This window comes from Nesoenas mayeri (genome assembly GCF_963082525.1).
Source record: "Nesoenas mayeri genome assembly, chromosome: 12".
Lineage (NCBI taxonomy): Eukaryota > Metazoa > Chordata > Aves > Columbiformes > Columbidae > Nesoenas > Nesoenas mayeri.
In genome coordinates, this window is record NC_137547.1 from 15,333,987 (window position 1) to 15,404,828 (window position 70,842).

General features: G+C 48.9%; 2 protein-coding genes across 6 annotated transcripts; both read left to right on the forward strand.

Moving 5' to 3' along the window:
* The first annotated feature begins 24,374 nt into the window (after window positions 1-24,374).
* GINS3 (GINS complex subunit 3) lies at window positions 24,375-29,619 on the forward strand. Its single transcript, XM_080351695.1, has 3 exons — window positions 24,375-24,664; window positions 24,914-25,147; window positions 27,750-29,619. Exons 1-3 carry the CDS (start codon window positions 24,491-24,493, stop codon window positions 27,978-27,980), a joined length of 639 nt encoding a protein of 212 aa, XP_080207821.1. The 5' UTR covers window positions 24,375-24,490; the 3' UTR covers window positions 27,981-29,619.
* Window positions 29,620-46,194: 16,575 nt separating this feature from the next.
* Window positions 46,195-61,709, forward strand: NDRG4 (NDRG family member 4; the record flags this gene model as incomplete). 5 transcript variants are annotated; one of them, XM_080351856.1, is made up of 17 exons in its annotated part: window positions 46,195-46,231; window positions 49,704-49,795; window positions 50,298-50,361; window positions 55,209-55,367; window positions 56,584-56,704; window positions 56,965-57,027; window positions 57,234-57,294; window positions 57,598-57,684; window positions 57,780-57,836; window positions 58,205-58,308; window positions 58,784-58,840; window positions 58,936-58,987; window positions 59,700-59,747; window positions 59,988-60,023; window positions 60,208-60,259; window positions 60,862-60,900; window positions 61,555-61,709. In XM_080351856.1, 17 exons carry the CDS (start codon window positions 46,195-46,197, stop codon window positions 61,707-61,709), a joined length of 1,284 nt encoding a protein of 427 aa, XP_080207982.1. The 5 variants fall into 5 exon arrangements, with proteins under 5 accessions (XP_080207982.1, XP_080207983.1, XP_080207984.1 ...); XM_080351857.1 differs by having other exon boundaries at window positions 50,298-50,342; window positions 55,262-55,367; XM_080351858.1 differs by lacking the exon at window positions 60,862-60,900 and having other exon boundaries at window positions 50,298-50,342; window positions 55,262-55,367.
* Window positions 61,710-70,842: the final 9,133 nt, after the last annotated feature.

Genomic DNA, 70,842 nt, shown 5'->3' on the forward strand with positions numbered 1-70,842 from the left:
TCGTTACACTGAGAAAATCTGCCCTGGGACAATGCTCAAAAGCTTTCAAATTAGTGGCAGGCTCGTTGCGGATTGGGTAACCTAGTCCACCCTCACTGAGCTGGTTACAAAACCCTTCCAGCTCTGGTCTCACCCACTGAGACTGGAAGTTCAGGTACAAATGACTCAAAGCACTGATTTATGTTTTCTCACCTCTCTGGTGGCTCTAGATTCCAGGCAAAGCCTCTAGAGAGTGAGCAGGTGCTTTCCTGATGGACTTACGAACAAGTGATGCTGGATGCTTGGCTGGTTTTTGTGACAGAAATGAAGGATGCTCTTTGCGACACATCAGGGATTACACTGCCATGGAGCACTCCATCCTGAACCTGATCCTTTGCAGTCTTGCCCATTTTATTCATGTCAGAAAATTAAAATCGATAATTTTAACTGCCAGCCAAAAATGTGCAATCTTTGTGCTTTAATTGTTAAATATAATTGAAATAACAGTAGCAAGAGCTCTATGATCAGTGCCCTGATGGATGTATGTTTGCTGGCAGATTCTTCATTTTAATGTCAGTCTTCCCATACCTGAAGCAGCATAGCAGTAAACATCCCAAATTGGAACATCGTCAGTGAGATGGCAATTATATACTGGAAAAGACAAGATCAAGAGTCTGACATGCACTGTCCTGTGTGATCATGTCTTGTATTGGCTCGTACAACAGCAGGTGAGGTGTAGCTGAGTAAGGAGGAAGGACCCAGTACTAGTGGGACTTCATAGACAGGTTTTCTTCACACTTGAGTGAAACTTTAATTAAAAGGAATTAAAAAAGGGAAAGAAAACCTTGAGATACATAGTTTCTGACAGGCCACCAGTCTATGGCACTGCTCCCACTGACTGGAGCAAAACTGAGCTGGCCAGTCACTATGTCTGTCCTTTGTTCATCTGTTTTTCTGAGCGTCCGATCACCTCGGTCTAAATAGCAAGGATCAAGAGTATACTAAGAGAAGTCTCCTTAACACTCCACTTCCTGCCTTGGGTTGGGGCTTCCCAGGGCTTCCCCAGAGCAATAGTTGGAGGTCAGAAATCAGTGATCTTGGTTTAAGTGATGGTGTAATCTGTGCTACAGATTCTTCTGTGCTAGGAGAAGAAGATGCTATGCAGACTGATGGCTCTTCCAGTTTCTGCCTTCATCCCTGTCTACACCCAGCTGTCCTGCCTCATTGATATGAGGATATGAGAGCTCACTACATTTTCTTGTGTGACATATCCCTAATCCCTGTGGGAACCGAGCTGTTCTATCACCTGGCACAGCCTATTCACATTTGCTGAATTGCTGCAGTGCCACTTTCCTCCAGGCATACTTACCTTTTAACTGACCCCATGTTGCTTCCTAGACACTGTTTCTTAGGTCCTGGGAAACTAACAATCTTTTTAAAAAATCAGCTAAAGGTCTCTTCTCAAACCATTGAAATTCCTAGCTTAATCCAAAGCTCACTTTGAACTCCAGCTAGCAGATTGTCAGCATGGGCAGAAGGTCAGGAACTGCAAGCACTCAAGCTACTAATGCAGTGGGGACCCGGCCACTCAGCACTGCTAAGACAAGCATGCTAGAGTGCTAATCTAATCAGTTCACGAAGCTTGAGTGTTATTTTGCAATGTGACTCCTCTCACTGGAACTCACATCAGTATTTAAAACCATTTGCTAGCTAACTTGCAATCCCACACCTTATTCCTTCAGTCTACATGCTGGTCTCAGCACAAAGCACCCAGCTTAGGTTGGGATCTGTAGGCAACTAGAACAAATCTCAAAATCTTAGTTGTTTCACATATGTTTATGTGAACGAGGGGTCATGGATGTGACCAAGACGGCTGCTTCTGTGACCTACCTTGCAGAAACATGCAGAGAGAAGGAACGCAGCCAGCCGGGCCTGCCGCTTGTCACAACTGTTGGGCAGCCAGGGCTTGTAGACGTGTCTGTTTACAGAGCACAGAAGAATGGGAAGGTGCTTGATGAATTGTTGCCAGTGCCCTGCTAGTCATTAACACCAGGATTAATTGTACAGAGCAAGATAACGCGGTTTGTATCAATCAGCCCACCAAAGCCAGAGGAGTTGCTTCAAACACACACAAAAATGAGTGAGGAGAGCATCTTGCAGAAGAGCTGAGGTGACTTGTGGAAACATGGGTCATTTCTAAGACCCATTGAGTGATGGAGCCGGGGAGGCCGCTGCGCTGAACTGCTGCCCGAAACCAAGTCTAAACCTTCACACACTGCATAGACTCATGTGCTTCAATACAAGATCCATTTTGACCCCTCCTTTGCATCTCAAGCTCCACACACATCAGAAATCTATTCATACAGAAGGACAAGAACTTAAAAAGTGGGCTTCTTAAGTTAGGCCCTCTGTCCACACTGAGAGCACTGAAAACAAGCAGCTTGCTTCTGGTTTTCAAGAGTGTTGAGTACTTACTGGATGGCATGAAAATATCTGAGGCCATTTATTTGGCTTCAGATTTATTTGCCTCAGGAGTTTGATTTTATGAACTACATTTTTAAGCTTAGCAAAAGCTCTTGTTACCAAGAGGTTGACATGAGGGTACTCCACAAAATGCTTGTGACTTTGTAGGGGGTGAGTCATTCTTAGAGTATCACAGATGCTGCCAGTCCTGACCTGCTCACTTAAAAGGCTCGGTATTTGCACTGCTGCCTTTTCAGCGCTGCTCAAGCAGGGAAACGGCAGCAATCCTGACTTGTGTAACCACTTGCCAGCTGTCACCCAGTGACAGGTGACCGTGTCTCTCTCCTGAAGGCTTTTGGGCTAAAACACATGATCATTCTTTACCATTCTGAATCTGCATGTGACAATGAACAGCCTCCCAGAGGCACAGAGGGAAGGAAACATATTCTGGCTATTTATAGATGTAAATAAGTTCCAGTTCCCAGATGAAATATTAAGCAGTGGTTTGGAATCTGCCTCCTTCCTAGACAGCTCCTGGAGATACTCACAGCCTGGCTTTCCTTGACCTTCCCAAGATTTTGGGGTGGAAGAGCAGAGCTGGTGATGTAAGATGTATCCCCAGAGGGGGAATACTAACTCCTGCCTGTGGTTTCCTGCAGTGGGACTCCCCTTTTTGATCCCTCCTTAGAGAAGGGCCAAGATCTATGTTACTGGGGCTACAGTGCTATATCTGAAGAACTTGTTCTGAGCAGTACAAACCACATGCTTACAGAAACTTTGACACTTTTAAATTAACAAAGTTATTTCATTTCTGTCAGCATTCTGCTGTTCCTTTGAGACTATGCTAAAGTGAAAAGCTTGCTCATTAATTACTTCAAATGACAGGGTTTAATTACAGTGCCTCCAAGTTAAACTTCAAGCCAGCCAAACTTTCAGAGCCGTACTGGAGACAGACACACATATGCACAGCTATTTAATTCCCCCCCCCCCCCCAAATTATGATGATTAATGTTATTGATTTCCCAGCAGTGGTATTTTCATCTTTCAAACACAAAGCACATTAACTGGAGTGTGTAGAAGTCAGTGTCATACCTGTTTACCCATTCATGGGCTGGGGTGTTCCCCCTGGACCACAACTGCAAGAGTGAGTCTGCATTCCTGCATGAAGAGGAGGAGTAAAACCAGGCTTCGTTACACAGCCCCAGAGAAAACACCCCCCCATCCAGCTGGATGGACATCCTTCCCCATGGGTGAGGTAAAGGCGTGTTAAAGATCAAATTGCCTGCGGGCTGGTTATCACGGCACAGCTGCAAATCCTCCTGTAAGTGTGCTGGGTTCCCGGCCACCCTGGAAGTCAGAAATGAAGGCAATACTTGCAAACCATGCCAATTTGGATGTCAGTGTTCCCACAGCAGCATCCTATATTTTTCCAGATTTAGAGCTTAAAGACCATGACCTCAAACACAAGATAACAGCTACAGCGCTGATGTGATAAATCACCTAACTTAAAGCTGATAAATCATTTTTGGCCCTTGTCAGCTGTGAAGGTGTTATCAGCCTTCATTATGAAAGTCCTGAGTACCAAGAGAAAGCCCCTAAAAACTGGCAGCTTTAGATTTCAGCAAAATCGGGTGCTGGAAGGTGCTACAAGGATGAGCTGCCAGCTGTAGGTGTTTCCCAGGAGGACAAAAGGAAACGCTGCTCCGCAGCCCCCACACCTGCCTGGTGGCACATCTGACCCGGGATGCACGTTCGGCGACGTCGCTGCAAATGCAACCTCAGGCTGAAGGTTTTGGAGTCTGTAATTTAAATGGCACCAGCCCTGGTTTCCCTCTCAAAGCGGTGGCAGCCTGGGAGAACTGGGATGGTTGATCAGTCAAGGTGAGAAGCATCTGCTGGATCAGAGGTACCAGCACATGCTGCCTTGTCATTGCCCCGGTGTAAAAGTTTCATCTTCCCGATGGTGCTTTCAGCAGTGAAAGAGGATGAGGCATAAGGACAAACAATCTCCTGATTACACTCTGGGGACTGTAACCTTGCTGTTCTCTTAGATGCTGTGTCTGTATCAGAAACTTACGTGTAATTTATACTGTCTTAATAATTAACAGTCAGGATTTGGAAGACTGTGGCATGTTTTTATCTTGCAATGTTTACTGGCTTCCTTAAAGCTCCAGTTCTGGAGACATTTTTCGGTACGGGGAAAAAAAAAAAACTTATTTCTTTTTGAAAACTTAAAAATTGTCAAGAATTAGACATCAGAAGAATATTAAAAAAAGGAAAAATTAGGACCTGCTGAAAAAAAATATTTGTAACTTCTAAGGCAGGTTTGTGACTTTTAGGGCCCAATACATTATTTTCTAAAATATATTGTTATTAGAGCTGTAATTTAGCTCATAAAAATGTTTATTGTCCTAGGGATAATAACGCATCCTGGGGTTAATAGATTCTGTAACCTGCTTTGTTTTGGTTATTTTTAAAATCAGTCCTTGGCAGGCAGCTGGACAGCACTTTATTAGCGAACGTCCCCAGAGAGCAGACACTCTAACACTTGATATCTTTTTGGCTTAGAGGATATGGCAAGGACACAAAGCTCCCCACTGCACCTTGGAAAACAAGGGAACAGCAATGACAGAGCCCAAAACGCGCTGTGCAGTATCGCAGTGACTCGTGCTGCCTTGGCAGACCGTGCTGGGTCTGTCCTGTACCACTGCCACCTGCACCCTGCCCTGACATATCACCTGCTGCATGCGGAGATGGGGTTTACTTTTCATATAAAGTAATACTACAACATCAATATTAAGTATTAACAAGTTTGAATGCGTTTTACATTTTATTTGAATGACGCTTGAAAGCAAAGGGCTGTATTCTTGACTAATGTAACACTACTTGAGAGGTTAAAATCAGCTTCATTAACATCATGTCTTATAAAAATATCCATATACATATATATATCAGGTCAAACACCATTCCTTTAGTGCACTGGAGATCCTGTTTCCCTTTTAGGCCAATACTTGTTCCTGTTCTCTGTGGAAACCCATGTTATAACTTCTGTGCCATAAACACTTAACTTTTAAATTTTTTTAATAAAATAATTAGTGGCAATATGTATCTAAATAATGCATAAGTACATAATATATCTCTATACATATATGTACAAATAGTCTTAACATACATTAATGAGGTTTTACTGGCTAAAGTGTAAAAAATTCGGCCACCTTTAAAACGATACAATTGTACATTTGAGAATTAAATGAACATTTAAAATCAGACAACAAGGGAAACAAAAAAATGAATTTTTAAGAAAGTGGTTTATTTATTTTTTTAAGCTATCAATCAGAAGTGTTTTTTTCCCAATGTGAAGTACAGGAGGCTTTTTCCAGCTTTTCTTAGCCAATTGCACTGAAAAGGAGCTCACATGATAGAAAATCCAGCAAAGGCTTAAATGTCAACTTCATTGAGAGTCTTCTGGTACCTTTTTTCACAGATCCATCTCCTTGTATTGGGATGCTAATGGAAACAAGAAACAGAGGCTAAAATAGTGTTAGGTACAACTCAGCTAAAATGGGTAAGGATTTGATATTTTTGGATCTTGTCCATACTTGCGTAAATCAAGTGTCTGTTTCTGGAGAAACAGTAATGAAAACAAACGTTAACGCTTACTCCTAAATTGAACAATGTATATTAGCTGCAGCCTTTTATACCACAAGAGGTACGAAGTCACTGTCACCCTGTCAGTGATGTTTACTGTCTTCTCCACAACAACATAAATGATAATCCTAAATGTGAGATACACAAGGTGTATGACTCTGTCTCCTGAAAGCCTTATCTTGCTTTTGCCAGACATGTATTACCCACTGAACTTGACTTGTTAAATTCTAAGACAGCATTTGGTCATGCTAGAGATCTGTTCAATTAGACCCGCACCAGCAAATCAGTGTTCTTGTTTGAAAACTGATTTACAGTTCTGAGCAAACCTAAACCACATCACCTAGCAGTCTTACTCCAAACGAAGCAACAGAACACCCTTTTTTTGCAAGAGGTGAAAGACACCTTCCCAGAAAGACACCAGTCTAGGTAAAATTGCCAGTCTCCAAATCACAGCAATTCTGCAAAGCAATAAAGGCAGGAGTGAAAGTAACAATTAAAAAAGAGAAAAGAAAAAAGAGCCAGATGAAATGATTTGCCACTTACAGGAGAAACAGGCAATAGAAATACTCTTTCCCTCTTGGCTCATATTCTACTCCTTCAGTACGGTTTGAATATAATCTAGTATAAATGTGCCCTTTCCAGAGCAACTGGTCTTATAGAGAGATTTACTTTCATTTGATTTAAAGTATCCACTTGCAGGCCAAGCACCACAAAAAGCTTATAAATATGACATTAATATAAAAGATGACAAACAAAAATGATTTAGATACAAATAAGTTTACAGATCAATAGAGGGCAAGGTAGTAAGAGTAAATTGCAAAGCTGTATGGGTCTGTAGTGTGTAATGAGATAATTTTGGAACTGAGAGCATGAGAAACAGAGAGCCCCTAAGGAAACAAGGCTCACTAAGGTAACTTTGGTCTCTGCTCATGTTCCAGGCATGAGCGAGGGGGGATGCCCTGTGGTGATAGCACATGTGTGTGCAATTTGTTATGTTAAGTAGAAAAGCCCTCATTTAGTGAACTGGATAATAGCAAACACGTCTACCCAGGACCTCTCATATATAAATGCTAGTGCATTACACACAGCACTACCTTCAGTGAGTATTATCAACCCGAGCCCTGCCTCATACAAAAGTTGTGATACTTCAATTATCCTGAACTATACCAATATCACTCTCCTAGAATGAACACTGTTACACAAAGATGCTATTTATATACCAGTATTGGAGATAGAAGCAAGGGAATGTAAGAAATAGTATCAAACTCATTTTACAAATGGTTTCAAGGGAATAGCAAATGGAGCCTTTGGGCTTTAGACTCGAGCTTCCAGGGAATTCACAGTCATTCTCCAGACACATCTCTGGACTGAACAGGAATTGCCTGGGTGTTTTTTTGAATCTTCTTTTGAGAAACTGCCCATGCTCAGATAATGATCTGAGCTCAGATAATGATCTGAGCATGTACACAAGTCACGTTCTGTTGGGAATCAACAAGCCATGTAAGTGTGGCAATGAATCACAGAATAGTTTGGAGGTCACTGGGCTTGACGTCCTGCCCAAACCAGGGCAAACTTTGAAGTTAGAGCCAGTCTGAGCCAAGAGGTGACATTAGCTTGAGCTCAGCTCTATGTAATGCAGGATTAACTGGAACTGGTGCATGTCTGGCAGCCTTCGGGCATCACTGAGGCAGGCACGTTGCTGTCTGCACCTCTCTGTGTTGATACACATGCTACCTCCCAAGAATACACTGAAGGGTTTTGCAATTTTATGCTCCTAGGCTAAACAGGGAAAGATCTTAGCATTAGAAAGAAAAAGCAGAGGGACAGGAATGGAGCTTTTAACATAAGATGCATTTTCTAAGACATGAGACGATAATGCCACGACAAAATACCAGTTTGGAAAATGACTTTAACAGCCATCATTAGATCCTGTGATATTCTGGCACAAACAAGTAAAATGAAAGATGTAATTAAGAGGTTAAATGCTGCAAAACTGCAAGGAAGCAAACAAGGGGAGATACTGAAAATTTGCCATGATTAGAAGAGTGATAAACGCCACTTAGTTTTTCAGCAGAAATGTGGGAGCAGGAAAATCATTCAGATAAGGGGAAAATGCCAATCAACTCAAACTGCAACACTGGGAAGGGTGCTGCCCTTTGTGGGGCTGGGCACTCCTCCGGCAGAGTGAAGGAAGAAACTGAGCTCGAGCTAAGGAAAAAGAGAGGTAAATTGCAGACAGAAAATATCTGCCATACTCTCACTGTAAGTCTAATAGTACAAGAAAGCAAGAAATTCTAAAAGCTGCTCCTCGCTGCCCTCAGAAAAGACAGCATTGAATGTCTTTCACAGTCTACTCTGGAGCACAATGAAGTGTTGTGTTGGGGCAAGGAAAAAAACTAAACCGGCCAGGGCGCAATGTCGAGATGCACTTCGCACTGTTAAACATGCACTTGGGTGGATGCTGTAAGAGAAACACTGATGTCAAACAAGGTCCCCTCACTTCTTTCGCCTCACGTTGTCACTGACTATGCTCTCAGAAAACCAGCTAGTGGATACAGCAGCCAGCAGCACCTCGCTCAACTTCCAAACAACAAAAGGTCTGGATTTTGATGGCATTGTGATTCACTGTATATGCACAGCTTGAAAGGCAAGCAGCAGCAAAGGAAATCAGATGAAACCCAGCTGTGAAAGCATATGTATAATGAGAATCCCAGCTCCTTTAAATCTCATCTGCACATCAGGGCACGCAAGCACAAATCAATTCTCATGTCTTGACAGCGGTGCACAAGGTAGTGGGGTAAAAACATACAAGCCAACAGTGGCAGCTGCTTGCCAAAGATTAACAAGACTTGTTCATTGAAGATCCACAGCCCTCCAGGGCAAACCGCAGCCTTCAGCACCAGTTATTTCTGTCTCCATATGTGGGTGTAAAAGCTGGAAATATCTTTAAGGGTCAGGACAAATGTGTAAAATAGCTCTATCCAGGCCACCTATAAATTAGTCCTCCCAGTGGCCAGTGTTCCACGTTGTGCTGGGGACAGCAGGTGAAAGAGGCCTGTCCAGGGATGCTGCCACATCAGAAGCCAGTGCCTGGCAGCCCTACAGAGCATGCAGTCTGGATGCTGTCCTGTGTGCATTCAAAGCTCAGCCCTGAGCAGAATCCTCGCTATTAACACTCTTTCACAAATATCACGGAATTTAACAGTCTGAAGGGTTGCGCTACACAACAAGCAGGGATGGCAGAGCTGTGCTCATTCCCTATACACGTTCGATAGAATGGAAAACGTTCAGATCCAGAAAAGAGCAATGAATGAATGAATCACAAAAGATAAGTCTCGCTAAAGTCAATATGAATGTTGCAGCCCATTAATTTTAGCAGGAAGTTCCGAGATTAAATTGCTTCTCGAGTCTGGGCCCAAGTCCACTTAAAATAATACAAAAGATTAGGAGGGAAATCGGCTACCATAAAGGTCACTAAGGCTTAGACATGTAGTAGCAGAAGATCTCTTGTCCCCCTGAGCAGCAGCTTTGTTCATAAATTACTATATAATGGTTGCAGACCCACGGAGAGCGGGGCCAGCAACTGAGGAACTGCTGAGAGGCTTTGCATAGGGAAAAGGACATGACTGCAATGAGTGCACTAAAAACAGGCAAGAAGAAAATACCATACACAGTTCCCTCAGGTATGGGATGGCTCTTCCTGCACAAGTGTCTGGAGAGGGGACATGGTTGCTGAATAGTGCTGGAATTTTCTCTCCAGCTCTAAGAAATGCTGTTTCTTGTTCTTAGCCCAGACTCTGCGTGTTCCTGTCCTCCTGGCTGTGTCCTCACCAGTCACTGCATGAAGCTGGTTTTGAACGTGGGGCTGACCGTCCCAGCAAACACAGAGCGTTCAAAGTCTCGCTCCTCAGGATCATCACGACACAACAATCTGCTCTATCAGATACCGTGTTTTGATCCTCAGGCCACCAAAGAGTTACACTTCCAGGAGACAACAGCCCAAAAAGGAGCCAGGGAAAAGCTGGAAGTGAAATACTCTCCAGCTAGGGAATTAAGTTCCAGGGCAGAATTTAAGAAATACTGCAAAATACTCTTCCCTCAAAAAGCCTTTCTAGTGTGAAGTACTGATACCTCTTCAAGCCCCTTTTATTCACTCATCTGTCAAAACCGATGAAACACCCTACCCAAAGTAATAATTCTCACAAGATATGTGGAGCAGGGACTCCATGAAATCAACTGGTTTTGATATTGGTATTTGTATGAAGGCATTTCAGTAATGGTACTGTGAAGGTCAATGAATGGCATCTGACAGTATTTAGAAGGGAACTAACATGTTTGTATTCCCTGACCTCCTTTGTTTTATGTTGCAAGGTAAACTCTCTAACAAACGTACATCAGACTGGCTGTTCAACAGAAAACATGTAGATTGACCTTACTGCTAATTTCAAGATGTATTCTGTAAGCAAGTCAGACTCTGTTTCCTGTAGAAATAAATAAACCAGACTAGAACACTACCTCTAGCAATGATATGAAGTAGAACATGCTGAAAGAAAATAAACTGGCACTACTTGCTTACATTTATATGCTTCACTGATTCATGTATATTTGGTAAAATCCACTAAAAGAAAAACAGAGCAATTAAGGTACACACAGTTTTGATTGGAAGGCCCTGTAAAATGAGTCATTATTTTGTGTCTGCTATGATGAGAAAACACAGCTGCAGCCTCTGCTGCACATGAGCCCGTACAGGCTGAGGAGATGCAGATACCCCGGGGTGGTCCTTTCCCTTCGCAACGAAGATGACTGTAAAACCTTCACCGCTAAAACCCCCTTGTGTAAGCGGGACAGGCCAATGGCAGCAGGACAAAATCTGCAGCCTCCTCTACCCAGGACAGAAAGGCAGAAAAAAGTTCTATTGGGGTGGATTGAGAGAGAAGAGCATTCACAGCACATCCTCTTGTGTGAAAAAGGCTGGCAGCTGGGGTGAGCAGCTTGCAGGAATAGCTATTTTAAGTGCTTTGTTACAGCGAGGGCTTTTGGAGAACTAGATCATGCTTATACTGGCATGAAAAATATACTTTATACCCCCTCCCAAATCTTTGAATGAATACTTCTTCACTATTCTCAGCTGCCCACACTGCTGGCAGAAAGGGATCTGGAGAAATTCTGCAGGGAATCCTGGACCAGCCAGGTGGCAGCCGCTGGGAAGCTGCCAGGAATAGCATGGCAAAAGAGTTATTTGTGCTAACGTGGCTACAAAGCTTTTCTTCTGCAGATCACAAAGTACCTTGAAAAGTTACAGTCTTTCACAGAGAAGAGAAAACTTAGACCCTGGGATGCAAAGGGTCATCTAGCAGGACACAAAATGAGAGAGGCAGCACACCTGATACCAGCACCTTCTCTTTTTTTACTTAGGGTAGGCACTGGAATTGTCATCTGTGGGGTAGCTGTTGCGATTCAGGAGATGAGGGACGGTACTGCAGACATGATAAAGTGAGCCATTTCTGCATTAAGGTAGTTGCAGAGGTTGTTACAAGAATGAAGGGGTGCAGGTCAGCCATAATTTTCCTATAATGTCAGATACTAAGAACTGCACCCCGACAGTTCTTATTATATGTGACAAGCGAATCCCAGGGCTTTAGCATTAAACAAAAACCCAATACCTGTTGAAATAGCATCAGCGAGAGATAAAAGAGAAATATCTGCAAAGAAAACAAGAGACTTCAAAGCCCTTCATTGATTCCCTCCCACTAAAGTCACCATGTCCTGAGGCATCACTCTGTATCTCCATCTATTTTGTGTTTAGATACCACAACCACCGCAGCGTCTTCAAGTGTAATTAACTGACACTGAAACTGCTTATGCCGCAGCCATCCTGTGAAGGTCCTGAGGGCTGGCGCACATCCCAGCGCATCACTCACTCTAACACAACATGTCAATATCCCAGCGCAAGGACTCCTGTCGGTGTTTCAGACCACGCACCATGCACGTGGCCTGCGATGACAACGGAGCACACTCAGCCCTGCCTGATGGGGACAACAGATTGGTGATGGGCTGCTAGAGCTGTAGGCTGAGTTGGGTCTAAGAGTCCCACACGCTTCAGATCACCTCTGTGAAATTGCCACACCCTTCAAGAGCCCCTTTAAAAGTTAATCCATGATGATCAAATAGTAACTTCCATTCAAATATCCTAAAAAAGGGGAGAAGGATTAGAAAGGACTATGTGAAATCCCCATGATTAGCAAAATACCACTGTGTGATGTCTGAAATCTTCATGATTTCACAGTGTAATTGCATCTCTATTGGACTTGGACACAAGGAAAGCAACCACAGACAGCTATGGCAATTGCTGCATTTTTAGCAGAGTGCATGTACAGCCCACAGGACACCTGTTTACTCCTCCAGGGCCCTACAGAGTTAAGAAAATAGTTTTGCAATGTCAGAAATACATTCCTGCTTTTTGACAAACATCAACAGTCACGTTCTCACTGGCAGTAAAGAGTTCGTTCTCTATTTTTGCATATCCTAGGTACCCATGCACTGACCTAATTTATAACCTTGATCTAATGATAGAGCTGAAAGAGCCCTATAAGCCCAGATTTTCACTGCATGGCAGATAAAATTCACTGCATCTATAAATCAGACTGCCTGGTTTTCTTCCTTGTCATGTTCAGTACAAAACGTTTTGCAACGTATAAGGGTAGAGCACCCCAAAGTCTCATGCTGAAAAGCTGATACAGTATTTGTTCAGTGGAATTTAGCAGATACAGAGCTCAACTCTCACAAACGAGAGGTGAACTGGGAATCCATCAAAGAGAGTTTCTAAGGCAAACACGTCCTTTTAGTGGGGTCTTATCTCTGCACCAGAAGATCAAAGAGCACAGCCGTGCAGTGAGCAGGCACTATTGCTGATCCTCTGCAAAACAGGTTGACTCGCAGGACTGTGAGATGAGCATCACACATGAAACTCGTGCTGAAGAGTTTGGCGGTTTTAACAAATTAACTTAAACTCAGACTTTCAGAACACAAAAAGCTCCACAACACCCGAGAAGTCCAAGTGAAGGGATTTTTCAAAGATACAAATTGATTTTTTCAGCCACCAAAAAAGGATGATACAAAAACATGCTTGAAAATGTTTCCAGGAACTTCATGCACCAACACTTGTGATTTTATAAAAATGCTTTCTATTTGAACATCTTTTTCTATGTCTCCATTGTCTAGTGAAGGACACACACACACAAAAGACCAGACAGGAGGAAGCAGCAGTACCTCCTCTACCTGAGGTGCTGTCAAATACACAAGACGAAGCTTGAAGATGGCAATCTTAGGTCACTTCTAAAAACAGTAATTTCCTACAAAGGTTTGATTTTGAAGGAATAATGCCACATCTAAGAGATTATGAAAGCAATAGCTGTTCCTTTGTTGGAAGAAGAAACTGCGCACTTCTTAAGCTATCTCAGCAATCTTATGTAGCATTTGTTATAAAAATCCTTCTCTGCTGACAGAGAAAAGGTAAAGGCTGTAAAACAACGGTTAGTTACTTTTACTTTCAGGTTCACTGGGTATGTGATCTGCTCTGACTGTCCGCTTTCATTCTTCCTGGAGCGATGGCTGGAATGTTCTGCTGCGAACAAAAAGCATAAAAAGGATCACAGGGATCAGGTGAATCGGAGGCCACAAACAATGTCACGTAACCAGGAATGGCTGATACCACACCAGTTAGCTTCCGTGAAGTCAAGGTGATGGTATCGGCAGGACTATTTCATCCCCTTCTGCTTTTGCTTTGATCCCTGGGCAGGCTCCAGCGAACCAGTTCAGGGATCCCTTGCCTCTGTCTTCTGGAATTCCATGGCCCCTTCCACCACCCCAGACCCTGAGCACCCCCAGTCTCTAACTGGTGTCACCTACTTAACCCACCTGGGAATCAGGACAACACTGCTGTCCCCTTCTTACAAATGGGGCACAGAGGAACAGCCAGACTGTTGCACAAATTCTTAATTTTGCTTAATTGTGATTTGGCATTTGACTATGAGCTCCTCCTCACCCTTGCTTCCTCTTGTCTCTAAGGTTTTAGCTGTGGATTGGGCACTTAAGTAGAACTTTGGCTTCTGGTGTAAATGACTTCTCCAGTGCCACACGCAGACAACATGGGAATCCTGGATCCAACACTGTAATTCTTGGGTTAATTTTAAAGGAGATCCTGTCATGACAAATCTCCCCTTTGAGATTATGTGCCTCACCAAATAATAGTAGCATAACCAGAAAGTGGGATTTTCTTGTAAGATCCTGTACTACGTTAAAAAATATTAATATGTTCTAAGAAGAGGAGAGAGGTTAAAAAAGCAGAATAACTATGGCTATGACTAAAATGAAGCATGCAGTGTGGTAGTCAGAAAAAGCCCAGCATCAGTTTACACTGCTCTCAAATTTGTGAAAGACAGAGATGAACTGAAATAATTTTAGCCATTATTCCCCATTAAGCCTACAGCTTCATGGCAAAAAAGTGTGTTTCTACACTGAATTAGTTATCCAGCTTGAATCTGGCACATTGTGCGTATACTTTACCCAGTCTTTACTTATATGATCCCACATCTGCCTTCTGCAGAGCCTCTGCTTCACTCAGTCCACAAGGCAGAGATGCAGAGGAACTTACTCTGACTCACCACATTGGATGAGCCTTATTAGTTCCAAGTCAAGAGCACAGAATGAATCAAAGTGCCTTTTTCAAGCAGAAGAGCTCTGCCAGAAAGAACAGTGGGAACAAACAATGCTCAGAAGAAAATTGGCCCTGAAGACAGGGCAGGAATATTATTGAGTTAATAAGAAAAGCAAACGGAGAGGTTTGGAGGAGAGAGAGGAAGGAATTTGTGCATTAACTCGCCCATCACTGTGAGGTTTGTACATTTGTAGGCACTTGGACCGCAGTCGTCCTCCCCTCAAAGTCAATTGTAAAACCTTCCCTTGATGCACTGATGCAGGGTCTGGCTCTGCATAGAAATTTATGTCTTGCAATGTAGAAATTAATTAAACCTTTCAGCCATGGTGAGGCAAGAGAAGTCTACATGGCCCAACAGCACTCTCTACCTACAGGGAATCTGAAAGAGCCAGAACTGACTTTCTCTGAGTCACAAAGTACATCCTTGGCAGAACTGGGAGGGGTTCAGAAAACTGTAAGGTGCAGAAATCCCAGTTCTGAGCTCATCCCATGCATAAACAAATCACAATTTGTCTATGCAGAAAAAGACTCCTCATTCTAATACCTTTCTCTCTTCCCAGATATCACTGTACAATTTAGATGGTGCCATTAAATCTTAGCTTGCACACAGCAAGCCCTACACAATAGCCTGTATAAAAACAGGGACACTCTGAAAGTGATTTCATTCACTCAAATTTACTATTGCACTTGATGGAATGTCAGCCACGTGCCTGTCGCTCTCATCCCTCTGGTGTGCGGGCACACATACACACCAACTGCAATATGTTCACAGCCCATTCTTAAGTAGCCCACCCTAGACATAGAAACACCGACGGGATTAATAGCACAGGCAACAGGAGAAAGAATTCCATTAGCTGCAACTTTCTGAAGTTTCAAGTGATTTATGAATTGTTTCAGCAGATGGAGCCATTGCAATATACACCATGAATTGCCAACTACGCCACTTCAGCGTGTTCAAAGGGAAAAAAAAGCTTCTGCCTGCTAGTAGGATATTTTCAAAAGAATCCTTGGCTGTATCCAGGCAAATGTGTGTCATCCAGGCAACTGCCTGCACTTTTAGCAAATGGATTGGCTTGCCCTAAATCTCCTAGGACTGATTTTAAGATCTGTAGGTTCATTAGTAATTATACATTAGTATCACAACCTAAGCCTACGGTTTTAGAATTGTAGAATGGTTTGGGTTGCAAGGGACCTTAAAGATCCTCTAGTTCCACCCTCCCTGCCATGGGAGGGGTTTAAACATGCATGTGAAAGCTTGCAGGTCCCCAAATCATGCCTACTCAGTATTTCGGGTACATAAAGACTGGCTTTTGCCGTGATAATGAGCTGGTTCCCCTTATTGGTGCCAAAATCTGGGTTTTTTTTAAAGTCAGATATCACTACCATCGAAGTAGCTAATAGCTACAATTGCAGAACTGTTATGTTGCAGGATACCCCTGGCTGATGGAGCAAGACTGTCAGAATATTTACACACACACATATTGAGAAAAGTAATACAACAATTCAGATTTCCAGAAATACATTCATTTATGAGTATGACTCCTTAAAGGTTCTAGGAAGATAACTATGATCATAAACTTAAACATAAAACAGTGAGCAGTTCATGCTACAATTAGAATTTGTGATAAACGGATTAATAATCTCCTGCTCAAGCATCTAATTAAGAAGAAGCTGTATTCATCAAAGGATTCTGTTGACATTATACATTACTGAAGGGGAACTGGGATTTAATATCTCCTTGGTATGCAAACATTACCATTTTCCCTGATGGAGGCTACACACATGTACAAGGGGCAGAGATTATTATGCTTAATATAGAAAAGCAGAATGCCTTCAAGAACTGACCCCTATGCTCTGCATGCTGCATAACACCTGCTCATAAGCTACACAAGAATTACTCAGCTCGTCTGCCCCATATACCTTGAAATGTTTTGTAATTTAGAGTGTTAAAGATAGCACAGCAGCTCTTCTACAGTGACAATCACATCAGTTCTGGGACACGTTGCCATTATACTACTGGGCTGATGATAAATCAGGATAACATTTCTAGTCCAAAACAAATCTCTCACCTGGGGTTACAGATTTGACTCGACAGAGCATGACAGCAGGGAATGTTACAGTGAAAGTTGAGGCAGCAACACCAGCCTATGCTTTCAACACCATGAACCTCTGAAGGACATAAATGGTATGTTATTACATTATCCAGGGACAGCTTGGCCTTACAAGTAACATGCCATAAATCAAGGGGAATGTGGTGAAATTGAGAGGTCACAGAAGGGCTGGACAGAAATCAAAGTCAAGCATGCAAGAAACTTTTGCCATGTCCAGCTTCTAACATATCATTTAGTTCCAGGCTCCAAATCAAAGCCTTCTCATTGCACTAACTCCTGTGGTAGTTTTGAATGGAAACAGCTATTGAAATTGAGGCTGCAAAACCCTGCTCTTTGGGGAATAAATCTAAATTTAGACCCTAATCTTCAAATGAACACATGAAGCTGATCTACTTCACTGCATTACTAATGTTCTTTACAAATATATGATGTCTTAAAGGCATTTTGTTTCCCTTCGTGTGTATGTGGCGCAGAATTGGATTAAAAAGATGGATTCTGCTAGAAATACCCACTATTATAGAAAGCAAGCACAATTAATAAGCAATCAGTTAACCTATCTCTTAAAAATACCTTTCTATAAGAAGTGCAGGAAGTGCAAGCTAAAGAGAAGCTGAAATTAAGGAAATTAACTAACTAACTAACTAACTGTTTTATACACTGATGTGAAGACAGGCAACAATGGCAAACTCAAACTTCTTTGGGGATCATCAATCAGGCTCCTGCAAGTCAGGAGTTGCATTTGTGGAGCTGAAACTTCTCAGCCCATGGGCTCAAAAGAGGTTACCTAGGACTGACACAGTGAAGTGATGAGACTGTGAATAAGAAAAAGGACATTCATGGCCAGCTGCTAAGACATCCTCCTGCGGAGGTCAGACCTCTCTTGTAAGGAAGTCCCTGAGGATGAAAAAGCTGGGCAGAGAATCTATGTGAGCCTAAACTGCTATTGTAGAGTTGTCTGTGTGGTCCCAGAGTGGCTCTTCAAACCTTTTTGCCCCAGCCTCTTGAATCAGGGAAGGGAATCAACACCATCTCTCTGACATCTCAGGAGGCTGCTGCTAATTGTAATATTGAAAGACACTATCAACAAAAAGAAAATCACCATTGGTAAATGGATATAACTGAACTTTCTGTAGTTGACTTACATCTATTTATGCCATGAAGATATTTGGCCATGAAAATCTGTAAGAAGGAGATAGATTTTTGAGCTTTATATTTTGAAAATACCATCTATAAACCATCACTCATCTCAACCAGATTACTTTGGGTTTGCCAAACCTTCCCTGCTGAATGTGCTTTTCTGCTATTTTACTAGCTCTGCTTGTAAATACAGGATTATAAGAAAACGTGAAAATTAAAAGACAGGCAGTCTGTCCTAGAAGAGGTTAAAACCCTGCCAAAAATCCACATCTGGGTTTGTGTGATAAAGCCTGCCACTGAGTACAAGCCAGAAAGTCCAGAGAAAATACATCTGCTTTAAAAATATCTCATGCGGTTTTGTCACTTTTGAATCTAACATTCCTGGATGTTTAGCTGATGACATTTGCGTGCTGCTGACTTACCAGCAATGAGATATAGTGCCGGCCACTTGCAGGGCTGTTTCATGAAAAACAAGATAAACTTTCTAGGATCAAAGAGTAGCCCATGCCTGAAGGAGAACAGCTGTCAGATCTGAGGTGCGCTGTGACAGGGTGATCTCAGAACTATGGAGCCACTCAGCTCATCAGGTGATGCAAGATCCCTGTCTTGTCTCTTCTTCATGCTCCCCCACACTGTGAATCACAGAACTTCTTCTAGATGGGATGTTCAAAATGAACTGCATCATCCCCTTAATCCTTGGACTCAAAAGCTTCCCACACGCTTTGCAAGCTCCCACTACCTGGGACCATCTGCCTGCTCTGGCAAGTGACAGTGGGCAGAGAGGGTGACTCCTGCACCCTTCCAGGTGTCCTTTCAGCACCTCAGCAAACTCTGCTCCCAGCCCGCCCCTTTGAGGGTTTCCTCTTATGCACAGCAGCTGCCTCTTCAGCTGCCAAAGATGCCAGGGATGCAAGCAAGGAGCTCTGGTTTTCCTCTGCTCCTTGCGGACCTCCTAGTTGTTATTATACTAATAGTCTTACCCACTGCGGCACAGAATTTTTGGTGTGCTAATGCTGATTATAATCACATTATATTAGCCAAAATCTCAGTATGTACCCAGTGTAACATGACATTTCTATAGCATTTTTTTAGATTGAATGATTAAAAACCCCTCTTCTCAAGCTACGAACAAGATTCTCTACATTTGACATGACGCAGTGTGCTCCAGCAGGTGCTGTTAGATTGCATTTCTCCTCTGTGGTTAGAAAAGAAACAGTCTGGATCTTTTCTTGTTCTAGTGTGCCTCAAAAATGTGGGACAGCCTGACCAGAAATGAAAAGCAGCAGCCAAGAGGCAAACAGATGTAAGGGATTCGTAGGTTCTGCTGGCCAAAGACAACAAGCCATGGGCCAAAAGGAGCATTCACACTGTGACAAAGCAAAGGGAGATTCTATTTCTAAGAACCCTGGGATATCAACATTCTGCTCATGTAACACTGATGGATGAAGGGCTGGAATAATGCTGGTAACACTGCAACTGTGGTTCAAAGAGCACAGGCAGCTGAAAACATGAAATGTGGATGATTTCCATCCTCTCCAGCTGGTGATCTTGGGTCACTGGTACAGACAACATGGCAGGTAAAGGGAAAAACAAACAAACAAACAAAACCCCAAACAAAAATAACACAAAACCACAAACACAAAACCAAAACCAACCAACCAAAAACAACAACAAAAAGAAATCAAAACAGTGCAGGTACAAGAAATCTAAATAAAGGCAGTGAAGAAATTGGTAGTATTCATGTTTTGGTAACTTATTGATTACACGTGAGTGAGTTGATATGAACATCTTCTCCCAGCAACTCACAATTCAAGTTCTTATTCTAGATCTTGAGAAATAAGTAATGTTACCTTTTTTTTTTTCCCCCAGTAAGTCACTCATTTATTAAAACTCTCCAGACTAACATGAAGAACAATCAGAACCTAGAATGAAGAAAAAGATTCTCATGATATAAAGCAAAAATTTTTTACACAATTTCTTTAAAAAGTGCTTTTTTCTGTGCACAAAGATTGATTCATTAGATGTTTTTTGTCTGTGGGCATTGAGCAGCCTTTCACTGAATGGAGTCCAAGTGCATGCAATTTGAGTGGAAGAGCATCATTTCCAGCATCTCCCTAGGATCTCCCTCTTAAGAATGAACACAGTACTTTTCTTTTAACCATGTCATTTGAGTGGATGTGAATGAAATAAAAATACATGTGAGTTTTCTACTCACATCATCATAGTCACCCTGAGACACCAAAAGTTTGAGAAATCTCGCTCCTTTTAAATTTACTGCAGATACATAATTCTGTGCAGCAATCAGCAATTTTCTTAATTTCTTGCTGAAGGCAGTTATCACAATTACCATCTTCCCACACTTCTAAACAAAAACAATAGTAAATTACTATCTGGGGAACTCCAAATGCGAAAACCAAACAATTTTGGCAGTATTCCCATCTAAATCATAAAAAGTTTTAGCAACACGGCACCACTCCTTAAAGCAAGAAACCTCCATCAAATGCCTGCTGCTGGTTTCACTGTGACTTTTCATTTACCACCAAAACTACACAGTGGTTAAAAATGTCTCGGAAATTGATGAATCCACTCCCACATAATAGCAGAGACTCACACACTGAATATCAACTGGGAAAAAGAATACTAGAAATGCTCCTATTTTCAATTTGATTGTCAAAAATGCTGTTTGCAAACCCAGTAGTTTATCTTATCAATACTCCTGTTTAGTAGGTGCTTGCAAGATTTTGAAATTCATACTACAAGGCAGCCAGAGTCCCTGCTGACCTCGCTGCCTCCTGGCTAAGAGACCCGTGGCTGGAAGAGCCTTCCCATAGGATGCCGGGTTACCCTAAATCCCTTTACTTCTGTGGTTATTCTCCTAGTTGCAAAATGTGACACATCCCTTCTCCCTTCCTCCGCATGGAAAGGACAGATACTTTGAGATGTAAACATGAATACCATGTACTGTTAATACTATGACTGAATCTCTCACATTTACAGATAAACTGCAGAGGAAAGTGATTATCTCCTTAGTTTAACTACTGGATTGTGTTGCTACTCCTTTTCCTTTAAAAAATAAAGTTGCACGGGAACTGCTGAATCTGTCTCTTGGAGAGCAGGATTTGTTCATATGAAGCAGCACTTAACTCTCTTATGATAATCCTACTGAAGCCAATTGGTTTACTTGAGTTATATGCCCGTATTTGCACAACAAAGGGCTTGCAAAAGCTTCTATCAAAGATACAGTGTGACATTGCTTGCAAATAAGAACTCTCACTGCTGCAGGCAAGTTAGCTGATTAGGAAATGCAAATTGGCTGAGTTGAAGTTCCAGGAGGGAAAGGAATGATCTGAGTAGCATCAGGATGCTGGAGGATGTTGGGAAAGCATACATGCTATGTGTTGCCTTCCATCGGTGGGACACCAAGAAGCAGAAAGCTCTGCTCTCACGGGTGTGCACACCTGTCATGTCCTCCCAGAGAGCTCTGCCTTTCCATGGGCTCCATCCTGGGGGTCTTCCTTGTGCAGAATGCCCTGTGTTTGGAAGGGCTCCAGCCTCACTGCACCACCTGGATCTGCCACTTTGGGGCTTTCCCTGTGTGTAACACAAGCGCAGGGCAGGCATGGGAGCGCTTGCCATCCATCCTGGCCAAGAAACACAGTGGGACAAGTTTTGGAAGGCAAAAAGTGACCTTGTCATCCATGCGTGTTCTACTTTGGAACATACTCCATGGTACCACAGGCCTCTTCTCCTTCTTCCTCCACATTTGTGTGTGGTCAGTACCATTCCTCCTTCTTCAAGTTCTTCCTCCTCAGGAAACAGGGACGGCTTGGCCCCTATTCCTGCTGCTCTTTCCGTGGCTCTGTGGCTTTTCTTCACTCAAGAGCAAGAACCTACCTAGTGACTCTTTCAGGATGAGAAGGCAAACACACTACAAAAAGGGGTGATATAATTTTGGCTGCCAAGCCCGTTATTCTCTAAAACTCTCACAAAAGAATAATTCTTGAACTGATTTTACAAACATCTTTCACTTTGTGTTCTCTCAGCTTTGACCAGCACCTTAGGCTTTCTGCACCTCTGTGCCTTATTTCAGTATCACACGTACAGGCTGGGGCATCTTGGGTCACAGGGAAGCGGTGCTTTTCTTTCTTTTGTTTTTCCAGATGTCTTCTGCACCCTGCAAAAACATAATATTCCATTTGCACGTTTCTCTCTTCTCACTTGCAGTGTAAGCTTTCATATTTAGCATAGAGATCTGTTCCATAAACCTGATTAAGCAGGGAATATTTTTACTAATCCAATTCAGCAAACTATAATTATCAGAACAGCCCTTTAGAAAGAGCTTTTGGAAGTCGCTCTGCAACTCATTCGGAAAATGTGCATAAATAGAAGGATTTATTTTTCAAACAGAAAGACTTAATCTCTCTTTAAAAAAACAAAAACAAAACCAACAAGAAAACAAACACAAAACCAACACAGGACAAGAGTTAATGTTGCTAACTCTAAGATAATGGCTGTTTTCTGTACCATAGATAAAAATTCAGCATCTCACAAGACATGACCTTTCACATTAAATCTCTTTTCAGGAGCAGGCATTTTCCTTACAGCTGCTACCAGGATTTATTGCACCTGACTAATGGGAAAAAGGGACATTCTAAAATCATCAATGTGCAGGCATCATGTTGGCAAACACACAAACACGTATTTCTTGAGCTCCTGGGTCTCTATTCCTGATACTTGTCTAACAAATAAATGATATTTCGATTTTCACAAATCCAGCACGCCACAGTTTACAAAAACCTGCCATTTCTTTATTAGCTGTATTTTTAGAGCATATATCATCATGGTTTCTAAGGGATGCATAAGTGACAGAAGTACATCATCATCCTGAGGTCTCAGTTTCCACTGCCTGTGCTTTATTATTCTAAGTAGGAAATAAAACAGCAGAAGATCTAATAAACTGGCTTCTGATTTGATTATTTTTGCATGGGTTTGACTTTGATCAAGATATTAAAGTACTGACATGCTAATTAATGAAGACAAAACAATATCAAATCATAAAGGATCGAGCTTAAGCAAACAGTAGCATGAAGAACGCTGAAGTCATAAGAATTAGAAGATAATTGAAGAGGTATTAGCTTACGCCTCAGTCATGGACTGCAAATGTCATTAAACAAATCAAGCCCACTATAAATAACTCTGTAATTTCTTTTCAGGGACATTGTCAGGTCTTTGAGTTTCAACCCTGCTCAATTGTTTGTTTTTCTTCCTTAACAGAACAAAGACTGAAATGTTCACTAGATTATTTAAACTTTATTTTATAGACCACTGTATACAGAACCATAGAATAGTTTGGGTTGGAAAGGACCTACAGAGCTCATCCAGTCCAACCCCTGCCATGAGCAGGGACATCTTCACCAGCTCAGGTTGCTCAGAGCCCCGCCCAGCCTGGCCTGGGATGTCTCCAGGGATGGTTCATCCACCACCTCTCTGGATGACCTGGGCCAGTGTTTCACCACCCTCATTGCACAAAATGTTTTCCTTATATATAATCTAAATCTCCCCTCCTTCAGTTCAAAATCATCACCCCCTCCTGCCTATCAAAACAGACCCTGCTAAATAGTTTGCTCCTGTGTCTTATAAGCCCCCATTAAGTACTGAAAGGCTGTAATAACGTATCCCAAGATACACAGAAAAAAGTAATGTTTTCAGCATATACAGCTTAGGGAATAGCGACAAAACTTAAATGTGATGAGAAATCAACTGATTTTGAAACAATGAAACAGTGAGAAAAAAAAAAAAGCATAGAGTCAGGTTCCAATATGAAGTAAAATTGAGATAAAAATGGGAGTAACCACTGTTTTTATGCTTACATAATCAGGCCCAGAATTTAGGACAGGGTATTTTATTCTGCCATCAAAATATGACCTCATTACTTATTTTATAGCACTAGTATAAATTCATTTGGGATGTAGCCTCACTTTGGAATCTGTGGTATACATAGCTCATTGACACCAACTTCTGCCTGTTCAGCACAGCCACATGCATCAGCTTGATCTTGTACACTGCAAGATAACCCATTTCCTTAATTGCCAAAAAGAAACATGGGGATAACCAACAACATGAGCAGCATTCGCTTGGCTGTTCGCACAGCTAAGTGGTGGGTTCACATGAACGTATTAAAGCTGTCCGCCGGCCTGGGGAATGGAGGCAACGCCGGCACCGCCAGGACAAGCCCGGGGACACCCCAGCGGTGCCGGTGCCGCGCCCCTCGCACCCCGCGCCCGCCCATCCCACCCGCGGGCAGGTGACGGGGAGCGCTGGCGGGCGGTGCCACGGCGCATGCGCGGCGGCGGCGGGCGGGGCTTGCTTGGCTGCGCGGGAGCCTCTGCGGGAGCTCTGAGGCGCTGGGGCCGCTGCTGCGACCGCTCGTCCGGCCATGTCCGAGGCGTATTTCCCCGTGGGCCCCGGGCTGGGCCTGGAGGAGAACTTCCTGTCGCTGGACGACATCCTGATGTCGCAGGAGAAGCTGCCGGGCCGCGCCGAGAGCTCCCTGCCGCGGCTGGCCTTCGCGCTAGGCCAGGGGGCCGGCACCGGCGACGCCATCCTGGAGGTAACCGGCAGGGGTGGGGGAAGAACTACAACTCCCAGCAGCCACCGCGCGGGGCGGGCGGGACGCCTAGCTGGGGCGGCGGCGCGGGGGGCGCTGGGAGTTGTAGGCGCGCACCCCCATGTGTCCCGAGGGGGCCATGCACTGAGCGGAGGTGCCGGCGGTGACCGCCGCTCCCCGCGTGGGCTCCGGGGCCCCTGGGCGCGCTGCCCACGGCAAGGACAACTTATTTGTTTTTTCTCATTCATGCAGGGAACAAAGCTGGAAATCCCTCTGTGGCTTGCTAAAGGTTTGCATGACAGCAAAAGAAGAATCATTTCTGTGGAACTGCCAAAGATTTACAAGGAAGCCTGGAGGACTGTGTTCAGTGCTGATGCCACTGTGGTTGATCTGCATAAATTGGGGCCATACTACTATGGATTTGGCTCCCAGCTCCTGAATTTTGACAATCCAGAGAATCCTGAGATAGCTCAGACTCTCCTGCAGGCAAGTATCTGAACTAAGTCTTGAAATTTAGTTTTATGTTTTTCCATCTTACTCTTCCTAGATATTCAGCAGTCTTCAGGAAAAACATTGTGTTTTAATCCAAGTGGCTTCTGGATTGAATATGGATTTCTAGATCAAGCTGTAGGATGACCCTCTCAGCAGCTGCACAGTCTGGTGGTGGAAGCCTCACGTGTGCATCCAGGAGTGTAATTTTAGTTTGGAGTTTCCACAGAGTAAATACAGTATTTTGTAAATTCTGTAAAAAAGGGCTGGAGGAGATGTAAGATTATTTAATCATGCCAGTACTCTAAGGCAGAATTAATTCACCCGCTATTATTTCTATTTTTTCTACCCTGTTTTTAAAGCTCTGTAATGACGAGGTTCCACACTGCTCTGGGCAATCTATTTCAGTGCTTCACCATCCTAATCTTAGGTGGTTTCCTCTAATGTCTAAACTAAAGCTCCTTCCTAGTAATGCAAGCTCAGTTCCATTAGTCTCATACAAAGTAAACACTGAGGACAGTTTATTCTCTTCCTTTCTGCAGCAGTCCCAATTCCTTTGGTATCTCTTTGTGAGTCATGCTTTTTAACCTCCGATTGTCCTTGCTGTGCACTGCTGGTATCCTTCCCATTGATCTGCATCCGCTGTGATGTGCAGCGCACTGAACTGCAACCAGCCTCCTGCTCAGGACATACACCAATGAAAACAAAGAGATTACCACAAGGTAATAATGTAGGCCATGATGCTCTTTGCTCATCGTGGTGCAGCATCTTGGTTTTCATGGCAGAGTGACACTGATACGTGTTTGGTTTGCAGTCCACAGTAATATGGTGCCGACTGCATATGCAGACAATTGTTCCTCTCCCTGTGTTTGTACGCTTCCCTATTTCTGCTTTAATATAAAACCTTACATGAGTCCCAGCTGAATTTCATCCTGTTGTTTTCACACTATCTTTCTAATTTGTCAGGATCATGGTGAATTAAGAGTTCGGCTCCCCAACATGATTGTGGTCACCCCTCCTCCTTCTCCTGCATGTTGCTTGCTAATTTAAGAAACGTATCTTCTGTTCCTTTATTAAGCTTATTAATTAATATATTAAACAGTACTCGTTTCCAGGTAGACCCCTGTTGAACTCCACTCAATATGTTCTCCTGACAGGAGCTATGGATAATTGTCTTTACCAGCTCGCTATGGGTGGTTTAGCTAAATCTTGTGGGAATGCCCCCTGCCTGGTGCTTTTCTTCCCTTTGTACAGCCTGGCATCCTGCCAGCATAGAAAACTAGGCTGCTCTCTGAGTTTGTTCTTGGCAAGTCCATGGTGGCTGTTACTCTGCTTTCTATTTTCTTGCAGGGGTTTATGTATAGTTTATTTGTTCCAGTATGTTTGCAGGAATTGATATTGATGGATTTTTAATTCCCTGGCTCTTCCTTCCTCCATTTTCATCTCCTCTTTCTCTTTTAAAAGACAGATCCCATCTTTGCCAGTTTCCGGACTTCTGTGCTCCTTGAGCTTTTAAAGATAACCACTGACAGCTCTGAGATTTCTTCACCCAGCTCTCTAAATCGTCTGGCACGATTGCTATTGGCTTTTTTGTTTGTTTTTCTCTATTCTTTAAATGAAGGCTGATGCAGAGAGGCTTTAAAGCACTGCTCCTTTCTTGGAGATGTCCACTGAAAGCTTGCTTTCTGCATTGAGGAGATGACCACACCTCTCCTTGTCTTTTTCTGCTAATGGACATCTTGGGGAAAAAAGCTGCATTAGCACACATCACTTGTCAGAAAAATCAAAGCATGCAAGGTATACTTCATTAAAAGCAAACAAGAAGGGAGTTGTTCACACAAAAAACCCCGCTCCCAAATATTCAGGAGTTATAAATCTGAAGTATAACTATTTGGTGACAAAGCCAAAAAGAGAGTTATTAATTTATAATGTATTCCAGAACTAAATCTCTGAAATACTACAGTTCTGATTATTCTAAAATCTCCTTCTGAAATGACAAAGCACAGTTTTCGAAGAGTTTTGACTTTTTTTTTAATTCCCAAAAGCAAAGATAAGGAGAGAAATAAAAAATCCTTAAATATATCTAGTTGCTTATTTTTTTGAAGTGTTCTTTATTAGTTGTAGATTTGGGTTTTTTTACTTTTTTTCATGGTTAAGTGTTTTTTCAGCACAGTGAATGGGTTCCAGGTGTGGTTTGGCTTAACTTGAAGCTTGTATGTTCCTGCAGCAGCTGCTGGGGCATGAGATTCATTCCACTGGTTCTAAAGCAATGATTGCTTGCGAAGTGAGATGGAATAGGTCGCCAATGTGTAATACTCTGTGGTCTGCTCAAGCCTGTCATTAGGAAGCAGCCAAAATGTAATTGTGTGCTTGCTGCCCATCCAGTAAGTGTATCATGCACTTGCTCTCCCTGCTCAGGCAGGAAATGGTTTGTCTGTGTATCTGAGGTTAATAGGTGCTGCTCTGTGTGCAGACCCTTGGCTAGTTGTGAGCCAGAGCCTACACCTTTAGATTTTTAATCTTGAAAGCTCAGGCCTCTGGCATTTGAGCTGAAGAAACCTCTGTGTTACCTGTCAGTAATTCTGCTTATCTTCTTTAGACATTTATTAGCCGTTTTCGTCATATCATGGACTCATCTCAGAATGCCTACAATGAAGATACATCAGCGCTCGTGGCTCGACTGGATGAACTGGAGCGAGCATTGTTTCAAGCTGGCCAGAAAGGGCTGAATGACTTCCAGTGCTGGGAAAAGGGACAGGCTTCTCAAATCACAGCTTCCAGTCTGGTCCAGAATTATGGGAAAAGAAAGTTCACAGAGGTGGATGGTTAAAAGCCTGAAGAACGTGCAGCTACAGTGGGGGACACCAAGAGGTTTACAATCCGTCTGTCACAGAAGAGAAAGATGAATCAGCTTTCGGGAAGGACAGGCTCCACGTTCATTAATGGGAATTCTTTTCTACAGCAGCTTTGGATTAGACTTGAGAAAATTTTAAAGGCAGCCGGCAAGGGTATAAAAAATAGATGGCATCACATCACTGGATAGCTTTACAGCTTACTCATATCGCTCCTGAGGATTTACAGTTAAAGTGATTGCTAGGTGGCTGAAAGGGTAAAATAGGGTTTTCTAAAAGAGTAATTAATATTTATGATTATCTTCCAAATTGATATTTAAAATACTGGATCTGTTTGGGAAAAAAGTGAAATTCTTTGTATTTCATCTTGCCCTTCCCATTCTAAGCTCCTGAGCACACCTGTTTCCAGTTTCCATGTTTTTTGGAGAGCCCCAATGATGTGGAAAAAAAAATGTGGTACAAACAGCATTGAATTTTTCATATTTCTTATACATTGATGTGGGGGAGGAATGTTTTTATTTGCTGACTTATGTACACATTGTTAGTGAGCTGTAGAAAAGTACCTCTTCTAGCCCATGTAGCAAGTGAAGTGGCTGTGCGGGTATCACATGCCACCTCATCCTTTCTCTGCCTTTCAGCCCATGCGGGCTTGATGCTGTGTGAGATGGAGAATGTTCTCGTTTCATGTGAGTGGCTTTTGTAATGGATACATCTCTGTGATGTGTGTTAAACTCCTCTGCTTGTTTTATGGAGGGGGCAACAGAAGGCAAGAAAGACATAGTCCAGACTAGCAGCAACTTTAATGGAAACTCTGCCGCATTGTCAACCTCTGAGCCATCTGCTTCCCCATAAGAAATTCTTCTGATTACTAAATTTGATTAATAGAAGAGACAGAGCAAAGGAACTGAGTTTCCTTCCTTCTAATCCATCAAAATGATCCTAGAAAATGTCATTTCTGCCAGTAGGAGTAACTGGAGTTGGAACTTGCTAAACAGCACAGTGGTTATCATGCCATGTGGATGTCCTTAAACCTAAATTATCCAAAGTCCCATTGGATTGGAGACAGAAAACATGGTTATCTCTGTAGGACATAGTTCCCATAGTCATCAGGATGGTTGTCCTTTGTAAGCAGGTATTAGACATCTTACGAGCGCTTCCACGCATCTCTACAAGATGGACCTTGCAGGGCACCTAAGTGGAGGAGCCAGACAGTAATGACACTGTTTCCTCTTCTGTGGGAACCACCAGGAGGCGTCAACAAGATCCAGATCTTGGAGTTGTTAATGGACTGGCAGATGCGTGTGGATATTGGATACTTCAAACTGCAAATTTCAAGGAGAAGGAGTTTGTGGCCATTCCTTGGCCAGAGGAAAGATAGCTTTCACTGTGGAGGTGGTGAGAGGGGACAGCGTGCTGGCTTCACAAACACCTTGGTGTCCCTGCCTCTGCTGCACAAGGCCAGCCACAGGAGACTAATGGGAAGCTGTGCCCAACAAAGTCTTTCAAGTTCAAGATCAAATGCTGCTGCACTTAATGGCACATAATAGCCTGTGCATTTTCACGAAGCTTTTGTCTATTGTCTGTTTCTGGATTTTTATGCCGAATAAATATTTTGTAAGGGGACACTGGTAATGTAAAATGTCTGTTGTTAATTGCCTTGCGGCAGAAAGGTGAGTCCTTGATGGGAAAGTGCAGGTCTCTACAGAACTGTGGCTGTGATAGTAATGCAGTCCTGCTTCTAGCACTCCTCTTCTCTTACCGGTAAAGCAGTTGGGAGATACACTCGTGCAGTCATGCGAGTGTAGAAGTAGCTCCTGTCTGACTTAAGAGCCCATGTGGGCAGTAGCTGTTTGCTCAAGTCATGGGAGAGACACTGCTGAGCAGTCAATAAGCTATTGATTTTATAAACTGTATTTTTGTGAAACACGGGTTGAGGTGATTCAGTGTTACCTTGACTTTGTGGGAATCAGCTGTCTCTGCGCTTTTACCCTGCAGCGCTGTGGCACAGACTCTGTGTCGCGTGTCAGAGATGTGCTCAGTGCTTCAGCTGCAAGGGAAGCAAGTGTAAGTCCATCTGTGATGAGAAGCATCTTTGAATTGGAAGGGTGATTTTGAGATCAGTTGGTTTACGATCAAAATCACTAGTTCATCAATTTCTGGACTGGTTTTGGTGACTACCCAAACTCATTTTCCTACATTTTTAAGAACATTTTTCTTCTCTACTGATGGGTGCAAAATCCAACCAGACGGTTGCTCATTTGCCAGCATTTTGTGCAGCTACTTTTCAAAGTGGAGACAAAACAATTCCTGAGGTAACCCTCAATGTCACTGGCTTTTTGTAAGTAGACAATACTGCTTTTTGTTACCCTGAGTATTTAGAAATAACCACCAGTAAGAGTCTTAATCTGATCCTGTGATCTTAAATTACAATATTTGGTTAGTAGATTTGAAATTATGTTGATTTTTTTCTTTCTTTTTTTTTTTTTTCTTCTTGCTGCTGGAATGCCTTTTTCTGTCCAGAAATACAACAAAAGAATGCACTGTATTTTTCATGAACACAAACTGTCCTTTATGATTGCACTGCAGCAAGCTGTAAGTTGGAGGAGTTTGAGCTGGTGTATTTTCAGAATGGCACAATAAATCCTCATTACAGAACTATACAGGAGAGGTCTGAGAAGACTTCTTGCCATGTCCCTCAGCTTTTAAACTGGAGGACTCTTGATGTTTATGAGCAAGCAGTCCATAGACACATTTTACAGTATTGCCACGATAGTTTTTATTGCAATCAAACAAAAAAATAGGCAGAATTTGAGATGCTGATTAGTTATGCATCCACATAACAATATTTGTTTGGATTTTAATGCCCTGTTTTTGAAAAGAAGTGAGCTGACATAGCCTGGTCCTTCCCCTAAATTGATGAGTTGGACTCAGTGATCCTTATGGGTCCCTTCCAGCTTGAGGTATTCTATGATGAGCCCCATCTAACGCACCTCAGGATGATGTTTGTCCAGCCAGGCTTTCAGAAGCTGCCTCTGTGGAAGAGCCGCAGCCTCCCTGGGCAGCCTGTTCCCACGCCTGGCTGCAATATGTGATGAACAAAGTTGGAGCTGGGCATTCACTGACACAGCAGAAGACATGGTCAGCTGAGCCTCCCAGCCCTGAGTTCCTGTTGGAATGGTTAGTGAAACTGAAAATTTTTCTCACCTAAATTTTATGTTCTCATAAAACTCTCCACTCCTCGTTTTCTATGTTGTTTTTTTTCAAGCAGACAAGGCAGCTGTGGAGGGTTGACCTCCAGTTAAATATAAATAGCTTTGCAACCAGCGCACACACACTTCCTCACCTATCTAAATTACCCTTTCAGAAAGCGTTCTTGTTTCTTCCTTGGACTCATTTGGGCTAAACAATGTCTTAGTTTGTCCTCTGGCATTGGTTTGTTTTTGGTCAGCAGAATGGAGCGGTTGATTGCTTCTGCCAGTCTGGAAGCAATAGGTGGTGTCATCTGGACTAAGAGCAACCAGGAGGAGCAGCAGGAAGAAATGTTTTGAGAACTGACATGCCATAACACCACATATTATTTTTATGACAGAAACAGTGGCACCTAACTGAGGCAGAAGCACAAGACTTTCTGATCTTGGTCAGTGATTTCCTACCCATTTTTGGTGACCAGCTATTACAAGAGCTGCATTCAAAATTTTAATTTAACGAGTTGCTTAAGAGAGATGTGATGTAATTCAGTACAGGCACAGTGTGAATGCTTTCTTCACGTAGAGCTGCTTCTGTCCTCACATGTGCTTTTTATAAAACACGTTGTCTGGTAGCACAGCATATGGCTCAGGAGTTTGTGGTTTTATTTAAAAAAACAGCTATTCATACAGCGCTGCCTCTGCCTGGCAGGAGGCAACTCAAAGCTGTTCCTTGTCTCAGTTTCCTTCTGACAAACAAAGGTAACGCTGCCTTACTGAGAGTATGTTTTGTCCTCTGGATTGTAGGCAGCGCCTTTGTTACAGCAAATATGCCAGCCAGATTTTCCCAGCTCTGCTGCATCTGCCAGAACTCAGATGCCTACTTGAGAAGTGATTGTCAGAGGTAACAGCTTTTCCTTTCTGAAATCCCTCTGGTTTCCTTCATCAGTCCCGTTAAGCCCTTACTGCTAAGCTTCTTCAAGACTGCCACTTATTTGAGAGCTCACAAGAATAAGTGCTTTTCTCATTCTCTGCCCTCCTCTACCTAAAAAGCCACCTGGCCCTGCAGAAGGTGGCCAAGCGTACAGTGCTAAGCCCATGTTTCTCCTCTGTTTTCCTGATCTTACCTGCTCAGAAGAACTTTCATAGAGCTGACGGCAGGCTGAGTGCAAAATGCTGAGCAAATTGTCAGCGGGACTTTGTGCAGAAACTGTTGGAAGGATAACAGATTGTCGTGGCTTCATCACGTCATGTGAGTGATGAAGAAGGTCATGCACACTTCCATCTTATGTCTGGTAGTTTTGCTTTTCAAGACTGGCTTTTGGAGCTGAACTCTAGTGGGTGTAACATGGTTTTCTGTGTTTTGTGTTGATGAGGCAATGTGATCAAGCCTGGGGCAGGCAAATGCTGCTTTTGAAAGAAGCTGTGCCAGTTTGGGCTTCCCTTGGATGTGTCTCCTGGGTGAAGACCATCTGAGTACTTGCCTTGAGTTATATGTTCTATTGCAACATTGCTGGCTGAGAGCTGCTTCTTAGATCAAGGTCTAGGGGTATGTGGGTGTGGGAACAGCCTGATGGCCTTCATTTTGAAATTAAGCCTGACACTGGTGTCAGCAGGACCTTGAGGATGGTGTGAACCTGTTAATGTCATGCACTCATTGCTATGGAGCGGATGCCAACCTACTGCAGCTGGGCTGGAGCTGAACATACATGTTATTAGTATATTGAGTTTTTATGTAGTTTATTGTGTCCTCTGACCCTGTGTGCACCAATCAATGTCATCTCTTCATCTCTAAGATACTTCTGCAATTAACTGGGGTCAATGAAGCTGGAGCTTTATACCCTGCTGGTGTTATGTGAGTTTAGAGACACCATGTTGTTCCTTTTCTGCCAGAGTCTGCAGTAACCTCTTTGCTGCTGGCTGAACTGCACACGCTGGGTTTTCCCAGTATTTCTGGGGGAGTTTGAACTGGTGAGCACTGGAGGGCCTGTGCGTGCACTGCTCGTCAGCAACCAGGAGAGGGGGCACTGAGTTTGAGGCATTGTTTTTGTGCAGGTCCTACCGTAACTGTTTGAAGTTGCATTGCGAACCCTGTCTGACCTCTGAGATCAAGCTGGGTGTCTAAGTGACCTTCCGGTGTAGCTGCCTGGAGAAAACACAAGTCAGGTGAGATTCAAACCAGAGCTTAGGTTGTGCTACCTTGTCCTAGATTTGAGCATACAAGAAGAGTGGGTGTCATGGTTGGCAGAGGCAATGAAAATGAAGTATTAATATTACTGATGGCTGTGTAAGGAGGGAAGTGGTGAGAAAGCTGCCAAGAAAGAGTAGCAGAGGAGGAGATGGGCAGGCATTTGGCTGTGCCACTTCAGTCGGTGCGAGCTGTGCTGGATACGACCGTGTGGGTGCAGGGCTTGCCTCGTGCTGGAGCGGACGGTGCCCCAAGGGGTCCTACAGCCCTGCGGTGGGCTGGGGACAGGTGGGCTGGTGAAGATGTCCCTGTTCCTGGCAGGGGTTGGAAAGGATCTTCAGAGCTCATCCAGTCCAACCCAAAATATTCTATGATTCTAAGCAAAGTTGCATCTACCCTCTTCTCACCACCACCTGTTGGAGGGATCTCTCCTAGCTGCCAAGGAGCAAGAAAAGCAGCCTCAGAGAAGTCGCCACCCATGGTAGCTGTGGAAGTGCCTGGCCATGGGAGCAGCGTGCCTGGGAAGGCACTAGCCACATGGAGCGAGGCAGGGGGTGGCAGCTGCAGTGGTCCCTTTGGGTCTGCTTGGGCAGGAGACAAGAGGTGGGAAGACATGATGGGAAGCAGAGCAGTGAGGGAGAGGAGGAGTATCTGGAGGCTCTGAGGAAGCAGGTCAGCATTCACTGTGGTATTCCCTCATTTGAAGGGGTCCTGAAGTGCCTCCACTTGTCATGGTAAACAGTGTAACATCTCAGTAAATAAAATGCGGGACCGCTTGCAGGCTGTGCATCATCACATGGTTTATCTGAGGCTGAAGACGGGTGAGGAGAGCTGGAGCTGTGTGGGGAGGTGAAGGAGGGGAGAAGGAGGCAGGAGCTGGAGAGGGACCTCAGGGAGTGAAAAAGAACCCAGAGGGGGCTTGAGGCAAGGCTTGAAAATGAGGGAAGAGGAAGAATGTGCTTCCACCTCCCCAGGACCCGACTTCCATTGAGTACACTTAATGGGTTTTGCTTCACAGAGGAAATTGCTCCTGGGAGCCTCTCCTTCCCTGGGTTATGTCCAGGGTTCTGTGTGCAGGAGCCCAGCAGAGGCTGCCCCACAGCAGAGCTGCCCTGCGCTGCTGCTCCCGGGGCTGTGTGCAGGATTGCTGTGCAGCACAGAGCAGCGCTGCTGCTGCTGGGCCACTCCTCGGCTGTTGTGGAAAATTACAGGGGGCAGCACAGCCCCCAAAAGCCAAGGCATTTGTTCTGGTTTTCGAAACACTTCATTAATGTCATTGACAATACCAACAGGTTCCTGAGATTAGCATGCTTCTATTTTTGAAGAGTTATTTTTCATGGCAGGTTGCCAGGCAGTGCCAGTGGCCTTAGTATCGTTTCTATCTGCCTTGGCAGGACACACTGTGGTCTTTAGCCTTTTGTTAGCCTCTGTAAAGCCGTATAGCTGCAGCTCTTCGCAATGCTCCCCCAAACCTTGGGGGAAATCTACCTTCTTCAGGTTTTCGAGCGAGTCGTATGGCAAGGCAGAAATCTCTTGTGTTGTAGGACAGAAGCTGCTGGGTTGCAAGTAAACTATGGGCAGCAGCCAGGCTGAGCAGGGTTTGGGTGCCAGGCGCATGTAGGGACAGAGACGAGGTTTGCAGATTGTGGTGTGCACCTCCTCAGGGTGCTGTCTGGCTGTGCCTAGGTCTAAGTGCAGAGTTTCAGGCACAGCTTCTCAGCGGAACAGCACGTCATAGTGATGGAGCAGGTGAGGGATGTGGCTGCCTCTGTGCGTGTTCCTGGGCAGCGCCTCAGCTGCAGCATCCTGCTGTGTCAGGAGTCACGGAAGAAGGAGCTGGCATTCCCTGGAGGAAGGTGAAGTTCCTCTGCTCATCAGCTCATCCCCCTTGGAAACACAAACCGTGGGGCCTGCTTCTCCCCAGTTCCAGCTGGAGGGTGTAGGAGCACAGCAGCACTCCAGGACCAAACCCATTCATACTGGTATTTTCTCCTAAGTGTGTCTTTAATGCGTGATATCAGAGCTGTGCTTGAGTTCTGCCACTTGAATGCATTGCAGACTGCTTTTGCCCCAGGTTCTCTTTGACAACTACCCATTAAAAGCATTTTACTTTCAATTAGCCTAAGAAATGGAGAGGGGACCCCAAAGGTGAATACTGCTTTAAAGCTTGGAAGCCCTCTTCTGTTTGTGCTAGGATTCTGTAATATCAGAGAAAAATAGCTTCACTGTAAGAAATCCCAGTTTGCCTGCAGGTGAGCTTGAGAAACTGCAACCATAAAGACAGTCCCAGCCTTGCCCCCTTCCAGATTTCTGTGTGCCTAGAAGTGGGCAGTGGTAAGGAGGTGCCTCCTGAGGGCCATGAGGGTGCTGTTCTATCTCTGTTGTGATGCTACAATTTAAAATACACGGCAAAAAGCAAATGGAGATCACAAAAGCCCAACCTGTGCTCTCAGCTGGTGTGGCTTGCAAGGCTGAGCTTGTCTCTTGCTGTCCAGCTGGTCCCTTGCAGGCTCTTGGTTCTCCCTAGGTAAAGCAGAAGCATGAGGAGGACTTTGACAAACCCTCACAAACAGGAGGTTTTTGCAAGACATAAAAGGCAAATTTTTCCCTGACTTCAGACCAAGAAGCTACCAAATGCTTGGGATGCAGAGAGCAGAGTGCTCGTGGGCTTGTGGGGGAGCCATGCACAGGCCTGGGTCATCATTAACAGAACAACTGTTGGAGTCACACCCTTAGCAAAGGCTTTCAGAGAAGAGTTCCCCCTCACCTGCGCTGGTGGAGACCCAAGGAGTGCTGGTGTAGCAGAGCTCAGCTGAGCCAGGTGCGGTTGTGTTTTCCCGGGCAGGGCTGTACTCTGTTGTACTGCACCTGTGAATCTGTGCTGGCTCCGGTGAAGCCAGCAGAGTTATTCCAAATTTGCACCAAATCAGCGGGGTTTATTTGCAGTCTTAGTGGATTTAACAAGCCCTGCCTGGAGGCTGAGCTGTGATTTTTCCTTTCAGTTTGGGCTCTCAGGTGCACAAATGCAGCTCTAGCTGCCTGGCTGTGTCTGTCCCATGCTGATGCAGGCAGAATGGGGTGAACAGATCTTTGCCTCCCTGGATGGCCAGGCCTCATCATGGCCATGCTGTTGCCCTGATGAGCACTGTTCTGGGTTTACAGCAGCATCCTCCAAGTGAGACCCTCCCTGTGCAGCCCTGGGCATGCAGTGGATTGAACTCCTGAGCTTCTCTGCAAAGTGATCCCACTCACCCTGGAGCCCCCTGAGTCCCAGCTAGCCACGCTGCACCCAGCACCTTGGGGCTTCAGCTGAGTCAGCAGGACAGGATGGCACAGGGAAAGGAAAATCACAGTGAATCAGGCCTTGGGAACAGCATCTGCTTCGTGGCAGAGACCGATTTAATCTCCTTAGCAATCGCCTCAATCGTAGAATCAGCAGGATGCTAATTAATTGAGAGGCACTCAACACCAGACATTGAGATCCCTCCTGGCTTTAAGTGGAACCCGTTTGGATTTGGCAGTTGTAGCTGGCTGCCCTCCTGATGAATGGGTCTGCCTTGGAGCTAAAGCCCTGCATGGGGTGTCTCTGTACTGGTTACCCCACAGCTGCCCGTCCCTCTCTGCTGGGTGGGGTTGGGGTGTCCACACACCAGTGAGATGATGCCACATCGGCCTCCTGCCTCTTGACCAAGGAAGCCAGCAGACAGAGGTGGCTGCAACCCACTAAACCCCTCACCCTGCCTGTCCCCAACCTCTCTGGCCTGGAGCTGGCCCCTCACCTCCATTCTGAAAGCCCACAAGCTGATCAAGCCCGGCATGTTAATTAGCTGTGACAGCTTATTTTGTTATCTTGCATTTACTTATTGATGGGGTGCGTGTGACTGGGTTCACAGTGAAGGTCAGTGCCAGGCTGGGCCGGAGCCCCTTGTTTGGTCCATGCCACGATGTGGGATGGGGCTCCAGAAGCTCTGCCAGGACCAGCTGTAAGCTGTTGAATAGTCACGCAACCACCAGCAACAACATGAAGGATTTTAGCCTAGGGATGTGCTGTACCCTGCCACAGGAGGATGTGGAGGCTGGAAAAGAAGTGGGTTTGAACAGGTATTTGGCATCCACTGGTGGAAACCACTCCTTCCAGGGCTGTTTGACACAAGGGTTGGATTTAAAGCTGGAAGGATGCACAGGCCAGGACAGCACCTGTTGTCCAGCCCTCCCCAAGGCATTTTGGTGACTTTGTCTTAGTTTTGTCTTGTGCTGCTTCTGTAAGAGACACTGCTGAAAAAGAGAAGGAGAGGGTGGGCGGGCAGGGAGGTGTGTGCTCCACGGCTGGGCTGGTGTTCCCACACATGCACCCCAGCAGTGCTCCTGGTGCCAGGTGAGGTCCAGGCTGCTCCTAACGGGAACATGCTAACATTTGGTGCCTCCAGCTTGGGCTTAGTAGGGGCTGGAGGAGCAGCAGGCTGGACAGTCAGAGGGGCTGGACCTGCAGGCAGGCAGCTGTGCGCAGAGGTGGGGAGCATGTTCAACTCCCCACCATTACCCAAGTGCCTGTACTTTCCTCCACACTAAAAATTGTGTGCCTTGAGAAAAGGACTCTAGAAATGTTGTCTCCTGCTTCCCATTATTGGTGGGTCAGTGTGTCCTCAAGTTCTCATCTCCAGACAGGTATAGGGAGTTTGATGGAGGCTCTCCAGAGCAAGCAGTTGCTGAGTGAAGAGGCAATGAGAAATCGCAAGGATACATTGGTGGAGTTTGGTTAAAAGCTCCAAATCCTGGCTGAGACACTCAAACATACTGAATGTGCCTTTCAAAGGATCTGGAGCGCTGGGAGAGGAAGGTTTATGGCCCTGCAGTGAGCACTGAGCTATGGGAGGAAGGGTTGAAGACCTGCCTCTGCGGTGGAGAGGGTTGTGTTGCAAAGGGCTGATGTTAGGAGTTAACCAGCTGTCCTGAAACAACTGGAGTAGTGCCTTTGACCAGCTCTCTGCCTCTCTACCAGCATCTGCCAGGTCCATGGCTCAAATGCAGCACAACAAGAGTGCATTAGCGAGAAGCAGGATGAAATCATTAGGATCGATAGACTTCCCCAGAGCTAGAGGTATTGATGAGCTGCAGGCCAAGGAGAAGGTCAGGGGCAGAGCTGGTGGGGAGCTGGGTGTTGACTGCTCCTGTGAAGGCTTTTGGGATGAGCGAGGAGGAAGGGCTGTGGGTGGCTGCTTGGACCCCTCCAGATGCCTTCTCCTGCCTAGGAGAGTACTGGCTGTGCTGGAACTCTTCCTATGTGTGCTGCTCTGCCCCGCTGCATCCCCCTCCTGAACCAGGCATTTCAGCAGAGAAGCTGATGCCTGGAAAGCCCCAGATGTGTTGCTGTGCTCCAAGCTCCTCTCTTTTCCTGACTGTGACCCTAGAGAGCCCCCAGCCTTTGGGGCACAGCTGGCTCCACTTCCGCCAGCCTCCCCACCCAAGTACAGGGAATTAGCTCCCTGGCTTGTTTTGCCCAAGGCTTTGCTGTCCCTCCTTGGCTCTGCCACCCTCTCAGGGGCCTGGGCCAAGGCCCAAGCCTGGCTCTGTCTCAGGTGTTAGAAGCCCAATATAATCTGCTTTAAGAAATCTGCCCTGCCAGCCCCAGGGGAGTGGTCTGTGTTTTGAGACCCAAGTGCCCTCAACTGCTGGCATGTCCTGGTGTTACCATGAGACAATCTTGGTATGTGCCCGTGAGACTCCCTGGTACCCAGGCAGCAGTGGGACCCCTCCCCACCTCCTGGCCGAGCTGCACATAACCAGCCAGCAGAGAGGTGCAGCCCATGCATGCCTGGCCCCCATGTTCCCAAATGAAGTTGGTAGCAATGGGGGAACTGTGGAAACTGAGAACAATTCAGTCTTCCCAATCCATCACCCTTCTCTTAAACTACTGTGGCAGCCCCCAACCAGAGCAGCCAGCCCTCAGAAATGGCATTATCCAGCTCTCCAGGGGAAGGTAAGAGGGGGCAACTTTGCTCCATTGCAATGGGTGCTGCATAATTGAAAATGCTGATTAATGATGCCTTTGAGAACGTGCCAGTCTCTGGCCTCCAAGGAGAGAGACCCTGCTGTCTCTGCTCTGTCTCACGCCTATCAACTTGCTAAAAGCATCTGCACACATGCCGTCACTCTCTGAACAGCTCGGCTCTGCTCTGCTGACAGGTATTTATTTAAAGCCTGGCTTGGCTCTGAAAAGAGGCTGTCGCAGAAGCGGCACAGCAGGGCTGGGTGCTGCCACTGCCCGCTCGTGTGACTGGGAGGAGGCAAGGAGGGGTGGATGGAGGGATGAATGGCTGGAAGGATAGATAGATAGATGGATGGATGGATGGGGCTGCTCAGGAGAGATGGGCAAGATGTTGGCCTATGGACAGAAAGGCTTTGGCAACCCAGTAGGTCACAGCAGGGCTGCAGGTGGGCTCTGCAGATGAGGTCCTGGGAAATAGCACCTCCAGAAGACGTGTCTGCTGGTGGTGGGAGATCTCTTCATGTGCCAGGCCTGTTCCTGCAGCTGTCTGTCTCTCCCACTGCTTCTGTGTGTTTTGAGGCAGCTCTTATCCAAAGCATGTTTGTTGGTTCTAAGACACCTTGTCACTACATTAAGCATCCTTCGTTTTGTACCTTTGCTTTGAGTGCCTTTCTCTGTTTATCCCTGGTGCAACTCTGAGGGGTGTTGGGCAGGACATGCTGCAGTGGGAGTGGAGGTTGTACCTACTTTGGTGCCTGCAAAACCCAAGGGAAATGGGAGAACCCTTCTGTGGTTTCTGTGTATTTTGATCCAGGTTCTGGTGCTCCGGGAGTTGTTCTGAGACTTCGAGATGGAGACTTTTGGATGCTCAGCTCCTCCCCATAGCACAGAGCCCAGACCTTCAATTCCAGGCAGAGGTGCCCATGCAGAGGCAGCTTTGGGAACAGCAGAGTCCCCCGAGCTGTCTTGTTCCTGGCTCAAGAGTGCAGCTGAGCCGTGGGAATTTTTCTTGGCTGGTTACTGGGCCTTTTTTTTCCCCTGGCTTTTGGACAAAATCCTTCCTTTTCACTGAAGCAGAGGGGCTGTGAGCACAGGGAGGAGCCGGGCTTGGAGGAGCAACCATCCTGCAGAACTGGTGGGCGGCTTGAGCAACGACAGTGAAAGGGGGGGACTCAGGGTCTGAATGAACAGAGAAACTTTAACAGTGCCCAGCCCTATTAGACGGATGGAGCAGAACATCTCGTTAGGACAGAGCCCGCAGCCAGGATGGAAAATTACTAGTAGCCCCGTGTTGTGAGTGCAGGAGGCAGCCGGGGGGGGTGGGGGTGGCAGCTCGCCAGCCCCAGCACATGCTTTGTGCTGCGGTGGGGGAGCAGACAGGGCACGGCACATCTCTGCCCTGTGCCAGGGCATGGAGGCAATGCTTCCATCCCGGCCTTGCTGACTGTGTTGCAGGAAGAGGATGCTGAGTTCCCTGCAGGATTGCATCTTCCCAGAAGATGCATGGTGTTACACTGTATAGCGGCATGGCTGGCTCCTGCCAGTTGCTGCCTGCAGTGCAAGCTGTGAACTCGTGTGTGGGCAGAGCCACATCGCAGCCTCCCCTTGTTCTGCATGAAGCCCAGCGGTTCTGGGGGACCTGACCTGTCCTGGGACCAATCTGGGGGCTCTGGGCAGGGTTTGAGGGGTCTCTTTTGAGGTGTCCAAGGTCTGATTGCCCTGCTGTTGTTCTAGCCCTGATTGTTTTGCAGACAGCAAGCTGTGGGCCTTGCGTTGCCCTGAGGATGCAAGACTGGGGCAGATCGCGCCTGCCCTAGAGAAAGCAGGCAATGGGGTGCAGGATGTGGCCCATCACGGGCAGCCAGTGCTCCAGGACTGCTGTCTCAAGCCTGAGCCAGCCTGGTAATCTACTTCCTACAGCCATGGCTCCACCGCAAGCAGTCCCATGGCTGTGGAACAGCTCTGCCTGGCAGGCACCCCTGCCTCAGCACAAGCATAGCCTCATGGCCACCGAGGTCACCCTCGAAACAGCTCATGGACATTTTTTGAAATAGGTCCTTGGGATATGTCTCACCAACTGCTAATTCTCCTTGTTTCTCCCCTGTTTGAACAGCTTGACTGAAACAGCCCTTCAAAGGTCCTAGGCTTAGCAAGGTAGGGCCAGCAGCCACATGCTCCAAACAATGTCTTTATTTAAGGGCAGCAATAAAAACATCACGCTAACGCACAACCAAGGCTAAATTTAGTTCTGACTCCTCTGTGCATCGTCACTGGACTGCATGTGCCTTGGGGTGGTACCTCATCCCTGTGAAACCCTTTGGTACAGGCGCATCGACTGGGCTGATCCTCTGCCCAGCCAACACAGGCAGCCAGCACATCTGCCTCAAGCTGCCTGCCCCCAAATTAGCCCTATTAGCTAACAGGATGCACCCTGGAGCTGTCAGCCTGCGTCAAACCCTGCCCTGCCTCAGAGCGTGGATTCAGACCTCTGCTTCCCTTGCTGGTCATCTCTACAGTCAGTCACTGCCAGGGGTGGCTGAGTGCTCCATCTGTCACCAGCTGTCCTCCACTGGACGGGCCCTCATGGCACTGCCAGCACTGGGTTTTGCTGTGGGAAGGGTGGCTGAGAGGTATAGATGTACCTGCAGCAGGGTTGGAGGTCCCAGCTCACCTCTGCCATGTCAATACTGCACTGTGGTCCTTGCAACAGGAGCTTTGAGAAGGAACAGGGCTGTGCTGGAGCAATTTTGTTAGAGTTTTATGGCCTTTCCCCTCTTTCTCATGGCAGCTCTTCAGGTTTCTTGTGGAGACAGGGAAAATGAAAAGTCTCAGGGCCTCGTGTCCTGCCACCTCCCCTCTGCCAGCAGTGGCATCACTGGGTTCAGGAGTTCTGGCTGCTCTGCCTCTCCATGTGCAGGCGTGACTGCTGAGACAGCCCTAATGCTGGGGACCCTGGATAGAAGGGCAGCCCGTTGCTCTCAATCTGGTCTTGTTCAAGAGAGACGGCTTTTGGAGAGCGAGGGGGACGCTGCTGGGAGCTGAGCTTTTGCTGGAGTTTTGCCCTGGAGCTCCAGCAGCGTGCCCATCCCAGCTCCCTTCTCCCCATCCACCTGCCCAGCTCTGCCACACCACACTGAGAGTGGAGGTGCCATAAGGCTGCCTGTGGATACGGCTTGTGAGCCTGGCAGCCCCTGCCTGGGCACTGCCTCGGTTTCCCTACCAACAAATCCCGCAAGAAGAGCTCTGACACGGAGATATACGAAACCTTTACATGGGTGTTTCTGGCTTGCAGTGATGCTCGGTACAGGTAGACAGTGTAAAACTCCATCCCCACCCCTGCACATGACCCTGGGCTTCAGGAAGGTTCTGCAGCCTGTCACTACGTGGAGTAAGCCAGGTCTGTCCCCGTGCCTGCGCTATGGAGTTGTGACTCAGAGTGGCTCCAGCTGGGGGACAGAAAGGAGCTGTCACTTATGCATTGGTGACGACAGCCCCTTCTGTGCTCCTTACACTGCTACTGACATTGGCAGTGCTGTGGAAAATTACCTTGCACTGCTGGTGAAGGAGTAAACTGGTGCACCAGGGGAAGGAGTGGGCTGCAAAATGATGCTGGCTGGGGTGCATCCTTGGGAAACACACCAGATGGCTGGGGTGGAGAGGTCCAGCTTCCAGCCAGCAGGCTTAAAATAGCATCTCCTGCTGTCTGGCTCTGCCCCCTCCTCTCACCATGGGGGAGGATGGAGGCTGGCTGGGGGCGAGGGGGTGAGTGGCCCTGGGATGGCACACTGCAGCCCACAGTGGCAGGGCACCGGTTTGGGTCTGGTGAGTGTCACTGTGCTTCTGGCAGCCTTTCCTAGTCCCCTTGTGACCTGACTCATCCCACAGCACCCAACTTCTTCCTCTCACTTCTGGCTCCTGTCCCACTGGGGAGGATGCCCAGCACCCTGTGGCACAGATGAGGTGGTTCCCAGGCTGCTTGGGCTTTGCAGTAGCCCGGCCAGGAGTCCCTGTGCTGCTGGGGAGGCTGATGGCAGCCAGCACAGGTGCAGACCCCAGCCCATGGTGGAATGGCTCACTGAAGGGTGTGTTTAGAGCTTGGTTTGTCCCCTCAGAACCACATACTCTGGTGGACCGAGGTTCAAGATGTTTGCCTGATGGGCACCCTGAGCCTGTATTCATCACCACCCAACTACTCCGATAAACATGGCAACACAAAGAGGGTGGGAATCTAGCCCCGGCCCTGGGAGACCAAAGTAAAGCTCAGATGGGGTTTGTCTGTGGCAGCATTTGGTGGATACCCCTTTCAGGGCAGGCCCTGGGCACCAGGGAACATGCCCTGTGCTTGACACATCCCAACATGGTCCCCTGTCTTTGGCACGAGAGACAGAACATCCCTCAGTTGCAGCCCAGCTTCAACATCATCACTCATATCTCTGGGCAGAGGGCTCCTTGGGTCCTTGGGAAGTGCTGGTGCCATAGTACCACCTGGAAATGATCATCAAGGGTATGTGACTAAATGTCAGGAGATGACACAAATCCGTGAGTGGCATCTCCAAACCCCTAGCAAGGTCCTAGGGAGTCCCTGTCCAGGGCTCTGACCTCCCTGGTGCCATCTCTGGAGCCAGATCTTGGTTCAACTGGCTTAGTGTTGCATGGCTGAGCTAAAAGCACAGGGAAAGCCATGTGGAAAATACCACATTGACTTGTATTAAAAGAGCAGTGAAAAATAATGTGGAAAAATCCATGCTGTAAAACTCTCTCACTTCCCTTTAATCATGCAATTCAGGATGTGGATGGCTCCATGTGCAGGTGATTTCTGAACCCCTACATTGGGGGACACCCCAGTCTCTGCAGCTTAGACCATGGAGAGCTTGTGCTCTTCCCAGGCCTAATTAATTGTGCAGTTATTTCAGCCACATGGCCCTGCGTCTTTGGCAAGGCAGCCATCTAAAAGCTGTTATTTGATAAAGTTGGACTTCATAAGGAGAAGATAAATCGTGAGTGTGAAAAATAATTTATTCCCATAGAAATCCCTGGCAGTTGGTGGAGGAAAATGTTTAAATTTGCACAGTGTCAGGAAGATCTGAATCCAACTCTACCTCATCTCTGACCAGCTCAAAGGAAGCCCCTTGGCTGCTGGACTTGCAGAAGAGGGTGAAAGGTAGCCCAGAAGGAAGGGAAGATCTGACCCCATTGAAGTGCTATGTGCTGGGCTGGCTTCTAGTTGAGGCATTAAAAGATCTCTGTGCTCTCTGACATCCCAGGTGTTTTCTCCCTTCGTGGTGACATGGTGAACACAGCCTGGATGCAGACCTCCTGGTGACTCAGCGGGAGAGGCTGAAATCAGCTGAAAGCTGGTTGCCATCCAAAAAGCCTGAGACAAGCTGTTAAAAGAGATGTACCAGGGATAGAGCTGAATGTCTGTGTCAGCAGACATTCCTCCAGCCCCTCGGCAGGCATTTGTGGCTACTCTCAAAATACTCCATGGCCCAGCAGTGAAAGGTGCTGTGAAACACAGGGTTATGTCGGTCACCGTGGCTGGCCAAGGGATGATGAGGCTGAGGCCTGGGACACCAGATTCAACCCAGGTGCTGGGAGCAGCCTCTGGGCACCTACTGCCACCCTAAGAATTCAGGGTTGGGGGCAAACTTGTATCTCTGGATGACAGTGGTGCTAATAAGACCTTGGTTCAACCTCCTTGAGATGCCAGCACTGCTCCCGAGGCCCATAGCTGGTGGTTACAGGGACCACGAAGAAATCTCTCTAGGACCAACCTAAGCCTGCAACCAGCTGGTCCAGGGGACCTCTAGGGCAGAGGTTTTAGCCAAGATTCCAGTACTCAAATCCCAATCCTCTTGTAGCATCTGGCATGGACTCCTCTTGGTGTAGGAGAACCTGAGCCTCACACGTCCTACAAGAAACCTTGACTTTCCTATGCTGACGAGTAAACAGCACTGAAACGCAGGATGAGGCGGCATCAGTCCCTGACTCATGCATGTTGTCCTTGCAATGGAGATATGAAGTATTTTGCCTGGGCTCTCCTGGCAGAAATGCCCAGCAGGGAAGAGGAGTTGAGTGATAGCCTGGACACCAGACCAGACCACAGCCCTCTCCCTGGGGAGCAGCCTGAGTCCTCCCAGGTGAACATCACATGCGGTTGGCTTCTGTGCAGAACCAAGCCCATGCACGGGAGGTGATGGGAGTCCTCAGCAGTTTCCCCATGAGGATGTTTCTGTAAGGGCCAGTTCTGCATTTTGAATGGTGTGTCCTGTGCAGTTGCCTCAGGCAACTTAGCAGTGGAGGCTGTTATATCCCTAACTGTGGAAAAAAATAATTACAGTGATACCAAAGAAGTACAGAGGAAGGACCAGTGGCAGGATGGGCTTGCCCAGCTCGGAGGCAAGTGGAAATCAGCCCTTGCTCTAGGCACAGGCTGGGACCCTCTGTCCTTGCTATCCCACTTCACCTATCGCCCCCCGTCGTTACGTCTCCCGTGTAAGCCCCCAACCCTCTCCCCATCGCTCCATCTCCCATTTAATCCCCACCGGCCCCAGACCCCGAGCCGGTCCCATTGTCCTCCGGGCGCTCCCCGGCGCCGGCCCCGCTCCCGGCCCCGTCCCCTCCCCTCCGGCCCCGGCGAGGGGAGGAACCGGCCCGCGGGGGCCGTGCCCAGCCTCGCCCCTGCGCCGCCCTGCGCGCCTCGCACCGGCACCGGCTCCAGCACCGGCATCAGCGTCGGCACCGGCTCCGCTCGCCGCACAGGGGCCGCCGCCGCCGCCCCCTCCCTCCGCCCCGCCCCGCCCGCCGGCGGCGCTGGGACCCGCCGCCCCGGGATGAAGGTTCTCCGGCACAAGATCGAGCTGCTGACAGGTACGGCCCGGCCCAGCCGCCCCCGCTCCGCCGCCCCGGGAGTGCTGGGGCGGCGGGGGGGCAGAGGGCGAGGCTGGGAGGAGCCGGGTGATGGTATAGGGGTCTGTAGGGGGGGCGAAGAGCCTTCAGCCCCTGCCCAGGAGATGGGGCTGCCGGTCCCCCCGCTCCCGCCGCTTGCCTCTTCTCCATCAGGTATGGAGCTGCTGGAGGGAATGATGCTTTTTGGCGTACGGGAGGTGATGCCTGTGGAGGTGCTAAGGCTGCAGCCTGGTGCTGCTGGGAGGGGGAGACTGAGTTGGCAGCCTCCTGGCATGGGGGTCCACCAAGCAGACAGCCCGAGGTAGGGGTGCCTGTGGGACTGCTTGAGCGTCCCTGCTGCACCCGCTCCTCCACCAGCCTCCCCGGGAGTCTTCTCGCTGCCTGGGTGCCCCGAGGATGGGGCTGGGGAGGAGGTTGCTCTTAGCAACAGCCACTGTGAGACAGCCTGCAGCCCCGCAGAGCCCCTTGCTGCCACCACCGCCCCACAAGACTGGGGTGCTCCCTTGCATGGGTGACACCAGACCACCCACTCTGGTGTGTCTTATGCTGTGGCCTGCCTGCTCCTGAACTCTCCAGTTGGACCACACTGTTAGGCTGCTTTGTGGGGGCTGCTGGGGTGTAGACCTGTGCCTCCCCATGGAGGCAGAGCAAGCTGTGGGTGTTTATCCTGCACTGGTGGGGCAGGAGGTGGCCCAGGCTGTGTCGCACCAGTATTTTCCTCCATCCTGTCACGGCTCTTCAGCGCTCCTGCTCAGGGGCCAATGCTGTGGGCACAATTCCATGTCTGGACTGGGCTGCATATTCCCTTCCTCCCTCTCCCTTCCTCGCTGGAGGTTGCTTTGGTTTCGCTGCCTGGCAGGGGTCAGCCCTCATTCCTCCGGATTTGCCTCCTTGTCTGTTGTGCACTGCTCAGATAGTCCAGAGAATCTGTGCTGACATCTCGTGGGTGCCACGTCCACACCAGTGCAGGGACACAGGTGGTCAGTCAGAGACTCCTGTGAGGCTGGTGCATCATCTGAGGGAGCTCTGCCTTCTGACCAGACACTGCCCAGTGTTAAACCTTTCCCATAGCCTCATCATGGTGATGATAATAATAACAACAATAATAGTTTATTTCCTTGCCACGAGTTGGTTCTCCTCCAATAAGCCAACACTGGGCTGTGGTTGCCTTGGGAAGGTAAGCCAACGTGGCTGCTTCCATCCCCATCTATAAATGCAGTGCCAGGGCCCCGGTGGGGCAGAGCACTAGTCCCAAACAGCACACTGATGTCATGCTAGGTTTGGGACTGATTTGGGATTAGGGAGGAGGCTTGTCCCAGCTGTGCCCAGGAAATGGTGACACCACACTGGGAAGGCAGAGTGGGAGCAGAGGAGGGCAGCACCCTGGGAGTGGGTGCTGTTGGGGAGCATTGGGGAAAGCTGGAGAGAAAAGGGCTCATTGCCCGTTGTGGCTTCCACACCAGCCCTCTGCAGTCGTGATGGCCCAGCTAGGCTGGGTGACACTGCCCACAGCCCCACTGCTGCGCTGGTAGGAGCAGGGATGAGGGAACCTGTGGGGTGGCATGGAAAGCAGAGCATCCCCAGGAAGCATGACTGTGATCCTGCTCACTGGCTGTTGCATCCATGGGACCCCCCGACTTACCGATCCCTCCCCTGTTCCTGTGCTCAGCACTGCTTTAGTTGACCGTCCATCCCACGCTGAGGATGCTGGTTGCCACAGGGCTCTGCCATGTCCCTCATGAGCCAGCTTTCCCCCCTGCAACGCGAGCAAGGTCATGGGGCCCTTCCTCATTGCTCAGCCACCCACCCTCCCATATTAGCTGGAGGCTTTAATTAATAAAGGCATTCACCATACGCTAAGTGCTGTTCCCAGCCGCCCTGGGGCTGCAGCCACTCGGTGGGTTGGTGTGGTCAGCGTGGGACGCTACGCTCCTGCTCTCTTCCAGACCCAGCTACCGGTGAGGCTGATTTTCCTCCCATTTTTTAACCCTGGGATTGTGCTCCAGGAGATCGTGGGGTTGCTTGGTCGGTGGCTCTGCAGGCTTCATTGTCTCAGCTGTGCTGGTGGCCTGCAGACGAGGGCTGTCCCCTTGTGCAAAGCCATTTTCTCAGCAGCAGCCCAGCCTGGAAAAGCATGCCCCAGATGCATGCCTCTCCATGGAGCTGTTGGCACCTCTCCCTGCTGGGATTTTGCTTGGCCCCTGGCCTGGTGGGACCCTCCATGTAAGGGGTAATGCGGACATCCCTGCTGGTGGGCACCCTGGGACTCCTGCGGGCTTGGTGGTGGTGTTTCTCCCTCCAAAGAGTTCTGGTTTGTTGGATGGCTCCCAAGGAGCAAAGCAAAGTGCCGTGTCTGCGGAAAGCAGCCAGGTGGCACAGCCTGCTTGGTTTCTGAATGGAAAACCCCGTCAGATTAGCAAGAACTGGCTTTGGAGGGGAGTTTATGACCAGCTCCTGTATTCCCGGTGGTTTTGCAATCCTTGTGGCATTGTTTGGCCTTTCCACATTGCCAGCCTGGGCTGATCTAGGTTTGAAGGTGGACAAAGCATGAAGCAGCCTTGGCTGAGGCTGTGGATGGAGCAGAGTCTGTGTCTGCTGTGGTGCTAGCTTGGCCCCATATCACCCCCGGTGTCCCCAGGGAGATTGCAGAGGGTGGCAGCTAGTGCAGTGGGTGTGGGAGCCATGCTGGCCCATCCAGAGCAACAACAACTCATCTGAAGGCTTGGGGAAAGGATGGAAATTGAGGCTGCAAAGGAAAATGCCTGAGGTCTGGATCCTGCCTGAGCACAGATAATCCCCTTGCACTGGGACTTGCCAGTTAGTTACTGACCTCATCTGTTCACAGGGGAGCCTGCATTGTCCTCCGTGTTCCCCATGTCTGTTACCTTCTGTGTGCAGCCAGCTGCTGGGGTTCCAGTCATCTCCTTGCTCCCCTCTGCTTTCTAAGCTGGGCTTTTGCCTGGAGGTGTTTTTGGAGATACTGGCATTTAGGAGTACAAAGTCCTAGTGTATCCAGTCAGCAGTATCCAATCTCATATCTCTGCTGAGTGATGGCTCCATGGTGAAGTCTGTCCCTGCAAGCCCTGGGGACAAACTGCTGCCTGGCCAGCAGATGCTGTGCAGGCAAGGAGAAGAGTTTGGAAGTAAAGGCTTCACATTTGTTTTTGTCCCATCACTGCAATACAAACTTCAGGCTGTCTTTCTGCTCCACTGCTGCTTGGAGCAACCCTCTGCCTCTCAGCATGGTGGAGAAACATCACCCCATTCTGGCTGTACGGGGAGATCTCCCTCTGTCACACTCATATCTGTCTGCAGCCTAAAACCAGCCGAAACATTGGATTTTCACCCTCTGATGGATGCTGTAAGCTGGGGTGGGGCAAAGAGGACTGAGGCAGATCCTCATGGGTGCTGACATCTCCCTCGCCCTGGGCAGGGTTGCTGCTGCAGGAGATGACCATGGCGGGGCTGCATGAGCTGCGCTTCACCGAGGAGAAGCCGCTGTTGCGGGGCCAGGATGCCGAGCTGGTGAGTCTGGTGACTGCACTGGCTCTTGCTCCTGCACGTGGGCTGCCAGGATGGGGTGCTTAAGTAGGAGCCTGGGGTGTGTGTGTAGCTATTGGGTGCACATGTGTGCAGATGTGGCGGTAATGGGTGCACACGTGTGCATGTGTGTGGTATTCAGTGCATGCATATGTGCAGATGTGTTCTGGTATTGATGCACATACATGGGTGACCGTGGGTTCTGGTTTGGCGTGATGATGTGTGTGTGTGTGCAGATGTTGCACATACATACCAATGCACACCTGTGTGTCTGTCCACACCTAAAGGCAGTGCATGCACAGGTCTGTGGGTACTGTAGATGTGCATGTATGTGCACACATGTGGGCATCATGTTCCCCTGCAGCCAGCACTGCCCTGGGGAGTGGGTGCTTGTGATGTCAGGGGGCTTCATGAGCTGGGTGAGAGGAGGGTTGGTGGGAGTGATCAGTGGTGGGAGAATGTCCCTAACAGCTCCTTCGCTCCCCAGGAGAACTCTGATGTCTTCCTCTCCGCTGTGGACACAGACTGGAAGGTAGGACCAGCCATGGAGGGTGCTCCCCACCCCTGGGTTCTGCATGGGACAGCAGCGTGAACCTGGGGAAGGCTGCAGGGTGCTCAGTGGACCCAGGGTTGTTTCTGTCCCCCTCTTTGATGGGGACACAGTGTCTGGTTGGTGTCTATGCATGGGGCTGCATGTCCATTGTGGTCCCCAGCCGGAGAGGATGGGGGGATGCTGCCAGGCATGCTCTGTGCTGGGGCTCGGATGCGGCTGGTGGGCACTTGGCAACAGGCTGAGGACAAAACCTCTTTAAAACAGGCGATTTCTTCCCAGGAGGGCCGAGCTGCTTTTCCAGACCCTCTACCATTGCCATGGCAATGGTTTCCCAGGCAATGCCAGCTCCCTACTTACATAAGGATGGTTGAAAGATTCTTTCTTTTTTGGAGGGCTGGGGCATTGCTCCCTGTACCACCCACCTCTCTCAGAGAGCAGGGCCCCTCTGCTCCCCTGGCTGGCACCTGCCAGCTTTGTACCTATGTTCTGTCTCTCTGGAGGAGCACAGTGATGTGGCTCAGGGGAGCTCAGCTTGCGCCTGGCTCCCATGTTGGTCTTCATCGCTCTCGCACTCTACTCGAGCTCATCCTGCACCAGGCTTCTCTGGCAAAGACCAGGGTGCTGGTAGATGGGGAGGGAGGGTAGTGGGGCTGCTGGATCCCAGCTCATTGCTGGTCTCTCTCCCAAAGCATCCTCCTCCCAGGGGACACCAGTGACTGATGTCAGGTTGTATGTTGATGCTTTGTCAGCGTCTGGGACTGCTGAGGGGCTGGGCTTGGGTGATGCTGGCTGAGCCCTGCCAGGTCTGGCACTGAAACAGCAGCACCTGCAAGGATAAAAATAAATCTGGATTTTGATCATTCTGGAAGAGGGGCAGGGGAGACCAGGTCCTTGTTTTCGCAGACCCAAAGTGGTGCTCAGGCTTTTGGGCCTGGCCTGCTTAGTCTTCATCACCTGTATGGGTGGCAGGGTGCAGCTGGGCAGGGAGCAAGGACTTTTGTCAGCATGCTGGGCACTGGCTACTAGCTCTGGGTGATCATTTGGCCAGGTCAGGGAAAGGGCTCTCCCCAGGTAAAAGTGCCTCAGCCCTGTTATTAGACATCAGAGACTCCACAGGAACAAGCCCTCTGGGTGAAGCTGAGGACACGGGGCTTTGCTATGTGGGGAGGCTTGTGTATGTGCTGGCAATGGCAGCTGGACCACCCTCTGCCCATGTGCATGCCAGGGCATGGTAGAAGCAAGCCATGGGGAGCTGCTGGGGTGGGGATGATGCAGAGGTGATGGCAGCCTCCAGCTGGCACAGAGCATCCCTGTGGTGGGCAGGGAGGCTGGAGGGTCCCTGCTGGGTGCTGCCCTGGTCCAGCACTGGCTTGTCTGCGGAGCTCTTTCTCCATCCATGATTGCCCAGTTTCGGCTGGAGAGTGATGGTTGTGGTGAGCTGGGCAATGGTGCTGGGCTGGGCAGGGGCAGGCAATGTGCAGGGGAATGACACCCGGAGCCTGCCAGGGGATTCTGGGGCCATGGCTGCATGAGGCCATCTGTGGGTGCAAGCTGCAGGCAGACAGACTGGTCCTCTTGCAAAGCCTTGTTGGAATCAGGGCAGAAACCACCTGCCTGCATGCATGTGCATGTGGAATACACATGTGTACACACAGCATGTGTCAGCACAGGGACAGGATCCAAACCCTTGGCGCTGCTGGGTTGTCTTTCCTCCTGCCTTATTCACCTGCCACCAGTGATGTCCAGGTTGGGGCTAAATCCTGCACGTCTCCTGTGTGCCAGCAGCCAGCAGCAGGTGGAATGACCAGGCAGTGTTCATGTGTGTACACACATGTGCCACTTCATGCATGTGTGCACAAGGTTCTGTGTGTGTGCAGGTCATTGCGCGTCCATGGGCATGAGTGGTGGCCATGGCATACACGCTAAGCACATGGGAGAAGGATGCAGCAGGCATGCTCTTTACATGCATGTGACCATGCACATACATGCATGGGAACACATACTGTCACAGACACACAGGGACCAGCCCTGTGGGGGTACGCACAAGCATTTTGTAGGGTGCATGTGCTTCAGCGTGGGTCATATTTATTTTTCAAAGTTTACATGCACAGACACGTGGGGTACATGTTTCTGTGCATGTGTGTGCACGGCCACGTGCATACGTGTGTATCCATGTCTGTTTACAGGGGTGTGTGCCCTTCCTGGTGCGTGTGCGTTGCTTCAGGGCCTCGGGCTGGGCAGCTGCAGCCTCCAGCATGACTTTGCATGTTTGTGTGGGGCCAGAGCTGCGTTTGTGCGTGACGGGTGTGGGTGAGCACTGCTGGGCTCTGCCGCGATGATGCTGTGTGTGTTGCAAGGGGTGTGAGTGCAACCCTGTCCAGGCACCCCTGCCTGTCTTGGTCTGCTGAAGGAGGGAAGATGGAGCAGGTACCACACGGTGCCAGACGTTTTTTCTTCATAAACAAGGGTATTTGGGGCCAATTGGAGCATGAATAATTCCCGCGGCAGCCAATGGCTGAGTGCTGGCTCCATCGCAGCGCTTGCCCGCAATGGAGGCCAAACCTGCCGGGGCTGCGCGTCGCGTCGAGGGGGAAGGGAGAGGGAGGGCTTAGCGCAGGGCTGGGGCTCCGCTATAAATCAAGGCGAGGGGCTGAGCCAGCGCAGAGCTCTGCTTCACCCCAGCCTGCTGCACCACTGTGCCCGGCACCGGGACCCCGTACTTGGCCTGCCCTGCCCGCACATCCTCGTCCACCCAGTTCCTCACCATGCCGGAGTGCTGGGATGGGGTAGGTACCACGTTTCCCATGCTCGCTGCCCTCCCTTTCTGGGTGGTTTTGCCCCAGTACATCCCCTGCTTCCCCAGGCTGGACCTTTGCACCCAGCAGGGCTTGGTGTGGGCCAGGCAGGTGTTGGTGTGGGGGGGTCTTGCTGCTGAGGAGCCCTACCTTCCACCAGCCCCACTGCCGCATCCCTGACATGCTGCAGGTTTCGGGGACGCATTGTCCTTGAGCGTGTCCTCGCTGAGCCCAGCGGAGATGCTGTGCTGAGGCCGAGGGTGAGTGAGCGCAGCTGCAGTGGCTATGGGCTGCGCTGGGGCTTACTGCTGATGGGCAGGGTGTGCAGCCCCTTCCTCACCCCTGGAGCTGCAGAGGGAGAGGGTCTCCTGCTGTTTTGAAGCAATCCTTTGATTGGCAGCGGGCTGGTGTGGAGGGGGACAAATGAGGTGGGAGCACTGCAGCGGCGAGCAGGTGACATGGACAGAGCTGGACTCTCTCAGGCACCTGTGGGTGCTGCAACCCCTGCATCCCCCCTCACTGGAGTCACGGGTTGGCAGTGCCCCCTGCTCGCTGCCTGCATCCCCTGCATCCTGAGCCTCTCCCCGCCAGCAAGCATCCCTGCGGCAAAGGGCAGGGCTATGGTACCCAGCAGTGCTGCAGAGGCTGCACGGCAGGCAGGGGTGTGCCTGACCTGGCAGGGGGTTGTGGGGGACAGGTAGCAGTGCTGAGGAAGGAGCTGTCACCTTGGGCATGTAATTTTGGGTTGGTGTTGCAGGCTGAGCTGTTGGAGCTGTGATGGGCACTGTGGGCATGAGGATTGCAAGGAGACAGCCCTGTGCCCAGGATCACACCACATGGAAGCCTCTTGCTCTGTGACCTTGGGCCAGGCCCTTCCCCTGCCTCAGTTTCCCCATCTGTTTTTTTGGGGGTGATGTTCCTGCTCCTCGCCTGCTGCCTGATACAGCTCTGGGGAGTGGAGGGACAGCTGTAGATGAGGGCTGGGGTCAGGGTGCCCTTGGGGAGCCAAGCGTTGTGTCCACAGAGCCCTTGATCTGCCCTCGGGTGCTGCGTTCCCCTGGGGACAGTGGATCTTGGTAAGGAGAGAGGCACTGCAGTGAGGAGACCCCGTCCTCAGGCGGTTCCTCCCATCCGAGGCCTGTGTCCTTCAGAGTCCTTGCTGGTGTGTAACCCACGGGAGCATCCATGTACCTGGTTCCCTCCCACTAGCACATCCATGGGGCTGCCAGTACCTGCAGCAAGGACCGTGCCGTTGGGCACCCTGCCAGCATCCCCTGCCTGGTGCTGTTCTGCATGTGATGCTCCTGCACCCACCAGATCTCAGCTTCGAGGTCACTGCCAGTGGGCTGGCTGGCAGGCATGAGCATCTGGAAAGGACTGCTGGCCACTTGTCCCCAGGGGGATGACGTGGCCAGCATCTGGGCTTGCAGCCTCAGTTTCCCTTGCTGGCTGAGGATGATGGCTGTGAAGGTGAGGCTGGAACCCTGTCAGCCAGGGAAACTGAGGCACAGGGCAGTTCTGGTCTCTCTATGGGGGCACAGTTGTTTCAGATCAAGGAATTTTAAAGTTTCTGTAGCTGTCATTTTGAGATGAGCCTGCAGCATTTCCCAGGGTAGTGTCTGATGTCTGACCTCTGCTTGTTTGTCCCAGACACAGTGAATTCAGGCCAGCCGGGCCATGCTGTGGCACCCTGTTGCCAAAACTGTCTTAGTCTCAGGTCCTCAAAGGTTTCCTGTCCCATCCTGTGGTCCAGCTCTCCTGTCCCATGATCTTCCTCTCCCAAGCCCCCTTGGACCATCCCATCCCATCCCATCCCATCCCATCCCATCCCATCCCATCCCGTGATCCCGTCCCATCACACACCTGTCCAATCCTAAATCCTATTATCCCTTGCCTTCTGTTGGTGGAGGCTGGGAGCATTTGTATGTGATTTTACATGCCTTCTGCCACCTCCAGGATGCCCATATCTGGGGGTTTTCCCAGGATGGCTGCTCCTCTTTCCCTTGTGCTCCCATGGGAAGCAGCAGTGAGGAGTGGGATGGCAGGGCAGGAGAGGATGTCTTGGGGCAGGCAGGCATCACCCCATCTCTCCTCTTACCCCAGGAACATGATATTGAGACTCCCTACGGGCTGCTGCACGTGGTCATCCGGGGCTCGCCCAAGGGGAATCGCCCGGCCATCCTGACGTACCACGATGTGGGCCTCAACCGTGAGTGCTGGTCTCTGGGTCATGGGGTGCAGGGACAGGCAGAGTGAGCTTGGGGCTGCACAGGGCACTGGGACATCGGCCAAAGCCTCTGGCTCAGCTCTTTTGCCTCCTCCCATGGAGGGTCCCCAGGCTGTGTTGGGTCTCCCCAGGCATCTGAAGGCATCAGGAGGGTTTGGATGCTCAGCTGAACCGAAAGCCCAAACCAGGCACAGCCAGGAGTGCTTGGCCACCCCAGAGCTGGCTGTCCACATGCCCATGCCAGGCAGGGATGGGACATGGGGGATGCCAGGTTGGTCCTCGCTGCTGCCACCAGCACTTTGGTATTCATAGCATGGACCCGGCTGGTGGCAGGGGACAGTGGAGGCTGCAGGAGACAGGGAATATCAGGGAAGGAGGGACCACGCGCCAGGGCTCTGGGTGTGGGGATGCTGTGCTCTCTGTTAGCCTGCAGCCTTGGGCCTGCACCTCGGACCCCTGCCCTGGCTGTGCCGGGATGCCCAGCGTCCTGTGAGCAGGGGGAGGCATCTCCCTCTCCACTGGTGGCTGAGGCTGAGTCACCGGCCTGCTACGTGAGCTGCCTCACCATCACAGCAGCGCTCACGTGCTCAGGGATGCATCGTGTTGGTTGTGATGGATCTTACAATCTGCCTGGCCCCCACATTTTGAAAGGGATGTCCCAGCACCTGCGCCATGGGGCAGGACCCCACCAAGTCCCGGCAATGATTATGTCCCCCTGTGACGGTGGTGGCCTTTCCACAGCAGTGCTGGGGCTGTTTCTTTGATGATTTCCAAGCAGGGAGATGTGCAGCCATTTCTCAAATCCCATGTCTGCTTGACCCCATTCTGAGGATTTTGGAATGGGCTGATAATACGCCGGGTTGCTAATCCCTCTGGGTGGTCCTGCTGTTCTGGGCTTTGCATCCCCCAGTCTCATCCTTCCAAGCAGACAAAACTCACCCCAAACTGCTCATCTCCCTGGCTGTGTCTGTTCATTCCCATGCCTCCCAATAGGGACGCAGCCCTTGCTAACAGTGGCTGTGGTCTCTGCTGTGCGGATGAGGAACCTGGAGGGAAGGGGATGGGAGGACTTTGGTGGCATGTCAGCTCCTGGTTGAAGGGCAGAGGAAGGGCAGGTAGCCTCTCTACATGCTCCTCCAGCCCCCCAGGCCCCAATGCTGGGGCATTTGGTCTCTGATCCCTGCCTGCCCTTTGACAGACAAGCTTTGCTTCAACACTTTCTTCAACTATGAAGACATGCAGGAGATCACAAAGCACTTTGTGGTGTGCCACGTGGATGCGCCGGGCCAGCAGGCAGGAGCCTCGCAGTTCCCTCAGGGGTAGGTGCCAGCTTTGGGGGCTTGCTATTCCCATGGGGATGTCACCTCCATGCCCACTGGGTTGTGGCTGCCTGGGCATTCATGCCCTGCCTGCGAGCCTCTCTGAACTGTGGCAACTGACTGTCTCAGGGTGGACAATGGAGTGGTTTGTGGGTGGGTGGCATTTCCTTCCCCACTTTGAGCAGCCCAGCTGCCCTGTCCCAGCCTTCCCGCTCTGCATGGTTCCCATAACCACCATCCTGTGTCTCTGCGTGCTGCAGGTACCAGTACCCATCCATGGACCAGCTGGCTGCCATGTTACCCAGCGTGGTGCAGCATTTTGGGTGAGTCAGCCCCTCCTACACATCTGCTGGCTGAGTGTGCTGGGCAGGGAGATGGGCAGGAGGAAAGGGTTTGGGGCTGGGGGAGTTGTCCCTATAAGCTGGCACCCTGCATGTCTTCTTGTGCTCCATGCTGCGGGTGGAGGGGTGCCCCAGGGAACCCATGCTGGAGCCCACCGTTCCCCCATAAACATCCCTTCGCTTTTCAGGTTCAAGTATGTGATTGGGATCGGCGTTGGGGCAGGAGCCTACGTGCTGGCCAAGTTTGCGGTGAGCCTGGGGCTGGAATGGGCTGGTCCTGCATCATCTGTGCCTGCTGTCAGCTCAGGGCATGGCGAAGAGCGGGAGCTGACACCCCAGGCAGGCTGTCCCACTGTGGAGGCTCCTGGAGAGATGGTGGGGCTGGAATGGCAGTGCTGTGGCCATGGTGGCTGGGCAGTCTTGCCACAGGTGTCCCATTGCAGCCATGTCAGCCCCATGCAATGCTTGTGCAGTGGGCAGTGGTGCTGGTGGGGGGCTGTTCTGGGCACATCTCTCCTTCCTGCTGAGCATTGCCCCTCTTTCTCACTGCAGCTCATCTTCCCTGACCTGGTTGAAGGACTGGTCCTCATGAACATCGACCCCAATGGCAAAGGCTGGATTGACTGGGCAGCTTCCAAGGTGGGCAGGGCCCTGACCCTCCCTCTTGGGCTGGTGGCTCCCTGGGGCAGGAGCCAGCTGTGGCAGCGCCATAACTCCCTGTGCTCCCTCCACAGCTCTCTGGCCTCACCAGCACGCTGCCAGACACTGTCTTGTCCCACCTCTTCAGCCAGGTAAGGGTTGTGCATCCTGCTGGCCCCCTGCTACCATTCTGCATCCCAACGGGGTCACCTGGGCTGTGCCCAGCCCTGGTGCTGGGTGTCGCGGTGTCACTGGTCCTGCGCCATGCCCAGGGATGGGGTTAGTCAAGCCCTGCCTGTATCCCTCCTGCCTGATTGGGGCTTAGCCTTGACACATGTGTGACTTGTGCCTGTGTCCTACCTGGGTGTGCTGCCTGCAGCACTGCCATGCCCAGCTGCATTGCCCAGCACCCTCCTGCTCTGCCCCACTGGCCAACATGGCACGGGCAGGCCTGGGGGAGCAGGATGTCTCCACAGCACCCAGCAGTGCTTGCCCTGATCTCTGTCCCCTGCTGGCATAGGAAGAACTTGTGAACAACACGGAGCTTGTACAGAGTTACCGGCAGCAGATTGGCAGCGTGGTGAACCAGTTCAACCTCCAGCTCTTCCTCAACATGTACAACAGGTGAGCACCCTGGGTGGCCCTGCCAGTGGACTGACCCCCTGTCTGCACCAGGGTGAGGGGCTGCAGCACTGGTGGGGTGCCCTGAGGCCACTGTGGCAACCCTTACTACTGTTGGGTGCTGCCACCACCCTCTGGCACAGGCCATCAGTGATGCAAAGCTGGCTACCAGTGCTGGCCAGAGATGCAGGAGTGGTGGTACCTGTGCCAGAGCCTTGGTGTGTCCCAGAGCCCATGGCCATGGGGGCACATTCCCTGGGGGGCTGGGAGCCTTGCTGCTCCAATGGGTGCTTCATCCCACGGCATGAGCTCTGCTCAGGTCATGGCAGAAGTGGCCATGGGGTTCTCCATCCATAGGGTGCCAGGACAGCGGGTGGGTGCTGCTTCCTGGAGCTGGTGGTACTGCAGCTTTTGCACTATGGCATTGGTGACAGCACCTGCCCATGGGCTCACATTAGTTCTCTTTCTCCTTCATCAGCCGCAGGGACCTGGATATCAACCGGCCTGGGACTGTGCCCAATGCCAAGACGCTGCGGTAAGAGTCGTACTGGCATGGAACTGGGGGTGCCAGGGCAGTGGAGTCCACCCAGACCAAGCCCTGACTGTGCTCCTTCCTCCTCTCACCTCCAGCTGCCCTGTGATGTTGGTGGTCGGAGACAATGCGCCTGCTGAAGAAGGGGTGGTGAGTAATGGAGTAGTGCCTGCGGGGGGGCATGCAGATGGTGCCCATGCGTGGGCATGCTCATGTTCGCTGACTGCTCAGACACATGTGAGCTCCCATATGTGGGAGCATGCTCAGGGGCAAACCTACCTGCTTGTGTGGGCATGACTGTACGTGCATCTGTACACAGTTGCCACATCTGGAAGCCTCCCCTTCCTCATATGCCCAGACATGCTCACAACGTGCATGCTCCCTGCTTGGCCACATGCCCCCAGACAGCTGCCAGCATGTGCATGTGCTCACACATATCCACATGGTTGTCCACACTTGCACAATCAGCCACAGGTACTGTGTAGGTGGCCACAATTGTATGTAACGTGTAATTGTGTGCACACACCCCCTTCTTCAGCACATGTACCTTTGCATATGCACATGAGCACACTTGTGTGCCTGTACACTTGTGTGTCACACACAGGATTCCTCAGCAGCCACTCTCCTCCTTTTCCAACTCCCACCCTTGCCCAGGCACTGCCTGGCAGGAGGAAAGTGCCCTTTGTCCCATGGCAAAGGGATGGTGGTTCTGCAGGCTCAGGGCTTGCCTAGTACTCTGTCTCCACCTAACTGGGGTTGAATGTGCCAGCTGGGGTGCCATGAGCTAGTGGTGGTACCCATGGGCAATTTCTGCCAGGCTCAGTGCACCCCAGGGTGCTAATATCATCCCTCTCACCCACAGGTGGAGTGTAACTCCAAGCTGGATCCCACCAACACCACATTCCTGAAGGTAGGTGGGTGGCAGGGAGCAGGCAGGCAGTCCCTGCTGCCCATGAAGTACCCCATTTCCCTCTGCCCCAGGGCTGCAGAGTGTCCCCATCTCCCCCTTCCAGGTCCATTCTGGCTATAAAGTTGGGGGCAGATGGGGAGAGCATGGGGATCCGAACAGTGGCATCTGCCAACGAGTACTAGGGGACAGGGTGGGCTGCAAAGGCACTCTCTAAGACTAAGCAGAACCTTCTCTCTGCAGATGGCTGACTCTGGTGGGCTGCCTCAGGTCACACAGGTGAGCTCTCATGATTTTCCCAGTTAACTGGGTATACTGGGTCCTGAGACATGCACTGGTGCTGTCTCTGCCCAGCAGGGGATGGGCTGAGGTGGGCATATGGGTCTTGTGCCAGAGGCAGCTGGGGGCTGAGTGAGGTCTCAGCGCTGGTGCTGCCTCAACTCCTCTTGCTCTCTCCCTGCAGCCTGGCAAGCTGACCGAAGCCTTCAAATATTTCCTGCAAGGCATGGGCTACAGTGAGTGCCAGGGCTGGGCACGGGGCTGGCGTGTGCCTGTGTGTGTGCGTGCTGAACCTGCTGCGATAGAGGAGTCTGGTATCACCACCTCCTGATGGAGAGCTGCACGTGCCTCTGTGGCATTATGTGTGCAGGTTTACAAGATGTCTGCCTGTGTGTTTGTAGGGGCATGAGGTGTATAGGCTCTGTGTGTACGTATGTGGGTGGACAGGGTCGCTGTGCATGCGTGCACACTCCTATGTGTGTGGGCATGCACAAGTAGGGGCTGTGTGTGTGGACACAGGCGTGCAGACTCCATGTGCACAAGTTTGTGTGTATATGTGTGTGTTTAGGTCCATGTGCGTGTGTGTCCAGGTCCATGTGCATATCTGTGTGTGCACATGCCTGAAGGTCCATGTACACATGTGTGTGTGTTTGCACATCTGTGTGCACAGACATGAGTGTCTGTGTACAGGTCTGTGTGCAGTTCTGTGTGCACACGTGCAGGTCCGTGTGCATGCACACATGGGGCTGGGTGGGCACTCCTGGCCCTGCGGAGCGGCCAGCACGGCTGACGCTCTCTCTCTGCCCTCCCTGCCCTTCTCCTGCTCCACTCCTGCCAGTCGCCCACCTGAAGGACCGGAGGCTGAGTGGAGGCACAGGTACCGCTCAGTGCTGCTCGGCCTATGCCAGCTGCTGCATGGTGCCCGCCTGGCCTGTGCCCTCGAGCTGCCCAGGCACCTTTGGGAGCAGCCTGGGTGCAGGGCTGGCCCTTCCCAGCCAGGTGCCCTCTGCCTCGCTCTGCTTTGCCTGAAATGGCACCCTGAGCCAGGGCCGGGGGCTGAGAAATGGTATTCAGAGAAGTCCCCCACTCATGCGGGCACAGTCTCAGCAGTGTGTCCACTGTGTCCTCCTCCAGCTGGCCAGCAGCTGTGCCCACTGCACATCCTGGCTGGGGGAGGGTGTCACCTTCCCTGCACACCCCGGGGAGCCAGGAGCCCTCCCATCCCTTCTCATGCCTTCCCTGGAACGTGGCAGCCGGGGGTCCCCACTGCCTCAGGCCCAGTGGTTGCAGACCTGGGAGATATGCCTGGTTTGCAGCCTGTCCCAGGGCATCCCGTCCCTGCCCCGCTGTCCCTTGCCAGACCGGAGCTGCTCATGTTGTCACAGCACCGCATGCTGCAAGCTTGTCCCTGGGGTCATTCACGTCAGTGAGCAGAACTAGCAGCTTTGCTTGCATGAGGCAATGTCAGCTCAGATTCTGCTGGCTTTCGGAGGGAACTGAGCACCCTGGCCATCTCTCTGTGCCCGTGCAGTGCCATCCGCCAGCATGACCCGCCTGGCACGCTCCCGCACGGCCTCCCTCACCAGCGCCAGCTCGGTGGATGGCCCCCGCCCACGTGCCTGCACCCACTCGGAGAGCACCGAGGCCATGGGGCAGATCAACCACACCATGGAGGTATCGTGCTGAGGTCCACACCTGCTGCTGACGTCTCCTCCAGAGCCATCTCCCATCCGTCAACATCCCGCCAGCACCCACCCGCCCTGTGGACGTCCTCTACCAGGGCCCTCGCTCCTTTGGGGTTGATTTGTCTTCTTTGCCATTGGCCTCATCCCCTTGTCTGGTACCGGAGAAGGAGAAGGCCTTCGCTTCACTGCCTCCTGACTCTGGCTCCTGGCTTCGCCCAGCAGTCACTCATGGTTCTGCATCGGTCCTCACCTTCCCCAGCATCAGCCTGGCCCTGGCTTGGGAGGGTGGGTGGCAGGGGGATGGGGCAGGGTGGTGAGATGGGAACAGGATGATGGGACGGGGCAGGACAGCAGGCTGTGGGCAGGACAGCAGGACGTGAAGAGGACACAGGAGGTAGGTTGGTCTCCCAAGGTCAACTGATGGCTGGCCAAGCCAGGAGGGAAACAGGGACAGGGAGCGGTGCTCACTGGGAGGTCACTGGGCCCTTCCTGGGGATGCAGCTTCCATTTCTCCCCACTGGCTCTCCCTGGGGAGAGGTAGCACAGGATCCCCCAGCACACCCAGGACCTGCTGCCCCAGAGCTGGCTGAGAATTGTGACACCCTAAGCTGTCCCCTTGCCCTGGTCACATACCCTGAGGGCTGCCCTGGGTCAGGGGGAGATGGCTAAGCCCTGCTCCAGAAGCCATCAGGGCAGGAGAGGGGTGGCATGAGGGTCCCCCACCTCTGCCTATGCCTTCACCCATGGTGGCACTTCCTTGGTCCCTTGTTGCAAGAAGGACAATCACCACATGCCACCAAAAGCACACCGGGATGCAGCGGGGCTGTGTGCCCTGCCTTGCTCAGCCTCTGCCACACCTGCAGTTCCACTCCCAGCTCTTGGGCTGGGGCCATCAGGGCTCAGAGGCCACCAGGTTTGGGGATGTGGCATGGCAAATCCCCCCTCTAGTTTCACCACAGTCTCTGGGTGTCACCACAGTGGAGCCATTAGCAATAAGATGAGACACTTGCCCTGGCTCCCCCCACCCTCCATTGCTGGAGAGCCCTCAGCACCCTCTGTCCTGCAGAGTGTATCACCGCAAGGTGACCCATGGAACATGGGGAGCACCCCAGTGTTTGGCTTTGCCCACAGAGCTGGCCAGACTGACAATGGCCCCCCAAATTCACAACCCCCACTCCCAGCATCTCACCTGCACACTGAGAGGGGCATCTCTCAAGGGCTTGGCTCCCCCCAAGCTGCGGGCTTCCACCCGGCCACTGGTGCTGGGTGGATCCAACCTCTCGCGCTTGGCATGGAGAGCTGTGTCATCACGTAACCCACTGTCAGCCACCCAGCCTCTGCTGCCGTCCCCAGGCTGTCCCCTGGGCAGCAGAGCCCAGCTCCTCCTGCACCCGGCGTAATGGAGAACCCGGCTCTGGTCATGGGTGCTCAGGTCTTTGTGAGTGGTCCACGGGGGACCCAAGCCAGGAGCTGTAGGGGACCCATGAGGTGCCACCATCTGGGTGAGCAGAACCAGCCCACTGGGAGCAGGTCCTACTGAGCCCCTCAAAAACACTCACCTGCCAGATCCCCATCACTGCACCCCAGAGAGGGGCGCTGGGGCTCCCAGTGGGTGTACAAGGGCTTTTGGCCCTGAGACCTGCACCCCACCCAGCCCCTCCCATATTGAACGGCCACCCCCAGACACCAGTGTTCCCATTTGTCCCCTACTTTGTTCTGCCGTGTGCTTCCTTCTCGGTGTGACTTTGAAAGCTACGTAGCTCCTTTTTACTGTAGATATTGCTGCGATCTCTTGTTTTCTCAACGTGTCCTTCCAGATGATATATATATAAATACCTATACATAATATATATAAGGGTTTGTCTGGTCCCTGACCTTTTTGGATTCATTCCCCCTTGCATTTTCATCCAAGCGGTGCCATGTGGTTCCCCTGGAGGTGGTCTGGCCGTGCTTGCCTTCAGTTCCTCACCTTGGTTTTGTTGGTTGGTTTGGTTTTCCCTGGTGGTTTGTTCTTTTGATTTTTGTTGGTTTTCCCTTTTTCTCAGTCACAACAGAATTTAACACATTTTCCTGTCTGAGTGCAACATGGTTTTGTCACGGCAGCATCAAGGCCGCAGCACTCATGAGACGGCAATATGTAAACTGGATTTAACTAACCTGTTGCTGTAGAGAGGATTTACTGTGTTGGAAAAAAACCAACAAACTAATAAAGACGTTAAGAACCTGCTGTGCTCTTTCCAACATGCTGCAGGGAAATGAGTCTGAGTCCATCCTGGCCTGCCTGCAGAGATCTGGCAGGCAGGGAGGACTAGGGGAACACCTTGGCCACCAACCCCATCAGGGGTTGCATGGCTGGAAAAGGGGGACCAGGGTACCCACGGAGGAGAGCCCAGGACCCCAGGCTGCATGTTCACCAAGGCAAACTCATGCTTGACCATCTTGATAAACTTCTATGATGAAATGACTGAAGGAAGAGCAATGAATATTGTCTATCTGGACTTCAGTAAGGCCTTTGGCACTGTCTCCCATAACATCTTCCTCCTAGACAAGCTGTTGATGTATGGGCTGGATAAGCATACAGTGAGGTGGTTCGAAAATGGGGTAAAAGGCTGGGCCCAGAGAGTGGTGATCAGTGACATAAGGTCTAGTGGGAGCCCAGTAACCAGTGGTGTGCCCCAGGGGTCGATACTGGGTCCAGTCTTGTTAATGTCATCATTAATGATCTGAGTGTCCTTCCATGGCACTGGGGGGTTGGATCAGTCTCCTGGGGTGGAGAGGGACTGGAGAAAGATCCTTCTCTCCACCGATACTGGAAAAACAAAGAGAGCAAAAAATATCTGTGGTATTGGAGGGCAATTTCCCGTTTTCAGTGGAAGAAATTACAGCTGGCAGAAACTCCACTCTAAACTTCTCAGCCTTGACCATCTCCATGTGGGCAAGTTGTCCAACATATCACAGCACTAATTCAGGCTTGGTTTGGATCAGGTGCTCATTTGACTCACATGCTTCTGGGCTTTTCCCATAGAACCAGGAGAAAAATTGGCAGTAAAAGATTAGGCAACTTTACTTGGATCCCTGGCTTGTCTGGTTGTCTGTGGCCTCTATCCAAATTTAACTAGGGCAAGCATTTGGAAGCAGTACGCAGCCATTCTGAAAGGCTGTTGGAAGACACTGTGTTACAGAAAACTTCTGCACTGACAAAAGGACATAATGGAGCCAAATAATCTATGAATATCCCAAATCAACAAAGCACATTGGGCTAAATTAACTTTTATTTTAAATCCATCAAGTACCAGAAATTCATTGGTAGGAAATTTGGCCTAATGTCACAAAATATTTTTGAAGGTGCCTTGTCATGAATTATACTTAGTGTTTTGTGAAGTACCTTTTCAAAATAAACATACACTAAGAATAATTGGATATTGTGCCAGAGCACAATCTGTCACAATAATGGTTTGTTCTTGCACATTTTACAGTAACACTTACCTGTTGTAAGTATGGAATATAAAAACAAGGTGTCAAATAGAAGCAAATCTCAAGAATATGCTGTCAGCATATCTATTAAAATTAACAACTCCCACCCTCAAGACTTGATATCAGTAAAAAGGTGTCTTTATTCACATGAAATGCATCAACAATGAAAAAGACTAAATCTAGGAAAGGGGGCAAAAATGTCTCTTGATGATCCACATACAGCATATATTATTAAGGAATTAGCATTTCTACACAATAGCCAATGGAATGGATCCACTACAATCATGTCTAGATTAAAAAGTAGGAGCTCACAAGAGGGCAGAAAGGTTATAGAAGACAAAGTTCTGAGTCTAGCAGAAAACCTCCTGGAAATACATTAGAAATTTTCCCTGGCTTTGTATACTAATCAAAGTAACCTAAAATTTTAAAGTGTTGTCATATAGACAGAACTACATATGTCAGGAAGGGATGCAGCAACATTTATGCACTCAAGTCCTCTTGCATTTATAAATTTGCTAGGAAACGCTTTTAAAGGTTAGAGGACTAGTTGTGGAGTACAAACAGGGTGAACAAACCAGTTCAGCACCAGCAAGAAGACGTTGCAGAAGTCCAGGCCCATCCACACAGCTGTTGCCAAAGTAGAAGACAGTTGAAGACCTGACCTGTCTTATATTTTCAATACAGGTATATTGAGCTAGACTCAACTTTGTTTAGAGAAATCTAGTTGCCTGGCAGCTAGTGAGAAACTATGTATGCAGATAGCTAGTTTATGTGACCTCATTGAGTTTCAGTGAAATTAACAATATGTTAAGTCTGTTGTTTACATAAGATTCCACTTTCCATAGTGTTTAATTTTGCATATATGATTTGGTGTTATTGGTGTAAACAGAATTATTCTTCTGTGACTATACAGGTGACAGAGGCACCGAGTCCTTACAGAGGAAGCCTGTACAAAGGCTGTGTTGTGCTGTTTGAATGTTGTGCTGCAAAGCACACAAGGGATTTATTTCAGCTTTATGGGTGAGATGACACCGACTTTAAGGCTACGAGCACAGGTTTGCACACATGGAGAGCTGGAGGAAAATCCTCACTGTCTGAGGTTCATCAGGCACCGAGTCCTGCTGACAGCACAGATCTGAACGCCAGCATCACAACGGGGGGTAAACGCAGCCGCCGCATCACAAACGAGGACGCGCCCCGTGCGGTTTCATCAGCAACGCGGGGCGGCGCAGCTGGGGGAGCGAGCGCTGCAGCTGCCCCCGCGCCTTTAAACTCAGCAGGGGGTGCCCACGTAGGGCTGTTCCGTTCCGGTGGTCGCTCGCAGGTTGCGGAAGGTTCCGGGGCGGCTCGGGTGCTGGATGCCCGAGGTACGCCCCTGGGGGTGTTCGTGAGGCGCGGGGAACTGAGGCGCCTGAAGGCACCTGGCTGTGCTGGTCCCGCCTTAGCTAGTCCCGCCTTAGCTAGTCCCGCCTTAGCTAGTCCCGCCTTAGCTGGTCCCGCCTTAGCTGGTCCCGCCTTAGCTGGTCCCGCCTTAGCTGGTCCCGCCTTAGCTGGTCCCGCCTTAGCTGGTCCCGCCTTAGCTGGTCCCGCCTCGGGTGTCCTCACGGTGCGGGGGACTGAGGTGGAGCGAGTAGTGGTGGCCCCGAGGTAAAAAGGAGAAGACCCCTCATTTTCTATCCTTTAGGTGGTTTGCTTGCATATCACTCCAGGGCACTCCACTAGGACTAATACTTCGGTTGATGTTTATAATTATCAGCTTTTTTCTACATGCACAATTCTCTGAATTACTAGAGGTTTTTGTCATGCTTCTCAACAAATGTAAATGAGTTAATTGCAGAATTATGTGAGAGAAATGCACTCTCTGGTATAAAGCTCTCCTAATGGAAGAATCTTTGGGGTTTATGGGAGCAGCAGCATTTACTTTTGACTTAAATAAGGTAATTATCAGTGCTGTGTGCATAAGAACTTGGTTGCTAGTCACAGAAGTAATTTTGGAAAGTATGGATTGTTAATCAGTTGTCTATAGAAATTAATTTGGAATTGCCTTCGAGTCTTTCTTGACTTTTAATAATGTAACTTGAATTTGAGCTACGCCCTCTCCCTAGATTTCTGTAATCATTAAGCATCTGTTCTGAAGTGCACATGAAAGATTCAAATGATTTTAGTGTCATTTTGGTGCACAACCTCTTTTGTTTTTGTATGCATATGACACCATTTCCCAGTGGTTTCTTGTCACTAGTCTGTTGTGTTTCTGAAAAAGAAGCAGATATTTGAAGAAGTGACTTCAATGCAGTGTAGTGCCGGTGTGCTAGCCCAGAGCTTGGGTGGGGACGCACAAATCTCTTTGAACAGACAGTCCCTTCCCTCCCTCATCCTTTCCCTCACCAGTAGTTTCAATTTCTTCCTATAACATTTCAGGCTAGAGGGTTGATCCAAAGCCTGCTGCCATTAGTGAAGGCATGTTGAACACAGCAGGCAGGGTTCTACACCTGCAGTTTATATATAACTTAATGCAAAGTCTCTGCAAAACACTTTGCAAATCAGGTTGGTAGACTGATAAAAATGCAATAATCCCTGAACAATTTGACCATTTCTTTTCCACATTTTCAGGCAGTTTTATATCTCAGAGAATTTCCAGTTGTGACTGTGGAGTTAGTAATGTTTACTTTTGTGACCTCCTCAGGACTGGTAATGAGGTTAATAATGCTTGATATGCCTGAGGAAGTTGTTACAAAAGTACTTTTTGGGCCTTTTTTCTGTACTGGAGTGGTTCTCAGTCTCTGTAGTCTGATCAAGGTATTACTACCTGGACTTGGTTACAAACTGCAGCATCAGGCGGTGGTTTATGTTTGTTTCCTTTCCAATTACCAGCTCCCCTACACTGGATTTCTGAATAGGAGCCAACAGTATCCATTCACTACTTCGTGCTTACTTTTTGTAGGAAAGACCTAAACAAGTGGGAGTTTAGGTGGTTATTTAGATAACATGAATGGGCTATTATTATATGCGTAACTCACCAGTGCGGTTTTATTTCTGATCTAAAAAACAAAATTAGGTGATTAGGCTTAATGCCGTGTTGGTTTATTAGGTGCTGAGCTACTCTGGTGACAGTAGCTGGCTGAAAACTGTTGATCAGATCCAAGTATAAACTTCAGTGTGCGTTGTGTTTTTGTTTGGTTGGTTGGTTTTCCAGTATTGCATAAGCTTTTGATCTGTGGTTGGTATGGCTAAAAATAATTCTGAAAAATACTGCTAATAGCAATATCATGAGTTAATTTCATTGAACAATTCTAATTTCTACCACCTGGCATAAATCTGCAATCGTGGTCAAGCTTATTCCCAGTGCTGAACAGTGTATTTATTATCTGTTGTTTCCTCTCTTACTTATTTGGGAGGTAATATATTTTCCTAAATTGTTTATATTTTTATAAACAGCATTACTGTGGAAAACTGTGGTTCTGACATGCAACAAATATTTCCAGTAAGCCATCTATATATATACTTTGGTGTTGATTTATTTGCTGAATAATTGTTTGGTAAATGTTAGGATTTCTGTCAAGCTGAGGTTTGTAGCTCTTTAACCACTAGAAGGCACTGTGGTATAAAACTTCCTCTTTAACAGCTTACAGAACTTGCATCTAAATAAGGACAAAACATAAACAAACATGAGTAGCTTTGAGCAATTTCCCTCTAAAGAGAGCTGCGTTTGCTCTTAAGTGAGATGATAACCTACACATTATTGTTTGTCCAACTGCACCAGAGCTTCTGCTCAAATGCACTCGTACTGCAAGCACAGGTATGCACTGTAATCAGCCTGTTGATTATTGTGGCTGTTTTGTCTGCACTTAAACCAGAAAGAGACTGAGTTGTCTCACATGCTGTGGTTCCTACATGTGTATACTGAACACATTGCTGACATGTGCAAGTGGGATTTTTCACCCGCCAAACGCTGCTTTCAGGACTGAATCTCTCTCTTGGCTTTTGTGAGTGATGTTACTCCACCACCCTAAACTTGTGTGAAACACGCAGTGTTAAGATTCGCAGTAAAAATGAACATAGAGGTTTAGAAATGTGAATATGTTGCTATAGTAACACTAAATTGTTTTGTATGTCAAGTAGTTGTACTTGGGAATTGCTTGTTTTGTGAGGTTATGTTTCCAGTTTAGTGAGTACTTTAGAAAACAATAGGTTCAAGTTAAAACACTCTTAAAAGTAACTGATATAATGTGTAATATAACTTTATTTTTTTTGTCTTGTGTAGTTGACTATTCTTCTATTTCTATACATTGAAATGTTGCATGTTAGGTTAAAAAAAATCCCAGACTTCAACATTGTATCACTTTGAGTCTCAATATTTTTAAAAGGTGTTCTGTGAAGTTATTTATAGTGTGTTTGGTACTTGACAGTATTTACTGAAAAGATATACAGGACTATACATCCTGATCATAAAAATCAGTTATACTGGAAGAAATCACCTGACTAGTGAAATTCAGTAGATGTCAGCATTAAACTTGATAATCAGTATAGAGAAATGTTGAATGTCAAAATCTAAATCTTCAGAAATGTTTTTCTTCTCATTTAAATATTATATGATTTTGAATAAGAATGTACTCATTCTCCCTTCTTGTTTTAGTAAGAAGTTTGCATTTTGGTAAAGAAAACACATAATTATAAAAATGTAAATAATTTACGAGGTTATAGCAAAAAATCAGGAGGTCTTGAATCGTGTGACTTTAACTCTGATTCTCTTCTTTTTCCTCATACTTGATGTTTTGTGAAATTCTGCCCCTGCCCCTTCACACCCCTTTGGCTCAAACTCTGTGTGGGAGCACAGAGGGAAAAATCTCTTCCAAAAGACTTAGTACTTATTCTTAAATTACTCATGCTCACTTCTAATAAGCATCTGCATCCTGACTCACTGAGATGGGATAAAGTTGAAATCAGTGCTACTGTGGAAGTGCAGAACCTTTGTGCTGTAGAGATCAAATAGTAGGGTATATGCAGGAATTAACTGCAGGATCTATGGTCTGAAGCATGCATGCAGTTAAATTAAATTATCATCAGTCAGACCTGGAAGTCTATTACTTTTCTGCCATGCAATGTGTACTTATTGGTTCAATTAGCAGGCTGCACACAGTATTTGGCAGCTGTATGTATTTTTAAGACTTATTTACATGCATATGAGTATTATTAGTTTTCTTCCTCTTTCCCAAGATGTTATCTTCTTTCTGGTCCTAGTTTTTAATGTCCTTTTTCCTTGCAAAATGTTGTAATAGCCACTAGAGTTAGATAAAACAGTAGGAAGAACCACATAAAAGCCTGTTGTTAAATAAATGGACATGACACAGTAAAAGAGCAATTCTTTTTCCCTCCCGACTTGGTGGCCTCTAGAGATCAGTATAAGTGAACATTTTAATGCAGCTAAACACACAGACCCATGCTTAAGTGGTAGAGCAAAATCAATAGACAGCAGATTAAAATGATTGTGTTTGTTTTAAAAAAAAAAACCAGACCCAAACTAATAGATGTTTGAGTGTCAGTGATGGGAGTTATTATCTGGTAAGTAAAACTTCTTCAGAAAAGGCGTTTTCAAAGAATCTCTGGAAGAGTGAGACATGTTTACTTGCATTAATCTCAGGATGTGGATATGCTGATTATCA

Bases quoted from the DNA above. Each gene is read 5' to 3' on its own strand.
- GINS3 (XM_080351695.1), top strand. From the start codon at position 24,491: ATGTCCGAGGCGTATTTCCCCGTGGGCCCCGGGCTGGGCCTGGAGGAG. The intron at 24,665-24,913 runs GTAACCGGCAGG...TCATTCATGCAG, and splicing joins CCGGCGACGCCATCCTGGAG to GGAACAAAGCTGGAAATCCC. The intron at 25,148-27,749 runs GCAAGTATCTGA...TATCTTCTTTAG, and splicing joins TAGCTCAGACTCTCCTGCAG to ACATTTATTAGCCGTTTTCG.